Here is a 72,089-nt window from a genome sequence, read left to right as displayed (position 1 = left end):
GTGAGGAGTGCAAAAAATTTTATTTAGCTATGCACGCGCGTAGAGACTCGAACCCATGAACTGCCCCAAGTAAGATCAAACAATTAAACCGCTGCGCTACTCAAGTGTTTTCGGTTGAGTTTGTACTATCTATAATTAATAACATTTTGTTGACCTAAAGTCCTAATACATATTTATTTAAATTTGAACTTCCTATATACCAAAATTAAGTTTTGTACATACCTAAATTTCATGGTTCAATTTTCTAATAAATAAAAAATTAAAATAAATATGTTCATACATAAGTTTCTATATTGGGGCTTGCTATATATCTTAATTTCATCGATAAATATTTTAATTATTAAAAATTAAAAAACATATTTATTTTTAAACATAGGAACTCTAAGATTAGATTTTGAAACCGATATACTCATGCGTCCCTTCCTAAGGATAACCCTAAGTCCCTTTACCATCTCATATATTTATCTCCCAATATTATATTTAGGAGGTGATCGAGTCTCAACTTTCCCATCAAAAGCTCTCCTGTTATTGTGGTATGGGTGATCCTTACGAAGAAATTTACGATGACCTCGGTACATCTTTTTTTGGTTGTTCTTCAGCCACAAGCTCTCTATTTCATCCAAGCAATGCGTATATGCATAGTAGCCTTTCACAGTCTGGCTTGATAGGTTGCCAAGGGCTGGCCAATCCTGGAATATTATGAACAGCATTGCGCGTAGGGTGAAGTTCTCTCATTTGTCCTGCACACTATCGTTCTACAGTACTACAAGATCTTTCATTAATGGTTTTAGGTAGATATCGATATCGTTGCCAATTTGCCTCGACCCTGGTATCAGCACTGGCATCATAATGTACTTTCGCTTCATACACAATCAAGAAGGAAGGTTGTAGATACATAAAGTCATAGACCAAATGTTATGACTACTACTCATATTACCGAATGAATTCATTCCATCTATACTCAACCCAAATCTTATATTCCTCACATCTTCTGCAAAGAGCTCATTGTATTTCCTATCGATGTTTCTCCACTGCGTAGAATCAGTGGGGTGTCTCAACATTCCAAATCCTTGCGCTCCTCGGTGTGCCATCACATCAGTTTGGCATGCCTTTTGTTCGCGAATAAACGCTCCAAATGGGAGATTATAGGAAAATACCACATCCCCTTGACAGGAGGCCTTTTTATTCTTTCCTTCACCATCGATATCATCACGGTCATGCTTGTACCATGATGCATCACAGACGAGACACACTTCCAAGTCTACATGCTCTCCGTGATACAACATGCAATCGTTTGAACATGCATGTATTTTATGCACTTCCAACCCCAATGGGCACACAACCTACTTGGCTTGATACATGTTTTCTAGCAGCACATTTTTCTTTGGAAGCAATTTCTTCAAGAACAGTAACAACTCAGTGAATCTTGTATCAGACCACCCATTGCTTGCCTTCAATTGTAGCAGTGAAAGTACGATATGCAACTTGTTTAGAGTTCTCTACCATACGGTGGAACTTTTGAAACTCTCTTTCACTGGTGAAGTTCTCATCCCTATCACACAACATCTGCTCTAAATCATCGGCGTCAGCATCGACCAACATCTCCTCTAGATCATCATCGACCAATGTATCTCTAACAGGTGGCATATCAGTGTATTTGTCGACCAACATATCGGTGCATAAGTCTTTGTCTTCTCTACCAATGTTTTGCTCTTCTTGTACGATATCAGCTTCACCGTGCTCAGTCCAACAGGTATAGCCAGGCATAAAGTCCCTTGGTATCAAGTGGGAATGTATTTGTTGGGTGGTGAAAAACTACTTCTTGTTCTCGCAACCAATGCATCGACAACATATGTATTGAGACTATGTATTTGACTTATGCATCGCGGCTGCTACTAGGAAACACTCCACATCGTCCTTGTACTCTGCACTCACACAGCTCGCATCGTATATCCATCTTCTGTCCATCTACAATTATATCATTATTTTAAATCTAAATTCATAATATCTAGAAGATTTTGTAATCACCAACAAATAAATTACCTCATCATCTCCTACCGGCAATTGGCTCGGGTTGGAGGAGCCATCTTTTGTAAGCTTTCGCGTCTGCTTTCAATGAGTGTTTGTTGGTACCATCCCTAATATTTTCGTTATTATTCAACCCTTATATAGAATTAATTAAGTAAAAATGAAAAATAAATATGCTCATACATCAAGTTTCTATGTTGGAGCTTGCTAATCAAATAAAATATAAAAAATATAATTGTATCTTGCTACATACCTAAATATCATGGAAAAAATTTCTAATTCATTAAAAATCAAAATAAATATGCTCATACCTAAAGTTTTCATATTGAAGCATGCTAATTAATTAAAATATATAAAAAAATATAATTACAGCTTGATACATACCTAAATATCATGGCTAATTTTTCTAGTTCATTAAAAATCAATCCTAAATATGCTCATACCTAAAGTACCTATATTGGATCTTGCTAATTAATTAAAACATAACAAATATAATTGGAGTTTGCTATATACCATGGCTTTCTAATTCATTGAAAAAGAAAAATAAATATGATCATACATATAGCTAATGTAAATCAATAATAAAGATGATTTACCCCATAAGTTACTAATTGAAGATTCCATATCATAAATAAGGTATATTTGCATCTACATTGTCTTAAAATATCATGGGTCATAGGTTCATTTCTATCATTTCAAAATCTAGAGCAATTTAGCAAATAAAATTCAACTAGAAATAGATTGGAGATGAAGTTACATACCTTAGAACACCTAGGGAACGAGGATTTCTCAAAATTTTGAAGCCACCAAAAACTTAGTGACCAAAACTAGCCACCATCGAGCAAAAACAGATCCTCTCTGTTATGCTCGAGCTTGGTGAAGGAGAGGGCGACTTTCATATAGCCGAGACATCACTACCGGCTCATATAACCAGTGGCTTAAGCCGGCAGTGATGCTGACAATGATGCCCTGTTATCACTACCGGACAATGGATTGAACTGACAGTGATGAGGGAGTTGGGCATCACTGCCGGCTCAAGCCATCGGCGAGTAGTAATAACTCTTATCACTGCCGATTTATAAGCCATGATGACTGATTCTTCCCACGTGGCTTATGAATCGGTAGTGATGCCCCATCACTGATGGCCTATTAGAAGCTGGTAGTGACGGACCAACATAAAAGGCTAGTTCGGCAGTAGTGTTATCTTGTTGTATGTGTTATATATGATATTATTTGTACTGTTATCGACAACGGCCAGATTCTGTACGGGGGGTTATCAGTACCGGCTCATGACCAAAACTTGGCACCGATAGCTTCAGTATCAATGCTAGATTTTTTCATGAGCCGACACTGATAATTCGTAACTATCAATACCAAGTATTCAATGCCGGTTCAAAAACTGCAACTGATGACGTTTTTGAGCCGGTACTAATGATTATTTATGTAGTAGTATGTAACTAAAAGTGTTTTCTTATCCCTGTTTGTTTATTGAACTACAGATAGCTTAATCTTTGAGCGATGAGTAGTTGAATACATCTGAACCCACGACGCTTTTGAATTGGAAATTTGGAGGCCTACCCCATATGAAGGTGTGAGAAGCTAGCATAGTCCACCAAGCAGCTAGCTCTCTAAATCTCGCGTTTATCCAACCAAGTAGTTGACCTGTAAACTAACCAATTAAGAGAACTGTATACGCTAAATTAAAATCCTGTCACCCACTGTCTGGTCGCGTCTCCCTTTCTCTGCATATCAAAAAGAAAAAAAGCAATAACCAGACATCTCTCTGAGTGAGTATAATCGATGCGTACACCTGTACAAGTATGGTAGGTGGATTCCCCTAGCTTCTAGTTGAGTTTTTTTTTTCCTACTACTTGACCTAATGAACCGACGGAATAATTAAGCAAAAGCATCAATCATAATGTACGTACGTACACAGCGCCAACTGTAAAGTGAGAGGAATTAGATCATGGCATGGAAGGCATAACTTGTCGCATCAAGGCGCTTACAAGTGTAGCTGATCGAGTTATGTACTCCCCTGGATAACTTAATCGTAGGCTTGAACACATAAACAAATGGATTTAGTTGAGGAAACCAACACCGTCAATATCTTAATGCTTTTGCCGAAACTTGCTCAATATTTTACTGCTAGCCCACTGGAGGTCATCGTTCTCGTTGCCATGCTTGTGTCCACACCATTTTCAAACCTCCACTCCAATCTTTTGCTCCCTAGCTCTCGTTTTTTCTGGTGTCCTGTATTGCAATTTACTAATAGCTAGTATATTCAAACCATTGAATTAGCTGCATGATCGCACAGATATATAGTTTAATACTAGTTGGTTATCGAAGTCAGAGTAGAGATCAATCAAAGCCGGGCATGCATGAGATCATCCGTGGTTTTGGAGCTAGCTACACAAATCAACAATCACTGCAGGGAGATGCTGCAGGATAATATATGTTTTGATCTCATCTGATCGCACCCACCCACCCAAAACAAAACAACGAAGACGACGATCGACGCGACCTAGCTCAAGCAGGAAATGATAACAATCCAAACATCGCTGTTTGCATTTTGACTTTGCTTGTGTGCCCTCGCGGATTCCCGGTGGTTTGCATGCAATAACTCTCTGCGCGCAGGCTAGCTGCAGCTCGGTCGCGCGCCAACCTTCTGGCCGGGGGCTTTATTAGCATATCACCACTACCGACACAGATCGTCGACGAGCGCAGGCGCAGCTCAGCTAGCACTGTTGTTTAATTGCTGTGCGTACGTGCTCCGGCTGTGCAGGGAGCAGACGAGAAATAAAATACTGTCGCGCATGCATGTATGAGAGGGATCAGTAGCTAGGACCATCAACGGTGGCGACGATGATATGATATGCGTTGCAACAGAGGCCATGGATGGATTCGGCGAAAGGATGGGAACATGGTGGCATGGGACGGGATCGGAGAAGAGGGCGACATGCATGCATGCGGAGAGAGAGAGAGAGAGAGAGAGAGAGAGAGAGAGAGAGAGAGAGAGAGAGAGAGAGAGAGAGAGCTTGATATAATGCAGCGTTACAGCTAGCTTTGCATTGCTGCTTTGCTGCAGGAGGAATGGGAGGACGCAGGGATAAGCTTAAGGGTAAGCCATGCCGGCGCGCGCATGCGTGGGGGGGGGGGGGGGGAGCCGAGGAGGACGAGAGAGGCGATCACGTTCGTTTGACCACTGACCACACGTCCCTTCAAGGTTTCAATCACATCGTGCGGTGCGGCGAAGACTAATGAACCGATCTGGTGGGGAGAGATCACACGATCGTGTATCGAGATGCGCATGGGCTTGATGGCTGCGCGCGTGAATGATCTGCGATCAAATCGCGGCCGGGCCGGGCGAGCTGCTGGTACTCCACGCGCCCGGCGGCACCACCACGTGTCTGACAGCTGTACGGCGGGTGGCGGTTCGCTCTGCCGTTGACCACTACTAAGCCCCTTTGACCGCACGTGACGGTGCTCGATCCACTCGTACGCGCGCGCCATCAGAACCCGCAGTGTCTAGCGTCTCCCCGGCCGTCGGATTGGGAAGCACTACTAATCGACCGTCGTCGACCGGTCCCCTGCAGCAGGAGCCCTGCTTGTTAGGCCACCTTCCGATACTTTGTTTCTTAGATGAAATCTTAGAGAAAAGAAAGTAAAAAATTAGTATTAACAAATAAGCTTTTAATATATAATATTTATATGTTATTTCTTTAGGTCTATTAAAACAAGTAATGGTTACATATAGGATAATCAAAACTATCATTTTAATCATGTGATCAACTCCGTTGCCTTACGAGGAGATGATAAGATGATATGTGAGTAGTGCTTGTGTCGTAGAGAGCTTAAATGATCAAATACGAGGAGAGAGCATAAGTAACTACAATGCTCCAATACGGTGTCTTACATATTGGATGATTCAACCAGCTAGTTTCTTCTATAAGAAACAAGTTTCATCTCTCTTCTCTTTAAATAACTTACCACGTCAGCTTTTTGCTTGCGTGCACAACTAATTATTTCTACTAGGTATGGAGATATGGTCATGTTGCAACGAAAACATAAATATTAGACGCAGTAATATCAATCATAAGCTCAAGGTATGGAGATATGGATGCGTCATCGGAACGACGTCGAAAGCGATACCATAGTTTAATTTCAAATGGGATCCAATAAAAAAGGAGATTATTCGCTAATTTTTTATTTATTCTCATTAGTTAAATGAGTCACATATCAGTAGCCGGTAGCAAGGTAGGAAGGCTGGATGATGTTGATCGATGATAAAGGTGTGTAAATTATTTAAATTTTAAGAGTTTTTATTAGATATGAGGAGAGTAGGAAAAGACTTAACGTGGAAACCAACTCGTATTTTATATAGTATATATTTTAAAGTTTCATATTTGAACTATATCATAAAAAAAATTCAATTGATCCCAAACAGGAGCTCAGAGTGCTGCACTTGGGTAGTATTCCGTAACTAGCTAGGTTGGTGCAGTTTTTTTAGGTGCAGGATCTGTTTTTACCCCTCACCGGCCCGTACGTTGAGTTATAGTATATATCACCGTAGCATCTGTGAATTACTTGGTTGCAATGCAACTGTGCTGGGACGTACGGCTGCAGGTACCACCAACTTAAATTGAAGTTTTTTAGTGTACTTAAATTGAAGTTTTGACAGTCCAAATTAAGAACAACGAAGAGAGGAGAAAAGTTAGCTTACATTTTGTATGCCTTCAACACTCTATATTCAGATTATCACATGGTATTCTAATAGAAAATACTTCATGTGCAACTCTATGCAACTAGGTGTTTTTGACCCTTTAATTCATAAGTAGTACTGTAATAAGTTAGGCAAATATTTTACGTACAACCATTTAAGTATAACTTGAGTATAGTCATGCATTTAAACTCATACATTTATGAGTTTCCATCGGTGATTTCAACCATTGGATTCTGAGTTGTACTTAAGTGTTGGTACTTATAGCAGTGCTCAATAAGTTAACACCAAAATGATTCGAGTCCTTTCACTTTCTGGTAGTAATTGAGTTGTATAAATGTGTCGTGCCTGTATCCTAATTACTAGTAAAATATTATGCGCGCAACCGTTGAACAAAACACATCCAGGTACCCACTTTGAGTCAAAATTTATTACCGCTGTGATTAAAAGGCGGATACGATGTCAATGTCCTAGCTATTTGAAGAAAGAAGAAAGACTGTAAACCCATGGAGAAATAAAAGCGGAAAAGAAAATTAATTCGTTATCATGGACTCAACCACTTTCTTACTCCGATTGTGATGAGCCACAGCTCGTGTCTTCGCCCTGCATGATTTGTCACCATCTGATCATTATTCGCAGTTGCGGCACTAAATTAAACTCTGCTGTGTCTCGAGATCCAGCCAATCAGGACCTAGTCATTCAAATTTGGTTTGCTCTGTGCGTCAGAAGATAATGACTCGTAACCTAAAAAATATTAGTGTCAGGTTGAGCATAAGTGCCAAGATCAGCCATGTTTACCCAGCAAAGCTCGATCACCTGTGCCATGTATAGCACCGGTGCACAACTAACAATACAGCTGATACATTCGAGGTGTCGTTTTGCTTTGGAAACGTGGAAACTCTACATGATTTTTATAGAAAATCGGAGGTAAAATTTTTTGGGGGGATTATTATTCGAACCATTGGAGATGGCCTTGCTGTTAATACATAACAGCATCGTTATCGGGTAATTAATTGATCGGTGCTGCTGACATAAATCATCCAACTGAAATTCCATCTCATTTGAGTGGAGTACAGTAATAATTATGGATGTGCAAGGATCACGGAACACGAAAGGCTCTGAAGCATATTTAAAATATGTACTCACGCCGAGCCCGAGTCGTACGCTCTGACGCGGTACGCCTAACGCCCCTCGTCTGCGTCGCGGGCGCCGTCTGCAGTCTTCACTATCCCGGCGCCGGACGGCCGGTCACCTGATTCGGCCTTCGATCGATCAGACCGTGCCTTGCCGTTCAACTAACGCGACAAACTAGTCCACGGCGTGTTGCTTTGAACGCGGACCTTTTCTTTGGGTTTCCATGCTCTGGTGCTGGTCCTGGCCCGCCACCGCCTGACCTACACGTCCGCTGCCCCGGCCGGCCTTTCAGTGAAACGGTGTAGTTGGTGGGCGTGAGGGGTTGGACCCGGACCGGGGGCAGCAGCACTTGATAGAGGGAGGCACTGGGCAGGGAAAGGGATCGGAGACCTTATCAGCAGCGCCACCCCCATCCCTCGCCGTCCCCCTCCTCTCGCCCTGCCTTTAATTCGGCGCCGCGCACGCCGCACGCTCTTCTGTCTCCTGCTCAGCGCGCGCCGGTGGCTCTGAGCGACCCTCCCCGTGCCTGCCTTATAGTAGCACCTGCCTCGCAGTCGCGCCTCCAGGCCTAGCTCTTCTTCTTCTAGATCCCGCCTAGCTCCTGCGCTTATAAACGCACAGCTAGCATCTCCTTGTTGTCTGTCTCCTCCCGCTTTGAGGTTAATTGCTAGAGCTGCATTCCGCAGTCGCTGAACCTTGATCCGCAGCACAGCGTCGTCGAGGAGAAGCTTGTGCTGGAGGTAAGGAACAAGCAAGAGTTGTCTTTTACCAGCTAGTGCATCTGCATCATCACTAGCTAGCGTGCTGTGTAGATAAGTCGTCTGTGGTTGAAGACGCTGCAAAGATGCATAGAAAAAGCTAGTGAAGAAGATCTCTTATGTTTTGTGTCCTACTAAGCTGCTCGTTTGGTTTTGGTTTCGCGCTTGTGCTGCACTGTGGCATGCAAATTAAGCTGCTTTATAAGGGGCTAATACTTGTTGTGCCCATAACCAGCAGGCAGCTGGTGTAGCCGTGCAGCGGCGGCGGCGAGCCGAAGGAAGCTTCACGCGAGGAGGCGGGCCGATCGACCGAGAAGCTGGCGGCCGGCAAGTGGTGGGAGCGGCCAGATGACACGACCATGGCCGGAATGGATCCCGGCGGAGGAGGCAGCTCGCGATACATCCACCAACTCCTCCGGCCGCAGCAGCCCTCGCCGCTGTCCCCCAACTCGCACGTCAAGATGGAGCACCCCAAGATGTCGCCCGACAAGAGCCCGGTCGGCGAGGCGGAGGGGGGCGGGAGCGGGAGCGGTGCCGGCGGTGACCAGCCGTCCTCGTTAGCCATGGTTCCGGCCGAGGGTGGCAGCGGCGGCGGCGACAGCTCGGGCGGGCCCACGCGGCGGCCGCGCGGGCGCCCGCTGGGGTCCAAGAACAAGCCCAAGCCGCCCATCATAGTGACGCGCGATAGCCCCAACGCGCTGCACTCACACGTCCTCGAGGTCGCGGCCGGCGCGGACATCGTCGACTGCGTGGCCGAGTACGCGCGTCGCCGCGGCCGCGGCGTGTGCGTGCTGAGCGGAGGGGGCGCCGTTGTCAACGTGGCGCTCCGGCAGCCGGGCGCGTCGCCCCCGGGGAGCATGGTGGCCACGTTGCGGGGCCGGTTCGAGATCCTGTCGCTCACTGGCACGGTCCTGCCGCCTCCCGCTCCCCCCGGCGCGAGCGGCCTCACCGTGTTCCTCTCCGGCGGGCAGGGGCAGGTGATCGGCGGGAGCGTGGTGGGCTCGCTGGTCGCCGCGGGGCCCGTCGTGCTGATGGCCGCGTCGTTCGCGAACGCCGTGTACGAGAGGCTGCCGCTGGAAGGGGAGGAAGAGGAGATAGCCGCGGCTGCCGCTGGTGCGGATCCGCAAGATCAACTGGCGCAGTCAGCAGGACACCAAGGGCAGCAGCCGACGGCGTCTCAGTCCTCTGGTGTGACCGGAGGCGATGCCGGCGGTGGCGGCATGTCGCTCTACAACCTCACTGGGAATGTAGCGGGCTACCAGCTCCCCGGAGATAACTTCGGAGGCTGGAGTGGAGGCGGCGGCGGAGTCAGGCCGCCGCCGTTCTGATCCATGCCTTGCCATCCAATACTGAGAGCTGCCGGCTTACGGAGCTAAGACATGCATGCTAGATTGTTCATTGGAGAAACCTTTCATCTGGGTGCGACACACGTATGGATATATAACACAATGCATGCGTTACATATGAGGAGGATTCATTGCAAATCATCGTGTGTTTTAAAAGGTGGTGGTGATTGATCAAGGGACAAAGTAGAAGCTAGAGATGGATTCATGCAAGAGCTAGCTCCTAATAAAACTAAAGGTCAGTGAGATCCGACGTTTTGTGTTTCCAGGATTTTCTCTCTCCCTTTTCATTTGTAATGTGGTATTATATTCTGATTGTATCTTGCTTGTAGAATGGTGTTTCTTATAACCATTTGCTTCTTCTCTACTCTACAATCGCTGTACCTGCGCAATACCAAAACTCCTTCCGATCCATCCATGGTCGCTTTCTCATGTACTCAATATTCACATTCACAAGTGTCTGGTGTGGATAATTTTCGGTCAAATATTGACACCTCCAACCTAGTCAAAGTATCAAGCCTTAATTATCTAGGTGTAGACCAGCTATCTTGAGCATGTGTCTGTAACGCTGTGTTTTTCTCAAGAAAGTCGCCTCTGTCTCAGTCCGTTTAGTTGTTCCTCCTACGAAGAGCAGAGGGTAGTATGAGTACTGTTTTTTGACCTTGGTTTGGCAGGAGAGAGACGCCATGAGCCTTCTGTCCCTCTCTCTATTTGTTTCAACTGCAGTATTTGTTAATGGCTTCTGAAGTCATGTAGAGGCTTCTGACTATGGCTAGGTTACTGGGGTAAGAGCTATAGATGAAAAGAAGTGGCAGTGACTCAGTGATGCCGCCACAGTGCACTACTGTATCATAACCTGCAGTAGGGGACACTGGCCATAATAAGCTAGATGCCAATCCCAGAATTGGCGCTGCAGGATTCTCACCATCTGCGACGTACAATCCCTCCCTCCAAAGTACAAAAATGCACAATTCTGGAAAGGGCCTGCTTGCTTCATCTCCTTAAATGGAAAACGGAGGAGGCAGCTTTCCCTTTTTGCATAATTTGTGGGGAGAAGAGCGAGAACGCCTTCAGCTTTGGAACTTGCTCATAGCTTTGCAACTTTTATCGTTGGAGAGGCCAGTCCACAAAACCAGACCTGGTCCACTCTCTCTCTCTCTCTCTCTCTCTCTCTCTCTCTCTCTCTCTCTCTCTCTCTCTCTCTCTCTCTCTCTCTCTCTCTCTCAACATATCCACTTGTCCAGTGCACTTCAAATGAGGTGTATTGTCCGTTCTTTGGTTAATTTCAAACTTTGCCAATATAGTCCTTCATGAAATTTTGTTACCTTTCTTCTAGTTAATATATTATCAGTAGGATACTTTTTGATAGGTACTACTCGATCGGTGAACAATGAAATCCAAATAAAATAAAACTGGCCTTGAAATTGATTGTGTTTAGATTGAAATGAATGTTAGCTGAATAGGTAAACGCATGATAAAGGCTTAAGCGCTACAGAAAATACTAGAGCTAGCTTGTCACTGTTGGCTGCGGTCATCTAGCTTCATGCGAATCTCGTTTTGACAGTATGCACACAGCAGTTGATAAACTATTTTTGCTTCCATTAGTTTGTAAAGAAGAACATATATAAATTGAACATAAAATATCGTGAAACTTTCGTATCATGTAGTGTTCTTGCTCCCTAAATACAAACTTTAGACGAAGCTTGATCAGTTCCAGCCCTGAACTCGCATTACTATCCAGCTGTGTCGTCTGCAAGAGATTTCTCGCTTCTTCTACAGAAGAAAAAAGAAATATGCAAGTATTAAAAGTCTATTTGTTCCCTCGAATTATTTTTTTTGACAATAACCCCCTGAACAGTTTTCATTTCACTTTACCTCCTCAAACTACCATAGCCGAGTCACTTTACTCTTTAATGGCGTGTTCTTTTTTCTCACCTTATACGAGTTTATTCTAAGTTGAAATTTTGTGCGATGATAAATGGCATCATGCGCTATATTACAAACTAGTTTAAGATTTTTTCATGACTTATTTGCATAATTTCTGAGACGTAATTTTGTTCAAGGGGGTTAAGTAGGCCAACAAAAAATACTTTTTTTCTACAAATAGTATGCTTGTGCATGTATTGATATGTATATTCAAGTTTATAAGTTGATATGCATCTTGTTTGTTCTTTATCATGCCAGTTTGATATACAATTGCTGGAGTGAAAATTCAGAATGTGATATAGCCATGCTTTTAGTGATAGTGTAACGTCCGAATGGGTATCTGCGAAGTGTTTCTATGCTGCCCCCCTTAAATAAGAAAACTAGTTGGAGTACTGTTCCTAAACAAACATGAATGACTAGATCATATTTTTATTTTACCAATGCTTTTCCATTTTTTTTATAAGTATGGATTTAAGGGCGTTGTTTATATATGAGTCCAATTATCGTTCAAAATTTTATAACTGTTCATACTTGACCACGTTTATATTGTGTAATCACAATGTCAATGATCACGCATGTTGTTATTTAATTTGCTTAATGTTTGTTTTGTATGCATGGGACTACTGCTACTAATTTGTAGCAAAAACTTCCAAGGGCATGTTTAGTTTGTCTGAATTTCTCCTTACGTTTGTTAAATCCAACTGCGGTGGAAATTAGTAATCACTGTCAGATTCTTTCAAGACCTTCTGTGGATGAACGATGAGGCTAGCTTGAGTATTTCGACGTTCGTCTCTCCGTTGGAGTTTCTGACTTGCATGCAAAATGATGTTTAGTCCGTAAAGACGGATGACTAATGAAAGTTGAATTTGTTATATACAAAGAGAGTGGGAAATCAAACCAGATATTTTTATTGTCTTCTATAAGATGTATGCAAACTCTCTATATATATCCATACAACATTATTTTAAGAATTGATGCTAGGAGAGTTACATCACTAATGCTATGGAGGTTAAAGATTTGATGGTATAGGGATTATAGATATCCATATAAATAAGGATTTCATAGTACTCCCCCATGGATGTCCATTAATTGTGAATATGTATGACTCGTTAAAAACTTTACCAAGGAAAAACCCAATAGGAAAAAAACTATGGTCAAGAAAAAAAAAGTACACATATTCACTCCCCCTGATGGCAATATTACTTAATGTCTTTGAGTCATCGCTTTTCAACATCATGAGTCAATTTCTTGAATACTGAAGTGGGAAGTGCATTTGTGAATAAGTCTGCTAGATTCTCGCTTGAATGAATTTATTAGACTATAATAACACCATCCTTTTGAAGATCATGGGTGAAAAAAAACTTCAGCGGTATATGTTTCACTCTATCTCCTTTAATATATCCATCTTTTAATTGAGTGATGCAAGCCATATTGTCTTCATGTATGACTGCATGCGCTTCTGCTGTTGAAAGGAAATTGCATTATTTGCGAATATGATATGTCATATTCCTTAACCACACACATTCTTTGCTGGCTTCATGAATTACCAAAATTTCTGCATGGTTAGATGAAGTTGCTACTATAGTTTGCTTCATTGAGCGCCATGAGATAGATGCACCACCACACATAAAAATATAATCAATTTATGATCGATCATTGTGTGGATCAGATAGATACCCTGCATCTGCAAAACCAACTAGTTCTCCCTTGCATATATTAGAAAAATATAAACGTATGTCCTTTGTGCCTTGAAGATAATGAAGTATATGTTTCACACCATTCCAATATCGTCATGTAGGACAAGAGTATCTTGCTAACAAATTAACAGTGAATGCAATATCAGATCGTGTATGAGTAGAAAGATACATGAGTGCTCCTATGACACTTAAGACTAAGAATTTCACCATCACTTTTTGGTGGGCAAAAAGGATATTTGGTTACATAAATGATCTGACAACCATTGGGGCACTTAAGGGATGTGCTTTATCCATGTAAAATTGTTTCAATATTTTGTCTGTATAACTTGTTTGAGGCAATAGAATTCCATCCTTCAGGGAGTTTCATGTATATGTCACTATCAAGTGATCCATATAAGTATGTTGCAATAATATTCATTAGACGCAAGTCAAGATTCTCTTTTTTGCCAGACTAATAAGATATCTAAAAGTTATTGCATCCATCATGGGAGAGTATGTTTCTTCATAATCTATGCCATGTCTTTGGGAGAATCCTTGGGCAACTAATCGTGCCTTATATCTTGCAATTTTTCCCTTCTCATTCCATTTTTGCATAAACACCCATTTATAACCAACAGGTTTGACACCATTAGGTGTATAGATTACAGGTCCACAAACTTCTCTTTTTATGAGGAATTCAATTGTGCTTGAATTGCGTTATTCCATTTTGGCCAATCTTTTCGTTCTTTGCATTCCTCGACTGATCGAGGTTCTTGATCCCCATTTTCATCCATAATTTCTAGCGCTAGGTTATATACAAATGCATCATCAATGATGACTTTATCATGGTTCCAAATTTTTTCAGATATGACATAGTTTAATGAGATCTCATTTTCTAAAGAATCAGGTACATTTATTTCCTCTGTAGCATTATTATTTGCCATGTCTACTATCTCTTCAAGAGATTTTTCTTGAATTATAGTTATTTCCTTGACCTGGCCATCTTGATTCTCTGCTCCTCTTCTTTTTTTTTTTTTGAGGATTTTTGTCTTTGAAACACAATGATCTATCGCGTTTTATAGTAGGTTTTGATTCATTAGCGGTGGACGATTGCCCGTCTTGGATATTAATTTTTTCAGGAGCATTACCAACTGGAATATGTGACTTTGTCACTCTTTTCAAATATGTGAAAATGTCTGGCAAATTATTTGCTAAACTTTGTAAATGAATTATGCTTTAAACTTCTTGCTCACAAAGTGAGAAAGTGATAATTCATTCCAACTTATTTCTTTATTCAGCTGCTTGTTGTCTCCCCCTGACATTCAAAAATTTGATTCATTGAAATGGTAATCAACAAATCTTGCGGTAAATACATCTCCCGTTAATGATTCAAGATACTTTATTATAGATGAGGACTCGTACCCAACATATATCCCCAACCTTATTGTGTTTCGATGGAGCAATTGGAACATATACCGCACATCCAAAAGTTCTTAGATGGAAAATATCTGGCTTATTGCCATAAAACAATTGTAACAGGGAGTAAGTATGATAAGTTATTGGCCTAATGCGACTTAATGCTGCTGCAGGCAAAATAACATAACCCCAAGCATGTGTTGGGAGTTTTGACTTCATAAGTAGAAATCTTACTATTAATTGGAGCCGTTTGATAAGTGATTCTGCAAGACCATTTTATGCATGAACATGTGCTACAGGATGTTTAACACTTATTCCAATCGACATGCAGCAATTGTAAAAAAAAATTGATGTAAATTTACCGGCATTATCCAATCGTATAGTTTTGATAGGATAATCCAGAAATTATGCTCGTAGCTTGATTATTTGAGCCAACAGTCGCGCAAATGCCAGATTGCGAGTGGATAACGAGGAGACATGTGACCATCTAGTTGATGCATCAATTAAAACCATGAAGTATCAAAATGGTCCGACTTGGTAGATGAATAGGTCCACATATATCTGCTTGTATGTGCTCTAGAAAAGCAAGGGATTCGTGTTCAACTTTAGCCGCTGATAGACGCACAATCAGTTTTCTTTGAGAGAATATGATACATAAGAAGCTATTAGATTGAAGACTCCTCTGGTTCTTCAACATATGCCCACATGAATTATTAATAATTTTTTGCATCATTACTGATCTAGAATGGCCTAACCAGTCGTGCCAAATAATAAAGTTGTCATGGTTGGTGAACTTTTGTTCTACCACCATATATGATTCACTCTTATTGAGATTTATGTAGTATAAACCAGAAGGCAATCTTGATAATTTTTCTAACACATACTTTTTTCCCAGTGACATCTTTGTAATGTTGAGGTACTCCAAATCATCCTCACACATTGTCTCAATGTGATATCCAGTTTGTCAGATATCTTTAAAGCTCAATAGATTTCTTTGAGACTTAGGGGAATATAGTGCTTTATGTATGTGTACCTTTGTCACACAAGGTAATATAATTATGGCTCTTCTAGAGCCCTATATCAATTTATCACTTCCAAATATAGTATGAATAGTTGTATCTTATGTCACAAGATAAGATAAGTATACTTTACTCTTTAATATGGTAAAGTGTTGCTCCCCTGTCCATAAGACATATATCTTCTTCATATACAGGCTCTTGAGCCAACAGCTCGTCCATTCACTTCAAAAGAAAATGTACTAATAAATACTAATATGTTAAAATGGATTTATAAGTAGTGAAACAATATGGCCATGAATGCTAAATACAAACATAATAGAAATTATTCATTCATAAATAAGTTGCAGCATGATTTATTCTTAACATTCTTACATCATATTTATTCATGCATGAGAAATAAGTAACAACTAGATGATCTATTTTTGTGTGAAGAAATCAACAACATCTAAGTGAGTTGCATCACCGTGGCCGTGTTCTCCATAATTGTTGCACCAATAAAATCATCTTTGAAAATATCATTATCACCGTAGCTTGCAAAGTTTATCTCTATCTTTTTCTTTTTCTTCTCAAATGATTATTGATATAGATTGACAAGATATTTTGGTGTACACCAGTTACGTGCCTAATGAGCTCTTCCTCCACAATGGTGGCATGCATTTTCAATTATTTCACCTTTGTCTTTATCTCCCTTTTCTTTCCTTTTATGAGGATTGACTGGGTTCTTGAATTGAACACAATAATTTCCTCTACCACGACCACGCCCAAATCCATAACCACGACCACGTCCATGTCCGCGACCTCGTCCACATCCTCTATTTTTATTATCATATTATCGGTGTATTGAGTAAAGGGGTACCCTAGCAAAATAAGCCACGCGAGGGATATAACAGCCAGAGACGTATATTTTCTAAAACTGGTCGGTCGCACGACCAGGGTATGGTTCCCACAACTAGTACAAGACATACGCGATCAGTCTCCATGCGCCATCACATAAACCCACGACCGGCCTCACTGGTCGCAGGATCAGATCTGACACAACTTGTCCAATCGCATTTATTGACATTCACTCAAGTGTTTTCCTTCCCCAACCACCAACTCTAGTGGACGAAGTCATGGACGGTGCAGAGGGGCATTGTCCCGTCTCTTAGCATTAAATGCTATGGAGTGGGACTTTCGTAGGTCAATGTGGCACCGCACGATGGACAGGACATTATCAGCAGGCTGATCAAGCAAGTGGTTGGGGACGGTCCTCCGTAATGATAGCTTGGGTCAGATATTAGGATGAGTAAGGTCTTCTATTTAGATCCACATGTAATTTCTCCTCCTCTCTACTACATAAAAGGATAAGGACCCCGTTTGTAGAAAAAGGGCAGATCAAGTTTGGCAGCCAGCTAGAACTACCTATGTAACCAATTGAGATCCTCCAAAATACAACACACATGATGTAGGGCTATTATCCTCCGGGAGGCCTGAAACTGTATAACACCATGTGTCCTGGAGTCCATCGTACACGCACACATTGATTCTTGAAATGCCATTCATGCCGCTGTCCAGCATACCCCAAAATCATTGTTAGGGACTAACCCTCAACATTTGGCGCGCCAAGTAAGGGGGCGTGTTTTCATCATTTCATCTAGTTTGAAAAGCTTGATCAGGTTACCCATGGCCGGATCCACAGCAACCGCTGAGTCCTGTTTCGAGGACCTTGGCCGTCACGAGGTATTCGTCATGGGGTACTACCCAGATGAACCCAATGTGTTCCAGGCATAGGACACCAAGACGGAGTCTGGGAGCTCCAAGAACCAACACGAGGTCTGCATGGTGGACCATGCAACAGGGGGTGTTGGAGGCCCTCACGTCCCAAGCGCCGATGGTGAACCCATGGATATACACCCGAAGGGAAACCAGTCCGATGCCGGACATGTAGGTGCTTCGAGACAGCCCCTGCATGCCTAGTACCGTCCCGAGGAGCCCCTGCACAGGGCACAGTCTTCGGTGGCATCATCTCCTAGGTCATCGCGCCACCCAAGCGTTGGAGGCTCTCCTCCTCGTGACTTATCACTACTCTGCGCCCAACGTCTCGACTACGAGACCATGACGCCAGTGTAGAACCTACAGACCCTACGAGTGCTCCTTAGCCACCCACCGGTACTTATATCGAAGGTCTCGCTTGTGGCACCGTGGTTGTGTGATCTCACCCTCCTAGCCGAGACTGCCCGACGCCAGACCGCGTCAACATGCATCGTGCCCTTCGTAAGCTGGTGAGGGTAACGGTTGCCAAGAGTCACGGCAGGGCCCACAATGGAATAAGTCTCGTGCTCCCTCAACCACATGGGGTACTCATGGACCACCGCCACGTTGGGACAGCCAACCTTCCAACCTGCATGACTCTCTGCGCCAACGTGACCTTCGTGCTGTGATCCAGAGCCAGGTGGCCACTAAAGAGCAGGAGGACTGGGCTAGGTGGGAGCAGGAAGGGGGCAAGCAGACCTAACGCATGCCTTCCCCTGTAGGGAAGCATCGGATGGCTCCACCCTATCGCTGGGACCCCAAGATCACTATCTCTCCCCCCGGGCATATGCCACCGCCCAACAACGAGTGGATCCCTGTTACAGGATAGGGTGCAACGCCCTATTCGCCTGGTTACGGGAGGTGCACTGCCCAGACAAGTTCCGACCGGCCCTAGCCAAGAAGTATGACGGCTCAACCAATCTGGAGGAGTTTATGCAAATCCACACCACCATGGTGCAGGCAGCAGGAGGCTATGGGAAGGTCATAGCCAACTACTTCCCTACCATCTTGACTGGTTCCAACCGGTCTTGGCTTATCAACCTCCCTCATGGGTCCGTTCACTCCTGGGACCTTTGCGACCAGTTCGTTGCTAACTTCCAGAAGACCTACGCCTGACCAGGGGTCAAGGACGACCTGTATCAAGTCTGGCAGCGACAAGAAGAGTCATTCCGAGACTTCATAAGGCGTTTTACCAAATATCGAAACACCATTCCAAGGATCACGGGAGAGTCTGTGATCATAGCGTTCAAACGGAGGGTCAAAGACCAAAAAATGGTCGAGAAGCTGGCCTCCAGGATAATCCGAAGCACAACCGAGAACTCTTCGAGCTCGTGGACAAGTGCACGCAGGCCGCTGAGGCCCGAGAGCGACAGATCGACACCAGGCCGCAACCTACTTCCGACCAGCCCGCCTCTTCTAAAGGGGTTGGCCGAAAGGACAAGAAGAGCAAGCGCAAGGCTGGACCTCCCGAGGTCTTGGCGATCAAGAAAAATGCCTAACACGCCGGCACTTCGAGAAGAAAGAAGGGAAAAAAAGGTCGGGGCTACTGCCCGATCCACCGTACAAACGCCCACGACCTGACCAAGTGCAAGATTGTTCGAGACATCATCGACCAGGAGCTCGGGGAGCGCAAGCACAAGCACGGCAAGGACAATGAGGACGGGGCCACCCTCGACCAGTCGGCACTCGGATACCAGCAGGCCGATCACATGGTGCATCACATCTTCGGAGGCATCACAACATATTCCTCTAACAGGGAATACAAGTCGGTGGTCCGAGATGTGTGGGCGACCGCATCGGACCAGAGCCCGTACCTGAAGTGGTTAGAGGTCCTGGTCACTTTTAATCAGGCTAACCATCCCATGTGCGTCAGACGCCCTGGTCGCTATCCCATCGTGGTCGAACCCACAGTGCAGAACATCCGGCTGGGCTGAGTACTCATTGATAGGGGGAGCTCGATTAACCTCCTCTTTGCAGATATGCTAGACGCCCTGCAGATTCTGAGAAGCTCGTTGACGTCGTCTCCACCCTTCTTCGGGATCACCCCGGGCTCCTCGACTAAGCCTCTAGGGCAAATCAAGCTGCCTGTTACCTTTGGCTCGCCGGACAACTTCAGAACCGAAAGGGTCCTGTTCAATGTGGCCGACTTTGGGACCGCGTATAACCCGAACCTCGGACGACCAGTGATGGCCCGGTTCATAGCCGTTGCCCACTACGCTACCAAGCGATCAAAATCCCTGAGCCAATAGGGGCCATCACCATTATTTGCAATGCCAAAATGGCCTTGCACAGCGACAAGAGGAGAGTCGACATGGTCGAGCTGACTCCCGAATCGCAACCTGTGACTGCTGAACCTAGCGTGTGATCGGCAAAGGTCCATGTCGTTGCCAGCCTAGACGATCGGCTCAAGGCGGTGAGCTTGGACGACACCGACCAGACAAAGTCGGTCTAGATAGGGGCCGCACTGGACCCCCAAAAGGGACTCATGCTCATCACCTTCCTCCAGGTGAACACATACGTCTTTTCATGGAGTCCGTCTGATATGTCCGGAGTCCTCAGGGATGTGATCGAGCACAAGTTGTCTGTGCGACTAGATGCACGACCAGTAAAGCAAAATGCATGTCAATTCGTAGCCAACCGAAGGAAGCACTTCATCAGGGGATAGACAAGCTCCTGAAAGTAGGCTTCATCTGAGAGATACAGTACCCAGAATGGAAATCTAATCCAATCATGGTCTGGAAGCACAATGGCAAGTGGAGAATGTGTGTCGACTTCACCGACCTTAACAAGGTGTGCCCAAAGGACCTTTTTCCTCTTCCTCAAATCGACTAGCTAGTTGACTCAACGGCTGGTAGCAATCTGTTATGTTTCTTAGATGCTCGATCGGGGTACCATCAGATTATTATGTTTAGGGAACATGAGGAAAAGACGGCTTCTGTTACACCCTTTTGGGTCTTTTGCTCTGTAAAAATGCCTTTTGGCTTAAAAAGCACCGGCACCACTTACCAACAGTGTATTTAACTCATTCTCTGACCACAACTCGGAAGAAACATTGAGGCATACATGGACAATATGGTCATCAAAAGTAGGACCAAGATAGACCTGATCGCATACCTTCAAGAAACGTTCGACAATCTCCGGAAGTACCGCATGAAGCTGAACCCGGAGAAGTGTACGTTCGGGGTTCCGTTAGGGAAGTTGCTTAGATTCCTCGTGTCTCATCGAGGGATAAAGGCGAACCCTAACAAGATCAAGGCCATCCACCAGATGAGATCCCCAACCAAGTTAAAACAGGTTCAGAAACTAACAGGATGCATTGCTGCTCTGAGCAGGTTCATCTCAAGGCTAGGGAAGAAGGGGTTGCCGCTCGTCAAACTCCTAAAGAAAAATGACCACTTCCAGTGGATGCCAGAGGCAGAGGCAGCATTCCAAGAGCTTAAAAGGTAGCTCTCATATGCTCTCGTACTGACCGCGCCTCGACTTGATGATGAGTTTTTGCTCTATGTTACCTCAACACCACAGGACGCGAGCGCAGTCCTGGTTGTCGAGTGGGAAGGTCTCCAGCGACCAGTGTATTACATCAATGAGGTCTTACACGACATGAAGGCTCAATATCCATAGGCTCAGAAACTACTATACACGATCCTAATGGCCTATCGCAAGCTCAGACACTACTTTCCGGCTCACAGAATCAAGGTGATTTCCTCATTTCCAATTAGGGAAATTCTCCATAATAGAGATGCGATAGGAAGAACAGCAAAGTGGACAGTAGAGCTCAGGAGATTCGATCTCCAGTTCATCCCCCGAACATCTATCAAGTCCCAGGCACTGGCCGATTTTATAGCCGAGTGGTTGTCCTTCTTGCCCGAGCATGTGCAGTGACCAGAGGTAGATGAACACTGGACCATGCACTTTGACGGATCATTCACACTAAAGGGATCCGGGGCTATAGTGGTTCTAACCTCACTTACCGGTGACATCCTCAGGTACATAGTTCAATTACATTTTCAGCCACTAATAACATTGTTGAATATGAGGGCCTCTTGTCCGAAATGTAAGCAGCCTTCACATGTGGGATTAAATGACTATTAGCGATAAAGGACTCGCTACTAGTCGTGAACCAGGTGCAAAAAGAGTTTTAGTGCTTTGACTTGATAATGGTTGTATACCTTGCCGAAGTGAGAAGACTAGAGCGACGCTTCGTCGGCTTTGAGGTCAAGCACGTCCCTGACAAGGACAACTTCCTAGCCGATTAGCTAGTCCATCTAGCTTCTTCTCGTGAATATGTCCCGGTTGGAGTCTTTGAAGAAAAACTCTCACGACCATCTACCGTAGTCTCGAGCCAATGTGAAGGGGATGCTCTGGTCAAAAACAGAGCACCCGAGGCAACACCTTTGGAGGCAACGCATTTTTCAGTATTGTCGACCTTAGGTGGCCATCCTATAGTTGCCCTGCTCGATTCGGGTACGACCTAGATGGATCAGATCTTGGACTACCTTTAAAATGGAGCAGTCCCTGATGATGATGCATCAGTAGAAAAGGTCTCGCAAACAAGCTCACAGATACTCCCTGGTAGAGGTACGCCTCTACCGCCGAGGGAGCAATGACCTTTTACTGAAATGCATCATTCAGGAAGAGGGGAGCACAGTGCTCTCTGATATCCATGGAGGCATATGTGGTAGCCACATTTTATACCGCACCCTGGTCAGAAAAGCGTTCTGGCAAGGATTCTATTGACCCACTGCCCTTCAGGATGCCTGCGAGCTAGTGAAACGGTGTGAGTCGTGTCAGTACCACGACAGAAATATCAACCTACTAGCCTAGGCACTGCAAATCATACCACTCTCTGGGCCTTTTGCTGTCTGGGGGCTCGATATCGTGAGACCATTTCCTGAAGCCCTAGACGGTTTTGAGTTCCTGTTTGTGGCAATCGATTAATTCATTAAGTGGATCGAGGCTAAGCCCGTCAGGAGGATCACTGCTACAGCCGTGATTAAGTTCATACAAGGGCTGGTAGTGCGGTTTGGTAGTCCAAACCGCATAATCATGAGCAACAAAACTCAGTTCGTCAGTAGTGCTTTCTGAGACAACTGTGAAGAGATCATGACCATGGTTTACTATGCGTCTTTGTCTCACCCCAAAGAAATGGACATGTCGAAAAGGCGAATGGGATGATACTGCAAGGGATTGAAACTAGGGTCCACGACTGACTTAAAAGCTATTTGAGACGTTGGGTAGATGAACTCCCTATAGTACTCTGGTCGTTGTGAACGACCCCTAGTCAGTCACAGCCGAAACCCCTTTTTTCCTAGTTTTTGGCGCCGAAGCAATGGTCCCCTCTGAAATTGCCTTTCAGTCGCCCCGAGTCACCAATTACTCGGATAACACCCAGGTGGCATGACAGGAGGATGACATAAACCTGATCGAAGAGTTCCGCGATCATGCTCTAATTCAAGGCTCCTATTATCAGTAGAGCCTCAGACGCTACCACGACCGAAAAGTGCGGAAGCGAACATTGGTCGTAGGTGACCTTGTCCTTAGGCAAATCCAAAATAAGGTTGGTCGGAATAAACTCTCCCCTAAATGGGAGGGACCCTACAAAGTGATCGCCATAACCCGACCTAGCATGGTCAAGCTAGCCATAGAGGATAGTCATGAATTACATAACTCCTAGAACATCGTCATGTTGTGCAGGTTCTATGTGTAGGGTCGCTCGAAGACGGGCTTATTTTTCTATTTTGTAGGACCTTCCAAACGAGCGTGGAATACAGCTTTTAAGTTCTTAAATTCAAAAGAAAAAAAACCCAGACTCTCTATTTTGCAGGACTTCACAACCAAGCCACGGGCTCCTGACATATTGATTCTCCGGCCACAGCACGCGACCACGCTCGACGGCCACTACAGAACTTACTGACCAAGATGCCAAATGACCAGGAGGCCAGAGACAACGACCACAAGGACACAAGTCCTCGTAAGGGCCAAGCGCTACTCGCCCCCGATGGACTTGTCGTAGCCGTGTCTTGATCCGAGCCATGTCTTGTTCCGCGCACCAAGAACCTAACTAGCGTCCGAAATAGAACAAGAACAGGCGTCCAACCCTCACGCTTTTTCATTCATGGAAAGGTTAGGTTCCAGGCCAACTAGTTGCATCCGATCAAACTAACTATTCTATTACATGCCTGCCCTATTCTCCCTGGCTCAAACGGCTAGCGCAAAGTTGACAAAAAGGTTCTCCTGAATTGCCCTTGAATGAGTCAAGGAACCTCTTATACTCCTACTTGGAGCGGCAGCTCACCACTCCGGGGATCGAACGACGACCGGCATAAGGTCTAGGAAAGGTGGCCGACGCAAAGACCCTGCTAGGGCTGCTAACCGGCATTGGCGCACCCTGTAGACCTCCCTTCTACTTCATCTCTGACTCTTCCTGTTCATCGATCTCCTTCTCCAGAAGTTCCCAATCGACCCCCTCCTCACCATTGAAGATATCGATGACCTCAGCAGAGGGATCCTCCTAGGCGGGAGATCGAGACAGACCGAAAGGGGGCGACCTTCTTTGGAAGGGCATGAGCTCGATGGTCACCGGCTTCAACCTCACAAGCATACCTGCGGAAACTGCTGCCTCCGAAAGCACCACAGTGAGCGAATCTGGAGCCAGAGCTGACTCTGCCCCCACCGAGCGTCCAAGATCATCGACCTCTCCAGTGATGAAGGAGGGGAGTACGCCATGGCCTTAGGGCCTGCAAACACCATGGAGCAGAAAGCAGGACGAGATGGAGGCAAATGGACTCTATGCACTAATGGCTTGAGGGTGAGAAGGAAGGTGAGGGGTGGGTTCAAAAGGTCATCAAGCACTCCTCTTTTTAAACCACTGCGACACCCCAACCAACACGGCCTTCAAACCACTCAAAACCCGAGGGGGCATACAGAAGGAACCAAGAGTCCTTCAGGTCCAGTGGCAATCAATATCTCTCTCTGACACTGTCGGAGGATTAACTCCAGTCGCAGGGATCCCGAGAGACCCCTTTTTAGAGATTCAGCCGGGGGGATGATCCTGAATACGTTCGTCGGAGAAATAAATGGGAATGAATGCAACGGTCGGTGGTGGGGGCGTTGACCTAGCGCAAGAAGAAATAAATGCACCAGAATTTAGACAGGTTCGGGCCGCACGGGGGCGTAATACCTTACTCCTGTATGGATACTATAACTGTCCTCAGGAAGTCCCTCAAGGATGTTGCTAGTTACAAGAATGTTGGTCTATCTAAGAGCTTGAGGCTCCTTGTTCTTCGACTGGGACTGGGCTCAGCCTTCCTCACAGTGTTCTCTTGCGTTGTGTTCTTGTCTATCCGTTACCTCTAACCGTCTTCTTCAGCTATGCTCTTTTTTCTTTTGTGCCGCCGGCTGCTTTAAGTACCCGCCGGCTGCGACATGCCCCGAACGGAAGGAGGGGGCACGAGTTTCGAGACGCCATAAATGAAAAGGGTGTCATCATTTCCTCTGGGCGAAGTGACCGGGGGTGGAAAATGCGTCGCACGCCCGGTCATCCGTCACAATAAATGCCCTGTCAACGGGCGCCGTGGAGAGGGCCCACCGGGCAGCCGCAGAGCAGCCCGGCGTGCCCGCCCTGTCTTGTTCCTCTGCCACAGCAGCGCGGCAGACAGAATGCCTTGGTCCTTACGACGTTATCCCGAGACAGGCCGGATGGCACGGGACGGGACCCGTGCAATTAATAACCCCACGCCTCTCGCCAAAACATGGCAGGAACTGACGCTGAGCGCGGCGGGAGCAGTTGGAGGTGACAGGCCACGCACGCTCATTAAATGCGGCCTCAGGCCTTTGATTGGTTGACACCTCTTCGGTGGGCCCCTCGGGGGGCCTTTCTGGGTCGTCGGGGTACCGAGTGCTCGGGGGTACTGTTCTCCTCCCCGAGCACTCTCTCCTGAGAATGCCTTTCCTTGTCCTCGGGGTACCGAGTGCTCGGGGGTACTGTTCATCTCCCCGATCACTCTCTCCCGAGAGTGCCTTTCCTTGCCCTCGGGGATCCGAGTGCTCGGGGGTACTGTTCACCTCCCCGAGCACTCTCTCCCGAGCACTCTTGTACGGATCCTCGGGGAACCGAGTGCTCGGGGGCTGCCGCACGCAGCCCCGAGCATTCTCTCCCGAGCACTTAGCTCTCCGGATCGTCGGGGGACTAGGGTGCTCGGGGGTGACCGTACACCTCCCCGAGCACTTTCTTTCCGGTACTTGTATTCTGTAGATCATCGGGGAACTGGGGTACTCGGGAGCCACCGACTGTGGCCCCAAGCGCCTTCTCCCGTGACTTGATCTTTTCTCATCCTACAGGAGAGACCCCGTGGGATGGCGCCATGTGGCGGATGGCTGGCCTGGCCTCGGGATTCGGGGACCCCCGGTTCCTGATACACCGATAGACACCCTCTTTTTTTCCTCTTGGGACATTTAAACCTCTCCACGTGACACGAAGTTTAGAGTTGCACTCTGAGGACTGACGGCGTCAATGACCACTCCCTAGGCAGACTACGTCTGCATGGGGCCCAATTAGTGTGACTAGGCCAAGCTACGGTCACAAAGGAGCTCGAGACTACTATCGGTGTATTGAGTAAAGGGGTACCCTAACAAAATGGGTCATGTGAGGGATATAACAGCCAGAGACATATATTTCCTAAAATTGCTCGGTCGCATGATCAGTGTATGCTTCCCATGACCAATACAAGGCATACGCGACCAGTCTCCCTGCACCATCACATAAACCCGCGACAGACCTTACTGGTCGCAGGGTCGGATCTGACACAACTTGTCCAATCGCATTTATTGACATCCACCCAAGTGTTTTCCTTCCCCAAGCGGCCTCCAGTGGATGAAGTCATTGATGGCACAAAGAGGCATTGTCTCGTCTTGTAGCATTAAATGCTACAGAGTGGGAATTTTGTAGGTCGACGCGGCGTCGCACGACGGATGGGACGTTGTCAGTAGGCCAATCAAGCAAGTGGTCAAGGATGATCCTCCGTAATGATGGCAGAGTCTTCTGTTTGGACCCACATGTAATTTCTCTTCCTCCCTACTATATAAAGGGATGAGGACCCCGTTTGTAGAAAAAGGGCAGATCAAGTCTGGCAACCAACTAGAACTACCTCTGTAACCAATTGAGATCCTCCACAACACAACACAGAGGACGTAGGGCCATTATCCTCTGGGAGACAAACATGTATAACTCTCTGTGTCCCGGAGTCCATCGTACGTGCACACATCAATTCTTGAAACACCGTTCATGCACTCGCTATCCAACATACCCTAAAATCATTGTCAGGAACTAACCCTCGACACATATCTAGTTGCATTTGCTTCTAGGAGTGGACTTGAACCACTTGGACATGACTCGTGATTTTTCATCAAAAGCTCATTATTTTGTTCAGCCACTAGTAAACAAGAAATACATTTGTACATATAGATAATACATATGTACAGACGGTTTGCAACCTTGGTGCGAGACTTTTTTTGAACCGTTTGTGAAAAAGAGTCTATACAAATTAAATTTGTGCAGACAGATTTGATCCATCTGTACAAAATATTTATACAGATGGCTCGTAAATAAAGTTGTCAGCCCATCGCGGCTCCAAACTTCGAGCCGTCTGTGAACTAGGAATAGTACAGATTGCTCATAGTTTAGAACCGTTTGTACTAGCACAAAAATACCAAAAACTAAAATTGTGCCCTGCCGCGGGGAGCTGCAGGTTCAGCGCCCATCGCGACTGCTTGTTGCGCTTCTTTCGCATTAACAATCGCATGCTTAATAGTAAGAAGTAAGAACATATCAAGTAGCATAGAGAAGACAGTAAATTTTGTAGCAGTACTGTAGCAACCGCGTCGGGTACTGTAGCAGTACTGTATCAGCACTGTTCACAGAGGCCGACAGGCAGGTCCAGAGAGAGAAAAAAAGGAGTAGAAGATAGGAAATGGGGTAGCTGCTGGAGATGAAAAAATAAGGAACGCTGTAATAGTGATAGAGGATGTTGTAATAGTGTTTTTGAGGATGAAAATTTGAGGTAGCTGCTGGAGATGGTCTAAGATTTCTCTTTAGAAAATCCTACTCTCAGCACATAGCCAAAACCCAAGCTACTCAACATTGAACACTCATGGTTTTCACATGAGCAATAGAAGCAACCGATCCCTGATGTACATGTATGAACGTCGATTGTTACTAACTCAAAATCATATATTCATATGTAAAATAATACCTGATCCAGCGGCAGTAATAGCCTGACGATACTTCTTGTCCTGCACGTCCCCAGCAGCGAAGACCCCCTTCACACTGGTGTGCGAGGAGCATGGCTTGGTTGCCATGTATCCATCAGGATCTAGTTCGAGCTGCCCTCCAAGGAACTTGGTCGCCGGCTCGTGCCCGATGGCGAAGAAGAGGTCGGCCACCTGAAGATCCGAGACATCACCAGTCACCAGGTTCTTGACCTTGACGCCAGCTAATGGGCCGCCGCCCGCGGGGCCGTAGGCCTCGACGACCTCAGAATCCCGTACGACCTGGATTTTGGGGTTGTCGAGCGCCCTGGCCTGCATGATGGGCTTGTTCCGGAAGATGGGGGCGGCGCCGTCTGGTTCCAGTATGCGTCGGACCCGGGGAAGTGGAGGCGGCGGGCAACGGCGCCTGTAGCGACGACGATGGCGTCGGCGACGACGGGGGTGGAGTCGGAGGCGTGTCTCTCCAGTGGAGAGGTGTCGCCCATGCCCCGACGGTCGAGACCATTGACAGCACACGCGCCATCTGCGACCCCTCTGCCGTGGTGGAACTGACTCCTCTAACGTTGTTCCTTAATGTTAGAAACAGGAGCTCTGATATATAATTTATGAAACGCTGCAAAAAATACTGTTTATCAAAAATACTATGTGAGCAAAGATTGATTTCCTTTTTGTTACAGATGAGAAACACAGACACACGCATAGGAACATGCTGTGCTGCCGTGCCGACTATTTTGCTAATGGAGCAAAGATTGATTTCCTTTTTGTTCGCAGCGATGGTTCAGATACAGCGTATTGTCCAAATGGACCAGAATAAAGAGACCCCTGGCCAGCGGGCCTACTACAGGACAAGCTTGTACATATATACACTTAAAATTTTATATAAATTTTTTTCTATATGTCAACTATATAAAATATAAGTTAGTTTTTATATTATATACGTTTCTATGATATATTTACATCTCCATACTATAAGTTTATGCTTTATATTATCGTGTTTAATATTTATATTTTTGTTATAACGTATGGACATTTAGCCAGTGTTACGTTCTGTAGGTGTGCCTAGTGACCGCGATTCACAATGGCTCAAGCCCATATCATCACGACATGACTGGCATTGACGCGGCTATAACTCACTACCCGCTGCTCACGTAGCCATGCATAGCGGCCTAGACGTCTTTTAGGCATGAGTGATGACTACGTATGTGAGTGTGTCAATTCCTAATAGGCTGAGATCATGTGTATGACTATGTGACGACTACGTTACTAAGATGCAGGACTGTGGTGGCATAGGCGCGATTGAGGCGGGGTCACGGTAATAGGGCGGGGTGTGTGCGCAGGCTCAAGCCTCGAAGGCAGTGGCGGTGGCGACGCAGGCTCGAGCTAGACATGGCATAGTGGCGGTATGGGCATGAGCGAGACAGGACACATGCGGCTGTGTATACCGAAAAGAGCACCACGGGTATATGCATTTAAATTAAAAATGCTAGGTCCGCCACTGCCGCTGGTCCATTGGTAGATTTCCCCTAGCTAATCCACTATAGAGTTGAGCAATGGGCTTTTCTATTACCGGTGGGTCTGAAGCCCTGAACTCATGGCCCAACCGATGCGCGTCTCCTTTTTATCAGGAGTGGACTAGTTTGCATATTTACCATGCGTTTAGCACCACTTACTGTGGAATATATGATACACTCTCATCTACCGTTTTCTGGAATGATACAATGGCACCTAATGAGCCATGCAAAATCGCGAACGAGAATGATGATGTACTTGGTGACTGATAGAGAGTAGTAGCTAAGACCAATGACAAACCAGCATTATCCACAACGCTCGCTACTAATCATTTTATTATTCAAGAAAACCGATAAGAAAATAGAGTACTAACAGGTATGACGCAAAGCTCTGTTAGGCCAGACTTGTTATTTGTTTCTGGAATTGGTGGGAAACCGCCCCATTGGTTCGGCGCAAAAAAAAAAAAGAAACTTCGTCAAACTCACGTACTCTCGTCGTCACTTGCTTTCAGCAAAAGAAAAATGCACATCGGACAAGAGGAAATTAATAAAGGGATAATTATAAAGAAACTATTATTTTTGATGTTATTACAAGTTTATCATTAAAAAATTACAAAAATACTATTAAAACTGTATTCGAATGACATCATTGAAAAAATAAATAAAAAACAAGAAGGTATTTGTAAATGCCCCCATTAATAAATGGCACCGGCGTGGATCGTATCTCCTTTACACGCCTTTGAGCCAGACCTGTTTGATATATTCATCGATTATTCCTGTCCGTACTTTTTTTCTCAAATCAAACCCGTTAGATCTGAACGGTGGTTCGCTAAAATAACACTTTCAAGAAGGTCTACTCGTACAAGATATTTTTTTTCTTAACACGTACGCCAAATGGAAAATGTGGTACCGTGCACCAAGGAACATGTAAAAAAATTCAACATATGCACAGGGGGATTCAAGATATGCAACTCGAATTCCACACGCCGTGTTACAGCCGTGTGGACGTGTATGTATCAGTAATTCTAGTTCACATATGTAGGCTCAATTTGTGAACACACACAACACATCATTTTGTCACTTTTTTTGTTCTTGTTCCAATCCAAAACGGAGCCTCAAGGTCTGCTACCTCCTGGCGCTAACGCTGCCGTAGTCCTCGACCGGCACGGAGTTGCGCTTGATGAACTCGAGGCAGTCGGCGATGGCCTGCGCGTAGAACGAGTTGGACCGCATGAACGACGCCGTCCTCGGCGGCGCCTTGTTTCCTGCCGCCGCGTCCTTCTTCCCCGCGACGAGAACTCTTCTGCTGCCGCTCCGTGCGCATCTGCTGCTGCTGCTGCCGGCGCCGCTGCCTCTGCTGGTCGACAGCCTCCTCACGAGCAGGCCCACGTACCGGCCGACGAGGCCCAGGAACGTGAGCATCTCGGCCCGCAGCCGCCGCACGGAGAACCGGTTCCTCGGGCACAGCCGGAACCCCCTCGTCCCCCGCCGCCACCGCCGGCTGGCTATCCTCACGTAGCTTTCCTGCCAATGCAAAGAACTCATCCTTGCCAAGTTTCGCTGCCTCGCCTCACTCGCACTACGCGCATGCAGCAGATGCGTTCGTGTGTATGGCACGCGGCAACGTACGTGTCCCTGGCTTGTGTGAGCTGTGCGTGCGGCCGATTGGTGTGGTGCTGGTGGTCAAGTGGCCGGGGCGAGTGGGTGGGTATATATAGAGAGCGCTCGGGGCCAAGGGGCAAGGGAACAAGGCAGGAAGGTAGGTTTGAATCGGGCCTTTACTGAAAATGACGGGGCATCCCGGGACATGACAGGATTAGCTTAAGGGACTAACGCGATGGGTGCCGGGGCGACGGCACGACGGACAAGCAAAAGCCGGGGACAGTGACCTGGCCCTGTAAAATGTGAAACGGGCTCGTGCACTGCCACTCTGCCAATGTGCCCCGTCGCCTCCTTCCGCGTAATTGGTTGGGTGATCGACCGAACAGTGGGCACTAGTAGATAGTAGACAGTAGAAGACATGTATGCGTGAAACCTGCTCTAGTTGCTTGTACGTGCCGGCAAGCACTCGACGTATCACGTACCAGCATCACGTAGTGAATAGTTTTGCAATTTGTTCGTTCACGTAGTCAAGGAGTACTGGATTGGTAAAGTACAAATACTGAATGGGTAACTATAATGTGCTAGCAGCGATTTGGCAGGAGTTTGTTCAATTTGGCTGACCAGTTAAGCACAATTAACAAGTACCAAGCATGGTGGATTTGTCATGAATTTGCTGGGCATACGGTATATGAGGACGTGCTTTTGTGCTGAGAAACAGGAGTGCGCTTGTTTGTACCTGCCGTGCAGCACCCTGTTGCAGACAATTTTTTATTTTCGGGAACAATTGCAGACAATTTGATTCCCATGCCTCCCGGTTGAACTGGATAAAATAGAACGAGGAGTTCGTATCTGATGAAGTGATGTGTACGGATACGCGACATCCAGCTGGTTGTCTTTGTCCATACTAGTGAACCAAATATTTCTGGTGTGATCGACGCTGCTCCTGCATGCCCTCGACCTCATAAATTCTGCTCAACGAATTTTTTTTTTTTTTTTTTAGGATACGGAAGATAGCTGCTCAACGAATTTGACACCAAACAACGCCACGTCTGCTACACGAGATCGCCCTAATTGGCATTTGACAGCCGTTCTAGAATTTAATTTCCAAGCACGTTGCAAATCCCACGCTAAATCAGCATCAATCAAACTGACAATCTGGAGGCCACAAGAGCGCCACACTGACCACTGCCACGGGCGCCCACCGCCCGCACCAGCGTGGCCGCTCGCGTGGTCAGAGCTGTCCGATGGGTGGGGCGGGGTTAGGTGCGGCGAGGCGGCAACACATGGCGCCCGGCGCGGGAGCGTGACCCACACACGCACGCAGGCGAGCGCCAGGAATTTCTTAGCCCGAGACAACTACGACACGCGCGGGATTTCTCCCTCGGGGTCGCGCTGCTTCCCAGGCGCTACGCCGGAATCTCGCGGCTCGGCACGACCACGCGTGCCCCGGTGGCCGCTCACCTACGACTGCGCGCACGCACACGCCTTCTCGGAGACAGAAAGGAGAGAAACGAAGCGACGTGTTGGCGCCACATTTGCCGTTCGTTCGGGTGGGTTGTTGCCTTGCTGGGTTAGACTTAGACGATTCTTAATGATAAACGAAGGACCACGTGTTTCTCCGGGCATGGGGTGTGATTAACAAAGACGGGTGGTTTAGGAATTTGGTTCAACAGTTGACTGATTTGTTTTGGGATATCTGTGAGCGGCTGGTAGTTTGTTAATCACTCGAAGCTAACAATAGTTGGCTAAACGGACAAACGGTGAAATTTTTATGTATTGAAATATGAGAAGCTACGGCAACCATGCACAACAACGTGCTGCAGTAAGGAAAAAAAAAACGTGCTGCAGCAGGCACAGTGGCCATCTGCAGCGCTGAGCCGCGACGTGTCAGACTTGGACCATTCATACGGCGCTCGATGCTAGGAAGTAGGAAGGTCATGACTTCATGGTTCCAGCCGAAATGCCAAATGCCGAATACACTAGTAGCCCTTGGAGCCCAGAATGACTGAATTAACCAGTTGCACAATGCGATTGGGCAGATCCGCATATTAAGAGCCCACACATACTCCACGAGACCACAGCGAATAAACGAAAGACCGAAAAAATTCTGACCATATCGTCGGATTCTTTACCACCCCGAGTCCAGCAACATTTTTGGCCCATGACAGTAGCGACAGGGCAACAGTTCCACTGCGAGTCCTTTGAACGTTGCCCTGGCCAGTTAGTCAAACGCACAATAAACTGAGGGCCCAAAAATCATTTTAGGCTATAGAAGCCCAAACTCTCGAATAAGGCCTATTGCACTGCAGAGTTGGGCCGGAAGGCGGAGTCAGTGCTTGCTGTGCGAGTTCAACCTGCATCACCGACGGCACAACGGACTTGTTCGTTCCGCACGGCGTTAGCTTGGGGTTGCGGCTTCAGGGGTTTGTTACAGCTCTTTCTGATTTATGATTTGTTTGATAGAGTTTTTTTATTTAAATTTTTCGTGGAGATTGATTCTCTGATAAACGTGATTCTATGACTGAAAGTGATTATGTAGAATAAACTATACGGAGAAAATGATTCTGTGCGGAAAGTGAATCAGTGAAAACTGTTTTTTTCAGCTACTCAGTTTCTAGTTCATTTCAGATAATCACTTCCACGGATTTCACTTAGAAAGCTAAAAGCTGAAAACTGCTATTTGGTAGAGTTCCTCCTGATTCCAGCCAGGAAGCTGCTCTGGAAGCTCTGCCCAACAGACCTTAAATTCTCTGTGAAAAATGATTATCTGTGGAAGTGATTCTGTAGCTGAAAGTGATTCTCTAGAATAAACTATACAGAGAAAGTGATTCTGTGCGAGAAGTGAATCAAGGGAAGCTGTTTTTAGCTCTCCAGTTTCTAGTTTATTTCAGAGGATCACTCTCACAGATTACACTCAGAAAGCTAAAAGCTAAAAGCTGTTGTTTGACAGATCTCCCTCTGATTCCAGCCGAAAAACTGCTCTGAGAGCTCTATCAAACAGACCCTCAGTTCACGAATCCACCGACCGAGTGCGCCACAGCGGTTGTCTCGTCTCCTCCAACCACGGCGACAGCGGAAGACGAGGTTTAGGTTTGGATTCTCTCTTCTTTCAGTATATCACAGGGAAGCAGGCGAGCCCGGTAGTGGCGGCGAGACGACAGGGATCATCGGAGCTAGATGAGAAGAAGAAACAGAGGTGGTCAGGAATATTATAAGTCGCATTAGGGCTTCGTTAATCTGGCTATACCAGCTTTTTGGAGTCGAAGACTTGTTCTAAATGTTGTGGTCATTCATATCTGTGTTGAGATGACTTGGTTATATTTCTGGATGTTGAGAATTATAAAGTGGTGGTGTAATATGGATGAATCAATTTTGTTCTATGAATCAACTGCGATGTATCGATAACTACTGATTTATTATCTCTTACTGAACAGCACGGGCTGTATATGCATGGACCGAATTTTGGTGACGGTTAACACACTCAAGAAATGTATTCTCTGAGCGAATGCTGGAAACAATTTTTGGTGACGGCCAAATCGTCATGAAAATTAATTCCTAACGGCTAACATGTGGTTGTCAAAAAATAAACATAACGGAGACTGACGGCATTCCGTCCAACTATTGGTGTGGTCTGACTTGGTTGCCTGTCACAAAATGTGCACTGATGGGTGTTAAGGGACCGGCCACATTTGGTGACGGTTGTGCTGTCACTAAATTATTCCTTTTTGGTGACGTGTTTTTGTCACCAAAGAGTTTCGTGATGGCCTCAGGCATCTGGTGACTGGGCGGGACAGTCACCAAAAGTCTATTTAGTGGTAGTGTTAGGACTCTAATCCCTCGTCGATCATTATCTAGTTAAATCCACTAATTGATCTAATCCATACAAGTTGTTCCAACTCGTTAAATATGCAACCCATTAAACATACATAAACAATAACTTTTCGAACCATAAGTCAATAGTTGTTCCTATCAAGACATATTAACTCTTGACTATATAAAGATCATATTAGTTGAACATTAGTATACACATTACAGATTTCACTGATGCTTTTGCCTCACGACATCAATCAAGATTAAGGCAAGATATGTGCTATCATCATGATAGCTCAACCATTCACTTGATCGTAGAGTGGATTACTCAATTCATGATTAAATCTTTAATCATATTAGTATAGTCGTGCACTTTTAAAATCAACTACATCGAAGGACCCAAAAATATATCTCCTGTTATTGAGAAGACTAAATTTTATTTTAATTTCTCACACCCTACAACATGTTTCCAAGTATACATGAAAACTACCTTAAGTGTGCTACTCTATATTATGGGGATCATGATGATCTCAGGTTTAAGAACATGTAATTATACCATTCGAGAGTGCAACTCATGGCACATCGCATAATAATCTAGCAGTGTCTCGAGGTGAGTCAACCTAACATAATATTCTCTAACATGTGTTAACATTATTTATTTGATATCTCTATATCTATGATCCATAAAATATAATCATCACTCAATACATATGCCGATCTATTAATCATTATTATGATATTAGATCAAAGATCATTTAGAGTAATATCATAATATAGACAAAAGAGTTTTACAAACAAGTCATAGACTTGAGAACCAAGCCTAGTTAATAGAGGTGGTTGTATTATTACCCACCAAGGATCAAACCCCATATTTACTCCTTGTGTGTCTCACTAAATTAGAATTTTGTTTCAATAATAGGCGACATATCCGTCGACAGCGACTTCGTCAAACTTCATGCTCCGCATTTCCGGTCTTAAGTAGGCACTGTGTGAGTGCATGTGTGTGGTGGTGTCAGTATGTGTGCATCTACGAGTTGTATTGGTATTTAAATAAAGTCATATACTTGTTTATTAATGTAAATGATGATATTTTATTAAAAATAGAATAGCATATTATTTAAAAGTACATAAATATAAATATGATACAATCATCTCTATGATTGTCTTTAGGGTATATCACCGATAAAAAGGTTGCTAGAGGCAAGGAAGAAAGGGAGGTGGATGTAGAGACTCGCTAGAGGGGCTCATCGGTGTTGGAGGCGGTGGAGGGGCGGCGAGGATAGCCTAGAGAGGGCTGTCAAAAAAGTTTGAAGTTGGCGAACTACTCGAGTTCAACTCGTTCTAAACTTGATTTGATCTCAAAACGAGCCAAACTCAAGCCTGGGTTAAGTCTCGATAAGACTCGAGTTAATGAGTATTGTAATTTTTATTTGAGTTTGTCACTCTACCAAATCTATATAGTCTTAACTTTTCTTATATATCTCTAATTCTCAAAGAAACGTAGCAAGGACCGTATAAGAGGGATCATCTTTAAGCCTACCTAGGTGACTATCGGAGGATTAACTCCAGTCGCAGGGATCCCGAGAGACCCCTTTTTAGAGATTCGGCCGGGGGATGATCCTGAATACGTTCGTCGGAGAAATAAATGGGAATGAATACAACGGCCGGTGGTGGGGGTGTTGACCTAATACAAGAAGAAGTAAATGCACCGGAATTTAGACAGGTTCGGGCCGCACGGGGGTGTAATACCCTACTCCTATATGGATACTATAACTGTCCTGAGGAAGTCCCTCAAGAATGTTACTGGTTACAAGAATCTTGATCTATCTAAGAGCCTGGAGCTCCTTGTTTTTCGGCTGGGACTGGGCTCAGCCTTCCTTACAGTGTTTCTCTTGCGCTGTGTTCTTGTCTATTCGTTGCCTCTTAACCGTCTTCTTCAGCTATCCCCTCTCTTGTTCTCCGTCATTGCTTCTATGCCGCCGGCTGCTTTAAGTACCCGCTGGCAGCAACGTGCCCCGAAAGGAAGGGGGGCACGAGTTCCGAGACACCATAAATGGAAAGGGCGTCATCATTTCCTCTAGGCGAAGTGACCGGGGTGGAAAATACGTCGCACGCCTGGTCATCCGTCACAATAAATGCCCTGGCAACGGGCGCCTTGGAGAGGGCCCACCGGGCAGCCGCAGAGCAGCTCGGCGTGCCCGTCCTGTCTTGTTCCCCTGCCACAGCAGCGCGGCAGACGGAACGCCTTGATCCTTACGACGTTATCTGAGACAGGCCGGATGGCACGGGACGGGACCCGTGCAATTAATAACCCCACGTCTCTCTGCCAGAACGTGGCAGGAACTGACGCTGAACGCGGCGGGAGCAGTTGGAGGTGACAGGCCATGCACGCTCATTAAATACGGCCTCGGGCCTTTGACTGGTTGACACCTCATCGGTGGGCCCCTCGGGAGCCTTTCTGGGTCGTCGGGGTACCGAGTGCTCAGGGATACTGTTCACCTCCCCGAGCACTCTCTCCCGAGAATGCCTTTCCTTGTCCTCGGGGGATCGGGTGCTCGGGGGTACTGTTCACCTCCCCGAGCACTCTCTCCCGAGAACGCCCTTTTTTGCCCTCGGGGAACCGAGTGCTCGGGGGTATTGTTCACCTCCCCGAGCACTCTCTCCCGGGCACACTTGCACGAACCCTCGGGGAACCGAGTGCTCGGGGACTGCTGCATGCAGCCCCGAGTACTCTCTCCCGGAATTTAGCTCTCCTGGTCGTCGGGGGACTAGGGTGCTCGGGGGTGACCGTACACCTTCCCGAGCACTTTCTTCCCGGTACTTAGATTTTGTGGATCATCGGGGAACTGAGCTACTCGGGGGCCACTGACTGTGGCCCCGAGCGCCTTCTCCCGGGACTTGATCTTTTCTCATCTTGCAGGAGAGACCCCGCGGGATGGCGCCATGTGGAGGACGGCTGGCCTGACCTCGGGATTCGGGGACTCTCGGTTCCTGATACACCGACAGTGACCATGCCACAATAACAAACTAAGACAATAAGACCTACTTGAGGTTTAATTTCTTCCATTATTGAGCTTAGACGAGTCAAACTCAAGCCTACTCGAGGTTGACTCGAGTCCATCCCTAAGTTTAGCCATCATTGTAGGCTTGCTCGAAGTCCACTCAATATTTTATCGAGCTCGAACAAAACATGGTAAGCTTGCTCGAGCTCAGCTCCTTGATAGCCCTAGCCTAGAGGGTGGGCGCGGGGCTATAGGCGGCGTGCAAACCCAGGCTAACGAGCCTAGGAAGCGAAGTATAACATCTCTGGAGAGGTGGCGTGGCATGCACACTCAGCATGTAGATTAGAAGGACTCCAAAGTCCTGAAGAGACCAGACAGGAATGCATAAGAACAAGGACTATGAGAAGGATCTTCCAATAAAACGCAAGGCTAATCTTGTCCCTTGATGACAATCTTCCAACAGGCAACAAGAGTATAATGTCATCAGGATGTAGCAGCGATCCCTTTTGCACCACGGCATGACTGATGACCTAAACTTTTTATTTTTATTCAAGTTGAATTAAAAAGGGAATATCACATGAAACGAAAAAATGCATATAAATGAAGCATTACAAAGAAACTTACTTTTTCACCAGTTAACCTAGTGTTTGAATTTTTTTTATAAAATAGTACATCACATGAGAAGAATATTAGTAAATTTTTCTAGATTTTTGGGAATTTATTTGAGTATTAAAAATTTCTACAATTTATAAAAGTAGGCCTATTTAGAGAATTTTAATTAAATATTGACTCAGGCTTTTTTTTATCAAACTAATTAAAACGAGTTTATAGTGAACTCTAGTTTGCTCATAAAAATATTTAGAATTTTTATACTACTTTTGTAATCCCAAATAAAATCAAAAATTAAATAAAAATATAAACAGACAGTACAAATTACAACACGGCTTTCTTCTTTACGACCCATCGCTTTCTTCTAGCTTTCTTCCTTAGGACCCATCGCTGCCACCCTTATTCAGCACTTTTGCACCTCAAATACCAAAAACAAACTGTAAGATGTCATATTCGGTGTCAAAAATTGTCAAGTCCACTATTTTTCGATGCCTCACGTATCAAAATCAGATTTTTGGTAAATAAGATACCGAATATACATATTAAATTTATAAATACATCAATATATTATTTATTTTGACAAATATGATGATATATATTATCTATTTTTAGATTTTTGCCTAGGTTACCGAACGTCAATCCAGTATCAATTCATATAAATATGGATTCATTGTGTAGTACGAGAGTGGCGCTTATCTAAACTCTGCGTTTGAGGTTGGTCTCCAACATCTACTGTCGCTTTGCGGATTGATTACTTCAGCCTTTTGGACGCATTTAACTACAAATTGACATAAGCTTCTATAAAATCTGCATAGGCTTTCTATTGGTTATTGGACCCAACTGCTCGATCATTTGTTGCGTCTCTTATAAAACATTAGGTGACGTACGGTGCAAATTGGCTATTTGCTATTTTGATAGGAGTCGACGATGGCTACCTTTTCTATTAACTGAGACATTAGGTAACCACCCGCTAAAATGTATTTGGGCCATCTAAGATATGAATACCGACTTTTCACGGTACAATCGTGACACAACTTGCTTACGCTTGCAGCTCTTACATCAAAGTGGCGTCAACGTTTCCCCGGTGACTTTGAATGTTGAATGCAGAAGCTTGTCCATTTCTCTTGTATATTCCACTTCACTATATCTAGTCCTAAATATAAGTTTATTTAGATTTATTCTAAGTTTAAAAAAATAGCTTTGACCATCAATAACTCTAAAAAATCATATAGATCGGTAGTATAAAGTTGATGTTACTAGATTTATTATGAAAAATACTTTCATAATATATAACTCTTTCTATTTAAAATAATATATTTTATAAATATTATTAGTTAAAATGTTCTATTGAAGGTCGTGTCAATGTCCTAATTAATGGACTTTCATTTAGAATCAGAGGAAGTATTCTTTAAGTAAGTTTACTTGTTGGCCTCAACTCTTGTCAGCTAAAACGGATAAGCATCCTATCACAATCCCCAAATGTACATTTTCATATTTGCTCCTCACAGGCCCACTCTGTTGTATCAACAGGAACATCCATTACATGTGCTATGTTGTTTTTCTCTTGTACTTAGCTTGTCACACGCCCCATCAGCCAATCTAAAGGAGCATTCTGGTGACAAGTATTTGCACAACTACACATTTCAATTCGTTTACATTTATCTCTCTAAAGAAAAGGCAAAAAGAAAATCATGTGCATCTTCCATGTTTTGCTATCTTAAACTTCCCCGGTTAATTTGTTTCAGAAAACACCTTTCTCGAAAAATAACCGTCTGTTATTATTGATGTGATTTTGCTTGCAATAAAATGACTTTGTGGTGACGAGGTTGCTGAAAATTTTACTTCAATTATTAGATGCCAAAAGTACTATATGACTGAAACACTTGCTCAACTAGGAGTCTACTGAGCTACTTGTCATGTAAGTATCTCATCGTTACAGAAACTACTTAATTAATTTTTCTACTTGCTCAAGTGATTCTCCTAGTTAATAAGTTCATAGCAAAATTTCCAGGAAACTTAAGTTGGACTCATGGTGAAGCTTTTCATCAATTGGTCTCATCCAGCACTAAGCAAAATCAGCTGAACCTACCTGAATATATAGAATGTTGCTTATTAGAATATTAGGTTAAAAATGCAGATATATAGTATTGTCTTCACAAGGGAAGATGCTTGTTATTCTAGTAAGAAAAATTGAAGCTGCAAGCTGGGGTGTGTCGTGCGAAATTCAGTTCCTACTACAAGTTGATATTGGGTGCATGACAGCAAATGATATAAGCATACAATGGTAGCTGATCATTTTATTAGCAGTCATCTGCTAAAATATGACTACTCAGCATAAGTTTGTAAGAGACAACTAGTGATGTGTTCACAAGGAAAGCTGTTTTATTTTATTTTAAAAAAGAGAGATTGAATGTGCATGCTTTGTTCATTTTACTTAGGTTATTCAATAGGCAGTCCATCTTTTAGTATTGTGAGATGTCACATTCAAAACACACATTGTTGCTGCTGTATCTGAACAATTATCGTTCATTCTTCTTGATGTAAAGCTATACAATCCTCCTGCGTACTCTTAGACCAAGATGTTAATGATTGCGTTGAATGGTAAATCCAGTCACCTATTCTGGGAAGTCCGTAGACATGTTTCCTGATATTATATTAACCAAACGGTGTTGCCTCAAAAGGGAGGGGGGGGGGGGGGATATGTCTGACAAGCAAACTGTTCTTGCCTGCTAAATAGGACTACACCAGTTCTTGATGCAATCAATCTTCCTGATAAACTTGAGGGGCTTGTTTGTTGGTATTCGATGGTTGCTCAAGTAGACTAATTTAAACCAACTTGCACAAGTCTGAGTTGGCGCTGAATTGTTATGATACAGTTGATAGGCTATTAAATTGCTCTTTTGCTATCCTGCAGGAAAAACAAAGTAATTTCAGACTGAACCAAACGGTACTAGAGAACTAGAAGCATCCGCAAATTCTGATGCTCCCATGTTGAGACCGGTCTAAGATCAGACCAATATTTTTACCGTATATTAAATCAGATATCAATTTTAATATATAAAGACTTCACAAATAACAGCATAATACAATATTATTAACTTAACGAAAAAATCATTCTTATATAGAGGACTTCCGAATGTCAAAAAGCAAATAAACACTACAGCTAGCGTAATCTTCTCATCCACAACTCCTATAGGCAGTTGATCTATAGCATCATCTTAGATTTCTCCATCCTCAGAGTCATCTTCAGAAACTTTTCCAACTGAACAGTATGGTTATAACAAGTATGAGTGCGTCTTGTACTTTGTAAGTTATGGTAAAATAATGATACGAAGACAATCATAATAATATAGTCTACATGGGCTTATTTGCATAAAATTAGAATTTAGTAAAAATATTTAAATAAAGCGAAAGTAAATACTCTCAAAAGTTGACCCTTTTGGCCTCAACCGAAATTAACCACCTCAGGTATGGTTTCCACAACCATAAATGACCCACCATTCCATGGTTATCCAAAAATATTGTATTCTAATCATGTACGACATTCCTCGTCACTCATGACCGCGAGCACAGTTGATATATTTGTTTTACATTGGGTAGATGTTGCACATTATACCGAAAGACATGATCATCCATTACGCCCGTATCGGCCAACACTTAAACACTTTTAAGGTGTGCGGCTAGGATTCTCAGTTTCTCCCAACAAGTGTCTACCTGCTAAAGTTTTACTGTCGCGTGACACAAATATCGTCAACAACGAAAATCTCCTCTTGCGCCTTACGGTTCCAAGAAAATATCATCAATTCCCCGTTCCACCACCTGGTCTACACTATGTTGGAAGAGACTAATTAATTGGTCAGACTTGTCCCATATCAAGCTTGTGGTTATTTTGTAAAGCTCGATCTGACCGCACCATGAACCAGTTCTTAATTGAATTGAGCAAGACTACTATCCACCTTCCCTTGCCATTCAACCCAACCTCTAAAAGGATAATGATGTCGCATAGAGGGTGGTGAATAGATGTTTTTGAAAACTTTGCCCCCTTTTTCAATAGTTGGCCTAAACTTACAATGGAAATAAACTAACGGATTTTTCATAAGTTAAAAACCTAAATATTTTAAGCTCAATTAGTCCATAATCACCCTAAACAAATGCGAAAGTTTCAACCTTAGGGTGACAAAGATTATTCAAATCTAGCAAGATATGCAATAAACTCTAATCGGAAGGTCCAAGCCTACTGATCGGATGTTCTGATACTATTTATTGGATGTTCTGATACTATTTATCTGATGTTTCGATACTATTCATTGGTTATCGGATGTTGGTACTGTTCATCAGATGTTCCGAATTGTTCATCGTATGTTACAACTCACTCTAGACCTATAAGCATTAAACACTATCTAATCTTGTGCTTAATTTTCTTGGATAATCACTTTAAGCACTTTGGTGGCTTGGATGTCTTCTCAAGTGTGTATGAGCTTACTCTAGACTCCAACAGTATGCCACACCATCAAATGACAGAGTGAAGGGGTATTTATAGCTTCAAACCCGCCAACTAGCCATTTACTCAATGGCTAAAAAAAGTTGTTAACACCGGATGATCCGGTAAGAACAGTAGTACTAACACCCGATCATCCGGTGAGTACAAACTCAAAAATTAGCCGTTGAAACTTCACTCACTGCCTCTATGAACACCGGGCATTCTGATGTGACTTCAAATCCATCATCAGACCTTGCAATAGTTATCGTGAGCCAGACCGTGCCACTTCTTCTCTGTGTAAAATGCTCTGGTGCATTGATCTTCAGAGCACCGGACCTTCCGGTGGGTTGTTCTTTATTCTTTAACATTTGCAGTCGCCTCTACAAGAAATATTTCGGTGCTATAATCCGATGAGCATAAACCAAGCACTGGACCTTTTGATGGGTTGATCTTTAGTCTTTGCACTTGCATTCTTCTCTACAAGAAATACTCTGGTGCTATCCAATGCAGATCACTGGACTATCTGGTAAGATCCTCAACCTTCTCACCTTTGTTAGAAATACTCCAGTGAGTTCAACACACAGAGCACTAGACTTTCTGGTGAGGCTAACAGTCTCTGAACACAAAGCTCCGGTGAGTGCAAACTTTTCTGCACCGGACTATCCGGTGAGGTCAATTCTCTTTGGACTTCTCCAATTCAATTAAACTTTGTACCGGCTACGGTGACTTCTTAATGTATTGCATCCATAAGACCTACTAACATATATTTTTAAAAAACATTTTAGTCCCAAGGACTAGGTTATCATTAATCATCAAAATCACAATCATGGTCTAATAGGGTCATTTTCTCTACACTCTCGAACTCACGCATGATCAACGTCGAGTGCTCAAACATATACAACTAATGCGACACATGTAAGCAATCTAAGCTCCACATACCTCATACAACTGACACTTAGAAAAAATAGCAACAACTTTTGACCCCCGATGTCTAATTTTGGTGATCTCGGACTATACAGAAAGCTTATTTAAGGATCTACACACCCTTACTGAATTTATGATCTCAACCACATTAGATCAAAATTAGGAACACTCTGAAAACCAATTCGGACACTTCCACCCATTGTACAAAGCCTAATCCACCAAGATTAAACTAGGTATCACATGGAGCGTGCCAAACACCACTAAGGCTTATCCACAACTACTTTTTGTCACTAAGACCAACAACAACAAAGGGTTAAATCTAAAACACCTTTTAGATACCCCGAACTCATAAAATGAACTCTCAACACAAATCCATCCCGCACTAAGCACATGATTTAAGCATTCGACACAATGATCGAGCAAGGCTTTCAGTAGTCCCTCTTAATAGTACGGCTATCAATCCTATAACCCGATCTCCCACCAAACTTCTTGAGACCGGCAAAACTAGAAAACATATTCTAGTTATACCTTTGCCTTGATCAATCCCATTGGACTTGACGAACACGTCATCCAAGCCCCGACGCTTCTCATAGCTCCTCAAGGCTCGTCATCAACTCCTCTTCTCTTGTTAGTGATGATCATTCTCACTTTCATCTTGATCTTCACTTGATCTTTGGAAGCTTAATGTCTCTTGATAGCTTCTCACGCACCAAGCATAAGGGACTTCACTTTTTTACGTCATCTTTATTTGGTTCACAACCAAGGTATAAACTGCAAGCATCAAGCATATAAGTTATCCACTAAGCTTGTCTTGATCTTGCTCTTCTAACTTGTTATATTGAATATCTCAATTCAACTCATGCCTTATTATGGAACCTACTCCTAAATCACTCTCAAGCACAAACCACATGGGTTAGTCAATAAAACCTAATTGACAATTTTATACCTTAAGTCACTTAATCTTCACAAGTAACTTGGCCTTCGCACTTATCGTCAATCTTCTTGAGCTTCTCTTTCATCTCATGAGGATCACCTAGAGCTTAATAATATCGATGCATTTCTTTGATCTCATGACATTCTTCAACGAATCCATGTTTTATCACTTATGCATCTCCTATAGAACAACCTACTAACAATTCTCAATATAATTGTTAGTTCATAGGTATTATCATCACTTATCCGAGCATCACCTAGAGTTTGATGCATCTCTCTTGATCGCATGACATTCCACAATTTGATGCATCTCTCTTGATCGCATGACATTCCACAATGAATCCATACTCAATCCTCAATGCATCACGTATGGAACAACCTACTAATAATTCTCAACACAATTGTTAATCCATAGGTATTATCATGAATTACCAAAACCACACTTAAGGACTAGGTAAACATTCAACCTCTTGCTCAATTCCCTAATCCATGTTGCTAAAAACACAATTTTATCTAGTTGTGTAAAATCATTATCAAGTTATTAAACCAAGTATTTTCCCAAGCATGGCTAAGAAGTACTACCCTTGATCCCACCAAACCGAGGCGATAGGTAGATATGAGAAAACTAAAGTACATCCTAACTTAGGTTTCCCATCGACAACTATAGCATGCAACATTATAAAATGAAAATATTTAGAAACTTAGGATCAAAATGCACAACTTGCCTTCACCTTAGTGCTCAGCAGGGTCTTCGAACTCTTGGTCATGAAACATGCAAATTCTTCCTCCAGGATGTCAACATCTAATTGCAAAACAAAACAAGGCAAATAAACACCAACAACAAGAAAAGAACCAAAAACATTCAAAACAACTCGATTTATTATTTTTATGATTTTTGGTGATTATTGGCGAAAGAAACAATTAGATCGGAGTTGCGTCAGTTGAGATATAGTTTTGGAAGGGTGAAATAAAGGCGAAGAAATTTTCCTAGGTTTTTCTAGAGGCTTCTGGTATTTTCTAGTAATTTTTTAGATTTTTTGGCAATTTTAGGAATTAAAAAGGATTTTTAGGAATTAAAGAAACATTAAAATATATTATTCATATTTATATTACTAAAGAAAAAACCCCTTTTCATAATTATTTACAATTGTTCCTCAATTAAAAACATTAAAGAAACGTTACTTAAACATTAAATAATTATTATAGTTTTTTAAATCATTTTCATAATTAAAACATTTATTTTTAGTAAAATAAAGTATATTTAATGAATTAAAAGAATGAAAAATAGTTTATTTTATTTATTTTACCTAGGAAATAATTTAAAAACCTTTTTTCTAATTTATTAAAGAATTTTTAGAAATTTTCTAATTAAAGAAACCCAATTTTCAAATTTTTGGATTTTTAGGAATTATTTTCCTAGAGAAAAGCATGTTTATTGCGCAATGGTGACGTTAGCAAAGGATTAAAAGAGGGAAAAAGTTCAAATTATTACCCTGAACTATGCAAAATCGTTTGTTTAATCCCTGTAACCATAAATCTAGCTCACTTTACACCCTTAGCTATTTAGGAAACCGATTTTGCTTATGTGGACGGCGATTTTACTTATTGGATCGTCTCTTTCACCGCTCCTCTCTCTCTCTGATCCTCTCTCTTCTCATCTCAGTCTGACTCGCTGGAGAGCTCGCTAGTGTCACTATCATCGGCGGTTTCTGCCGCACTTCAACTCAGTCGTGGCAGCGGAAGGTCGGGCATGAAATGGGGATCCCGTTTGAGGGCTCAACTGTCACACTCCAAAATTCCGATTTTGGGTTGTGAGCATTTTAAAACAATAAAATAATATATTTTTTTCTAAAATTTTAAAGCTTTTGTAAATTTATTTTAGAGTTTAAAAAGAATTTGTTTTATATGATGAAAATGTATTTATAAAATATTAGAATAGGTTAAGAAATTTCAAGGTTGGATAAATTCTTGTTCCATTTTTCCCATATCATCCAAAAATTCTCCATGAATAATCTCATCTCACGTCCTTTTACATCCAACCCAACATGCACTATCTTTCCTTAATATTTTTCTCTCTAGCATGTGGCTCCAGACCAGCAACATGCCATCAACCTTGTATCACGTTGGATTGCTAGCAGGACGGACCACATGTGTGCTAAAGTTAGCCCAAATTAGCTTGCTTGCATGTGTATGTACGTGATCGTTTCCATCCACCTCCAATCTACGTCGTCCCTTCACTTGGTAGCCATGGCCAGCTAACTAAGCTCGAGTAAATGCACAATCAAAACGTATTGACATCCATTTATCCTCTTTCAATTTCCAGCAATTCAGAATGGAAACTGCCGCTTTAATGGCTATAATGGCAGTTGAAGCTGGCTGTCGTTACTCCTTGTCGCTAGTCTCTTCTTCACGTAGTTTCGGAGTTCAAAACGGCCTCAAATGCAAATCTTGACAATACTAAAGTTATCTCATCGAGGGCTTTGATTTGCGCCTATGGAAGTCCCCATTCGGATAATGGAGCTAGGAGTTATGGCACCCGAAATCAGTGCTGCACAGATTGGTCTGAGTTCAAAACAGTTTATCATGTGACGCATTTTTGGAAATCAAGATGGTGTTTTCAGAAATTCCAATGAATACCAAATTTGTAGATCTTTTCGAGTAATTCAATATAGAGTCTAAAAACGTCCAATTTGGAGTACGGACAGTGAAGATATCATCATCAAACCTGAGCTCTCTATTTCATCTTCCACCCGACCATTTCATCTTCCATCCCTGGCCATTTCCTCTTCCCACCTTATGGCCAGCCGTCGCTAGGCCCATAAAAAGGAACCAGCACACTTTACTTTGACCCTTTCCCACGTCCACAAACCCTAGTCGCCGCCCCTGACCTGCCGGGCACCGTTCGTCGTCCCGAACAGCCACATCGCCACCAGTTGGCATCCGCGTTCCTGGCGATTCATCCAGGCAAAAACCTTGATCTTTCACCAAGATGTGCCCCAGATCGTCCCTCACCATGTCCCAAAACCTTTTGGTCAGAGGAGGACAGATGACGCCGGGATCTACGTCGCCGTCCGCGCTGCTATGTGTCTGGCCGTGTCCAGGGCTCGAACCGAAGAATCCATCGGCGTTCCCAATGATCCAGAGAATATCCAGCAAAGCCACCCACATCACCTTGTAGAACGTCGAGGGAACATCAGGATCTCTGAAGGGCTCGACCATATCTTCATCGGTGCTATGGGAACGTGAGCCTAAATTCCAGAGTCTCCAGGAATTTTTCTTCACCAATCGTTGCAGCAAGGTGAGGACTCGTATCAGTCCCTTCCCCTCCTCTTTTCCCCTATATGAAAGCCATTTGTGATCCTTAACCGAACCCTAGCCCGGCCAAAGCCCGATCTGCGTCACTATGGTCATCGCCGTCTTGGACAGCTACGCCGTCGCTGATGGCATCAGCGTTCCCTGATCGATCGGAGGTCGGATCACCATGCCCTTTGACCAGAACGTGCCCCTAGATGTGCCCCATGTCCTCCCCAATGAGATCAGCTATTAGAGCCCCAACACCATTAGAATCCACATCGACATTGCCGCTGCCCCTGTCTGGATGAGTTCTGCGCGTGCACCGCGTTCGCATTCCCCATCGATCCAGATGTAGTATGGATACACCAACCATGTCACGATGTGTTCCATCAAGCCATCTACATGTCCACAGGAGATCTCAACAGTATCTACAGAGACGCCACCAGGAATGTAATCCCAACTTCCTATGTCGTTGCACAATCTCACCAAAGTTCCAACCAATCGATCTCCTTCTCAGGTAAAGTTCTATCCAAACCTCTACCCTAGCATTGTGTTCCTGATATATATGAAGCTCTGTGGTCATGTACTTTCATTGAATTCATAATCTATCTCTAGGAACACAAGTGTCTTTGTTGCTGCATCTGTTCGCGATCACCACCAAACCTAGCAGCGTTCGTTGCTGTTTTGCCGCTATCTCAAAACACCCCTACCTTTACCAACCATACCACAGAGCTTTCCTTCTCGCGTTATACGCCGTGCTTTCCTTATTTCCCTGAAATGCCACTGAAGCCCAGCATCGATGTCAGTGGCAATGCGCTTGATCGCTGCCTCCGACGAAACCCGATCCCCTCTGCCGTGCGTGCACCTCCGCATGTAGCAGCCAAGGCGAGCACCTCCTCGAGTCCACGGCAATATGGCCGCCTGTTCTGGCTGACTGCCACTGTCGCCCATGTCCTCCATCGCTAGCGACGCCGAGAGCCCACCGCCGGCCATCGCCTTGTTCCACTCTGTTACAATTGTCAATTAGGGCTTAATAAGATCTCACATACCATCTTGATCGGACATCCTTTTTGTGTCCTATCCGATAAGACCCTAAAATTCCGATACGCTATCACCATATCATCGTCGCATGCATCGTGCCCTTCATTCTTTTCCTGCCAATATCATGTCATCACCATAGTTAGGATTTTCCTTCGACAAATAATTGGTCGAGAATATTTTCAGAGAATATTCTAGCTCCTTTTTCTTCAACCCTAATTTAATCTTCCGAGAACATGTTCTCCTCCATCTGAACTCTGATTTGAGCGGTTCTTGTGCCCAAATTCTTCTAAAATCATGTCCTATCCAACCATAGTATTTTTATGATGTGTTGTCTCTGTTTGGTGTATTGTTTATTAGTTATTTTGTGCTTACTCTTTTGTCGGTGGATCTTGTAGGCATAATATGGTGTTTCTAGATATTCGATGAGCTACAAGGTCAAGACTTCGAGACATGCTAGAACCGAGTTTACGAAGATAACTGAGCAGCAGCTAGGCAAGTGTGCTTGAATATCTTGCACATATTTTATGATTTATATGCTAGTTTTTTATCCTTCATGCATACTTGTCTAAATTAGAATCCCATGATTAGGGTTTACTAGCAATTGTCTGAATATCCTTGTCGTCGTTGATTGAGTCATGGGAAATAAAAGGTAGATATACTAGTTGTTGTCTTGGTTAGGGTAGATATTAAACTTGACTAATATTTATGCAACATGAATCGGGTATGGTAATCTTTCGTAGCAATATGGAATAGGGATCCTAATAGGATAGTTGGTATGTGGATGGTGCATGAAGGCGCATGTGTTGTGCCACACGGTGGGAATGTGTCTTTTCCTGTGTGAGGTCCTAAGGACCGGTTCTTGAAGCATGTAACCCGGCTAAACAGCGCAACCACGAGGCCTATATGGTTACGACTTAGCCAATTAATTAGCCATGCCTTCAATTCTGTGAGCACCATTGGATGGTTGAGTGGCACAAGAGGGGCTTCTGAAGTGATGAAATCACTGTTAGCGGTGAAACCTCAGTGTGTGCTTGCAGGTCGGTGGGAGCTTCGTAAAGGGCTTGTAGTGATCTCTTGGCGCACACCTCGAAAGTGTGCAAGTGCTTAGCCGACACAGTAACATGGAGACTGTCATGTGGTAATACGGGTGATGAAATCATGACTCGTGGGTAAAGTGTGCAAACTCTACAGAGTATAAAACTGATCGATCAGCCGTGCTCACGGTCAAGAGAGGCTTGGACCTCTTGTTGATTAGTTGGGATCAGGGTTTTGGTATGAATGGTTAGGTTGCCAAGTAATGGGATTACATGGTGAATTTTGGTAGCCAGATATGGAATATCTCGTGAGTTTGGTTGTCGTGAGTTTGAGCCGGATATGGTAGCTGGATATGGAATATGTCTTGTTTAAGTTGTGTCTTCACACTTAGTAAATAGGATGCCTAATTCTTGAAATTATAGGTTAAGGTTGCTTAGTGCAGTAAAACAGTGCCTAATCTTTTCTTGAATTAAGCCACATGTCATGCTTTCCCACACTTACAGAGTATATTATGTACTCACACTGGTTATTTTCAATAATAAATGTTGCTTAGTTGGAGAAGACTACAAGAAGATCAAGGAAGTTGAAGGCTATAATGAAGACAGAGCATCATAGGTCGCGTTGCCCCCAGTCGATTGCATGTGGTGTGCCCTGAAGCTTTCATTGGAGTTCCCTCTTGTTCTTCCGCTACTGTTTAAAAACTCTGATATTTATTTTAATAAAATTATTCTGTTCGATATAGAACTATATGTCACTAATAATATCACTGTATGTATGATGAAACTGATCATATCATATATGTGGAATGCACCTGGTTGTTCTTTTGATAAACTAGGTATGACATCAACGGCCAGTTGGCTCGGTCAGGGCGTGGCCGGCCGCGAGTGCCCACATGGGGAGGTACTCGGCTCCTGTGATGAGCTACGCCGACGACGGGCCAAGGTCGAGGCAATGTGTGCTACGGCATGCGTGGGAAGAGGGGAATCTCAGCGTGAGCTCAGCTCGGGTATAGGAGGTGCGGCAAAGTAGATCAGCGATGTGGCTTGACGAGGTGGTGGCCAGACTAAGGAAAGAAGGCGGTCAGTGAGCTCGATTCGGTCGGGGAATCCTGGATTCGTGTGAGGACGGGTTGAAGGAGACACCAGCGACCTTCCCTCAAGCCGTTCGTGGCTTGGCCCCCGCGGATTTGTGCTCTGTGGCATGGGATTTGGTGGTGGCGTGCGTTGATTTGTGGCGGTGTAGTGCTCCACTTGTGCGCCGTGAGGGAGAAGAGAGGGGAGAGGGAGAGCAAGGAGATGGGGATGGAAGAGATCAGGTCAGCCTCATCCTCGCCGCACTCCCGCTAACCAGGAACCTCTCCTCTGCGCTCACCTTATCACGCCGATGCACTTGGCCACTCATGCTTACTGCGCGGGTGAACGCGCACCTCCAGCAGTTCGAGCCTGAGTCGTTGCCACTCCCCCTCCGACGCATGTTGTAGCATCGTCCCCGGTGTGCGCCTATGCTGAGGGTGAGAGGAGAGCGCATAGAGGGTGGCGACGAGAGGAGGAGGTGCCCATTGTGGCCTCCGCGCAGCCAGAGAGAGATGACATGGCAGTCAGGTGGCAAAAATCGGGTGACGTGGTAGTCATGGTGGCAAACGTGGTAGTCATGGTGTCAAAACCACTTGTAAAACCGGTCTCAATGGGTTATGTGATATGGTATTCGAAGTTTGGGGAGTAAAACAAACAATTTTAAAGTTCGGAGGTTATCTGGGCAACAAGCATTAGTTCAGGGGAGTAATTTTCTTAAAAGAAAGAAGGATAAAGAAATGTTGATGTGGCGTGCTGACTGGGCTCAGGTTGCTGATGAGGTTGCCACGCAGGATGCATATGCTTGCATGGCATGTTGATGCGGTAGGATGACTAGGATTATGAGTTGCTGACTCAGCACTAACGAAAGGGTATGCGTGATCTAATCATTTTCACACAATTTTAATCGAACAGCTGAGGCTTACCATGGCTTGCTCCGATGGACTAGGGTGGCGACGCGGCTTGGGTGCAGTGGCGCGGTCTCCGGAGAGAGGCGGAGATGCCATCGCGGTGACCGAGGAGCTCCGATGAGAGGTGGAAGAGCACCTTGGGACATCGGGGAACTCAATTTGGGGACACGTGGTCATCAAGAAGCAGTGCAGAGGCATGGCAACGGTGGCAGGCGGCTGGCTTCAGGGTGCTTCAGCAATCGTGCTCGAGTGGCTGGCGGTCGACGAGTTCGACCCAGGAAGCTTCCTCGTGAGCTCGCAGTGTCATGGAGGTCCTTGGTGATGCCGGTGCGGCTTTGGTGGTGAGGATCGGGTGCGACATAGCTCCTCATCGGCGATGAAGAAGATGAGCTCTCAGGCGGCGCTAGCGCACTGGAGAGTGGGGGAAAAGAAGGCGGAGATGATGCTCAAGGGGGAGTCTCAGGGAGGGGTATATAAAGGCCGGGGCGCGGATTGAGTTTAGGTGGGGATCGACGTCTGGCGAGATTTTTGCGATGATTCCAGGTCTTCCGTGCTTAACCCAACGCAAATTTGATGCCCTCTTTCCTTCTTCGGTGGCGGATTCCAAATGCGCAGTTGTTGGCTGATCTCCTACCTTTCCTTGGCACGAAATTGATGTGGGATGGCTGCCGGTGTCAGGCACAGAGGGAGGAGAAAGGGGCGGCAGGAGGTAGGCGATGGATTCGACACATGGACCTGAGCACGGCACAGAGAGTGGAAGGTGGACGAGCGTGGGTTGGCGCGATCATGGCCCACTCCCGAGTGGCGTGACTCGCGTGCGAGAGAGGAGAGCGGGCCAGCTCAGTTGGGCCGAAGCGCTCGAACACGGAGGAAGGAAAGGGAAAGGAGAGTGGGTTGGGCTGGCATGAGGGGAGGGCAGGCCAGCTCGGGTGGCTGGGCCAGAGGGAGCGGAGGGAAGGAGGGGGCCACTGGGGCTAAAAGAGAGAGGGAAAAAGGAAGAGAGAGAGAGGGCTGAGGGAGGTTTTCTTTTCTTTTTTTTTTGTTTTGTTTTCTATTTTTCAAAAGGCAGAAAAAAAGATTTTCTTGTTTTATTTCTTAAAGAATTTTTTCGGTTACAAAATGTGTGTCTTTACATTTCATGGCGCATGGATAATTTATAGTTTGTTAAATTTACAGAGTTATATTTGATTACTGCACCTAACCAATCAGATGTATCTTTTTAGTGGCAAATTATTAATTTATTCTGCTATTATAGGTTTAGTCGTAGGCAGAGTTTATTGAAAATCCGTTGCGAAAAAGTAATTTTTGCAAAGATGAGTATCCTCAAACATTTACGGACAAATTCTTATGCCCATACAAGTATAGTAGCCTTAAATCGATCCACTTTAGGTCCCATCTATAGTAGCATGTCGGCGCCTGGTGAGAGAAACCTTGCAGGAAAATGCTTGCTGTACTACTGTTTCTGCAATCCTCCTGCTTTAATGAACGGTATGAAAGCTTTAGAAAACTGGATAAGTATCCGTCATGATCTACGTCGGCTTTGCAGTCTTTTGCTGACGCTAGACTTGCCGCCCAAACCCACGAAAAGGAACCTCGTGTTCCTGGTGGGAGCAACCTTGCTAGAAGATGCTAGGCTTCGCAGGCTTCGCAGAAGGGTCCTGCCAATTCATAATCCAGGCTCTTTTCAGGTAATCGGCCACATCAGAAGCTCTCCTCCGTTTCAAAAGAATTCAGCTACCTTTGGTCAAGTCATCTAGAATCTCATCCATTTTCGTTCATGAGGGTGATAGAATGAACAGGAGTCTTATACATCATGTACATCTCCAGTGTATTTCCTGTTGTAGAAGCATCTATGCCGGAGTTCTCCAAGTGGCCATTGTGTTGCTTTTGCTCGCGGAGAAAACCCAGCTTTAGCGTTGAGGTCCGAGAAAGATTGGCGACCACCACTGCAGAAGGGTTCGACCGAGGATGGGAGAAGGAACAAGGCAGGAGAGCGATGAGAATTCAACCATGGACTGGGGGATTAGAATAAGGTACAATTTGCCCATCTCTTCCGCATGGAACAACAAATACATCGCTAAAGCCACAACTGCCTTGATGGATGAATTTTTTAATGTGAAGAGAACAAATTAGACCATTCGTCTGCCGGTGTTCGCTTTTTTCTTTTGCAAGCTTGTGTTGTCTGCACTCTTGCCTGGTTTTTGTCAAACTTTGAAACAATCGTTATGTTTACCTCTTCCAGTTCCTTCCACTTGTTCATCCGTTCCATTTCCCATTCACTGGATGGCAATACAGTGACAGTTTGGTTCTGACGTAGTCACTGTCTCGTTTGTTATTTTGGTAGTGACCCCGTAAGAGGTGAAAATACGAAACAGTCCGCGTCAGTTCCATGTGACATTTTGTTGGTGACCCAGTAAAATGTGAAAACTTTGTAGTCCATACTCCACTAGTCATTACATCACTGGTTAGGTGCATCACCAGGAAAGTAAGAAGGCCATAGAGTTTTGCAAACAGAGAAGCAAACGTGGGGAATAAGAAAAAACAAAAATACGTACAGTTCAAAGATGAGGAGGGAGTCCATTTAAAGTTGGGGTACAAACTGAACGCAATCATCTTTGCCCAGTCAAGTCGCCAGCTGCCTCCCTTGCTCCACCAATCGCCCACTCCTCTGCCCCTCCTCCCATGACGGGGCCTTCCCGTCGTGGCCACGGCGCCACAACCAGCCTCGCGCTCCTCCTGCTGCTGTGGACCGTCGCCGTCTGCTCCCTCCCCGCGGTGCGCGCACAGGCCACGACCTTCACGACCACCGTCGCCGGCAGGGAGTTCACCAACTTCGCCTTCCCCAAGTTCGACAATATCCTGCTGCAGCTCCCAACCAACCTGACGTTCTGGAGCAACGCCAGCGTCAGCCAGAACGCGCTGCAGATCACCCCGGACAGCAGCAATAACGCATCGAGCTTTCTCGTCAACCAGACCGGCCGCGTCTTCTTCGCCACCCCGTTCGTGCTCTGGACCGCAAACGCCTCCAACTCCACCGCCGACGGCCGGTACGTCGCCTCCTTCTCCACGGTGTTCAAGGTCAATCTCTACCGCGCGAACCCGGCCTTCAAGGGGGAAGGTTTGGCGTTCCTCGTCGCGTCCGGGAACGATGGCCCGCCCTCCGGCAGTGACGGCGGGTACCTCGGCCTCACCAACGCGTCCACCGACGGCCTCGCCACCAACGGCTTCGCGGCCGTGGAGCTGGACACGGTGAAGCAGTCCTACGACCCCGATGATAACCACGTCGGGCTCGACTTTAACGGCGTCCGCTCCACCATCGCCAAACCACTCGCCCCCTTCGGTATCCAGCTCGCGCCCAACGACACCAGCACCAGCGACGGCAGCCACATGGTCTGGGTCGACTACAACGGCACGTCGCGCCACGTGTGGGTGTACATGTCGTCCTCGGACGACCGCAAGCCGGCCACCGCCGTGCTCAATGCGTCGCTGGACCTCTCCGCGATCCTCCTCGGCAAGAAGGCCTACTTCGGCTTCTCGGCGTCCACCGGCGTGGAGTACCAGCTCAACTGCGTGCTCATGTGGAACATGACGGTAGAGAAGCTCCTCGACGGCACCACCGGCGATAAGGCGCTATCCGGCTGGAAGCTCGGGGTGACCATCGGCGTGCCGTGCGGCGTCGCCGCCCTGGCGCTCGGTCTGCTCGCTGGCCTGTACATCAGGAAGAAGAAGAAGAAGGTCGGGGATGACCCGAGCTCGGTGTTCAACAACGCCATTGACCTGAGGAGCATCCCGGGGGTGCCCAAGGAGTTCGACTACAAGGAGCTCAAGAAAGGGACCAACAACTTCGACGAGAGGATGAAGCTGGGGCAGGGCGGGTACGGCGTGGTGTACCGCGCCACCGTGCCCGGGGAGAACGCCCGGAGCATGGAGGTGGCGGTGAAGCAGTTCTCCGGGGCCAACACCAAGGGGCAGGAGGACTTCCTCGCGGAGCTCAGCATCATCAACCGCCTCCGGCACCGGAATCTTGTCAAGCTCGTTGGTAAGTAACGCTTCTTCCTCTGCTCACTAATTCCACCTTGTTCCTCCTAAACCTCTACCGGTTCTTAATTTTGCCTAATCTGTAACAAGTTTTAAAATTAAAAATAGGTCAACATGACCTTGGCCGGCATGGTAAACTGCTGGTGGTTTTTAGTTTCTGCAGTTTTACATGTACAAGAGGTTTTTGAGGGTTTAGTTACATTTTTTTCATAACACCACCACCACTACAGTCGACAACAACAGTAACAAAGTCTTTGTCCCAAACAATTGAGGTAAGCTAGAGATTAAACTCTCAAGATCTAACTAAATAGAGGATGAGAAAACAACAACAATAATAAAGATGTTAGTAATGGACCTTTTATTGCTAACAACACCAATTTACAATATTTCATCAAGCACTTTACTGCAAGAGACCTCTTACTGCAAACGGCAATCGAAATCACGAAAGCACCCGTAATAGAGTCGCAAATTGCAGCGCTATATTCCCATCCTTGTTACATGCTCAACAGCGATTTCCTTGGATGGTTGCGTGAAAACGAAATCCTTCCAGGCGACTATCGGAAATATCAAACGGTGCCGTCTGTAATATACAACAATGTCAGATTTTTCGTACGCACCGATGGGAGGATAACGATGCCAGCCAGGTGGCGACTATTTCAACTCTCACGATTCTCTGAAGAAGTATAGATTTTCAAGCTAATTGCACCAATTAGGCGTCGAGAATAAAGAATACTCGCGTTCTCGGGAAAAAAAAAGAGAATAAAGAATACTGTGGAATCGTACCAGTAGGCACCCGATTGCAAAAGTAAAACTAGGACTACTTCGTAGTGAAGGTTTTGCTTGTATATTCTATGTTAGCTTTGAGATCATGATTGGAACGTTAGCATTGTACATAATATCTCTTGCGACAGCATTTTATACTGGAAACTTTGACCCGGCTATTCCTTGCTTAATTACTGATTTAAGGAGAAAATTATTTGGTAGTTGTAGAACGGTACTCTCTGGGTAAGCGCTCATCTCTGACTTGAACAGCTGAACGACCACTGAACCACAATCGCTGTGCAAAAACTAATCTGCTCCAGTTCATTGTTTCTTCACTTTTCAAAATGATCAATCAGCTGGTGAAAGGACAAAGAAAAAATAATTTGAATGACGCATTTGCAGGCTGGTGCCATCAGAACGGCGTGCTGCTGCTGGTGTACGACTACATGCCTAACGGCAGCCTGGACAGGCACCTCTTCGGCGGCAAGGACGCGCCCACCCTCGATTGGAAGCAGCGCTACAACGTCGTCACCGGCGTGGCGTCCGCCCTGAACTACCTCCACCATGAGTTCGACCAGACGGTGATCCACCGCGACATCAAGCCGTCCAACATCATGCTGGACTCCGCGTTCAACGCCCGGCTCGGCGACTTCGGCCTCGCGCGCGCCCTCGAGTCCGACAAGACCTCATACACCGACAAGATCGGCGTACCGGGCACACTGGGGTACATCGCGCCCGAGTGCTTCCACACCGGCCGGGCCACGCGGGAGTCGGACGTCTTCGGCTTCGGCGCCGTGATTTTAGAGATCGTCTGCGGCCGCCGCATCTCGTGCAGCAATCCGGCTGGGTGTAGCCAGCTGCTGGAGTGGGTGTGGAGGCTACACGGCGCCGGCCGCGTCCTGGAGACCGTGGACACGAGGCTGGCCGGCGAGTACGACGAGGAGGACGCAGAGCGGCTGCTGCTGCTCGGGCTGGCGTGCAGCCACCCGAACCCCGGGGAGCGGCCGAGGGCGCAGGCCATCATGCAGAACCTGACGCGGTCCGTGCCGCCCCTCGCCGTGCCCATGTCCAAGCCCGTGTTCATGTGGCCCGTGCCGCGCGCTGACGGGGAGGAGTACGGCGAGACGCCGACGTCCCACAGCGGGGTCACCAGCACGGCGGTGACCTCATCGTCGTACTACGCGTCGTCGGGGTGGACCCAGAATTACCAGGTGAGCAGGGAGGATCACGAGTACGCGGCGGAGAAGGACGTGCCCACGGTTTGAGTGAGGCGGGCGCGGGACGAGCATGCAGGCGCCGGCTGACTGAACAGAGGCAGGACGAGCCAATGGCTCACGTGGGCGGGATCGAGTGGAGGCCAGCTCGGGTACGGCGGATTTGTTGGGCCAAAATAACATATTGTTATCTATTTATCAAAATAGATAAAATATTATTATATTTGTAAATTTAGTATTTGTATTTAACATCTCGTTTATCGAAAACGTGTTTTTGGTACCTATGCACCGTATTCGATAACTCATATGCTGTATTCGGCATACTATATGTCAAATACGGTGTATAGTGCTGTATTCGGCCGCCGCTGTGGGTCGCGCTAGCTCGTTAAGAAAGTTAGAAGTTGCGCGTTTAAGTTTTTTATTTAATTCTCGATTTTATTTGGAAATATAAAAATAATCAAAAAAAATTCTAAATGTTTTTCTAAGCAAACTAGAGCTCACTAGCAATTTATTTTAATTAGTTTGATCTGAGCCATTATTTAATTAAAATTCTTCAAATAAGTCTATTTTTATAAATTCTAGCAATTTTAATACCTCAAATAAATTCCCTAGAAATCTAGAAAATTCACTATTATTCTTTTCATGTGATGTAATAATCTATAAAAATATTTCCAATCTTAGATTATTTGGTGAAAAAATGAGTTTCTTGGTAATGCTTCATTTATATGTTTTTTTATCATTTCATGTGATATTTTCTTTTTAATTTAATTTGAATAAAAAAAAACTAATGGCAAGTATTGATGCATAGAATCCAGAAAATCATAAATTCATTAATATTTTTCTCATGTGATGCATGGCAGATTGGCAACTACTACTAAAATGGTAAAGCTAGACACTTAAGAAGCATAGAACAAGAAATTATGAATATATATTTACATTCATCTTTTCAAAGGATTTAGTGATACGATAAGTTTTAATATTTATCAATTAAGTATGACAAATAATATATTTAAAATTTAAACAACTAGATAAGGTACATGCAGATGGGGAAATTATCTCTCAATGCACGAAGAAAGAACCAAAGATGAAATAAAGCACAGAGAACAATAAGAAGGGACTTAATATTAATCAGAGAGATTGCCCAATGTTTCCAGCTTGGTGCTGGCAACAGCTTAAATGAAGCATGTTTGAATTAATCTGAGAACTAAGATTTTATGCATGTTTGAATTTTTATTCAAATTGAATTAAAAAGATAATATCATATGAAATAATAAAAACGTATATAAATAGAGTATTACAAAGGCTTACTATTAATCTGAGCAACCAAGGTTTTGTGCATATTTGTATTTTTTATTCAAATGAAATTAAAAAGAGAACAACACATAAAATGATTAAAAAACATAAATTGAGCATTACAAAGGAACTCACTTTTTCACCAAATAACTTGTTGAAAATATTTTTATAAATTAGTACATCACACGAGAAAAATATTAGTGAATTTTTTAGATTTTTGGGAATTTATTTGAGGTATTAAAAATTGCTAGAATTTATAAAAGTAGGATTATTTAGAGAATTTTAATTAAACTCACTAGCGACCCGTTTTAATTAAATATTAGCTTAGTTTTAGTTTGCTATGAAAATGTTTAGAATTTTTTTAACTATTTTTTACTCTCAAATAAAATCGAGAGTTAAATAAAAAAACTTAAACGTGTACGTACAACAGCTTTTAGCTTTCTTCGTGAGCGAGCATGGCGCACAACGAGCGGCTATATTTAGCACTTGAGGTACACAGTGTCGTATTCGGTGTACAGTACAAAAACATATTTTTGGTGAACAGAGTACCAAATACACATATTAAATTTGTAAATACGGTAATATATTATTCATTTTAGTAAATACGGTTGTGTATGTTGATTAATTTTGGATTTTTACCGATTTGTTGCAGTGAGTTGAGCAGAGTAGAAGTAGTAGGAGTAGGCGCCCGTTTTACCTGGCAACTACTCGTTGGTTACTTTCCCCCCTGCTGTCGAGTTCTGAAGTCATCACCGCTGTATATAAATCGCCCCTATCTCTGTGTTTGTTTAGAATTTTCGTTGGGTGGCCTATTTTGTGCAGTGCTGTCGTTCAGTATCAGCGGTATGTTTATCTCGGTCGTGTTGGAGATTACAGAGCATATCATTTTCCCGCTCTACTTTGATTTCTGCCGCAGGAAAATGTCAAACCACTTGTGCCCTTGTGCATGTAAATACGCCCACTATCTTAGCTCTCAAAGTGGCTTATTTATACTTTGTACTTTTGTATGTACAAACTCGACGCTCAAATTCTGATAGTTTGTTTAGTCTCGCCTTAGTTTTACTATACACGATCTGGAAGTGATTAGTTGCTCAATGATGGCAGGCGGACAGAGCTCACTTTTCACCTTGTTCGGTCTAGAAGCAGGGGCAGACGCAGAACCAAACATAGATGGGGCTCAAGTGCATAAGGAATTGCTTCTTCTACCTCTGCTCTCCCCTCATCATATATGGCAAAAAAATTTGTGGCCCCCAATCCGCTTCGGTGACTTGAGTTTCTCCTGATATTCCCAAGAAAAAAAAATCCCGTGATCACCTGAAACTGGAAAAGGCACCTTTTAACGCCTGAATCCTTGATTGCCAAATTGCACTTTTTTTCTAGTACAACTACACTCTTATGCATTTCATCATCTGGAAATATGCAGATGGATGGCTCAAGAATTTGAAGGCCCCATTTAAAAAAAATACACGCACTACCTTTTTTTAGACAAAAGGAAAATCCCGTTTTTATTGAAAGCGAAGACAGAGTCTTACAGAACTGGGATTACTAGTTAACCAAAAGCACAAAAGGTACTAACTCGAAAGACCACATCTGCCCTATTACATAAGAGGAAAAAGAGACCACAAGCTGACTTATTACATAAACATCAAATTAGATATGTTGTTCAAAGAAGGATGGAATTTTTTCACCCAAAGCAGCACCCTTGCTATGATTTGTTTCACCTTCATCTTATCATTCATCTTCAGAAGGAGCTTCCACTTCTGTAACTAAGAAATGTCAGTATAAACGACATCAATAAGCTGATTAGGGAAAACATGCTGGATAGCCATCTTATTCTAGTGCTCTAAAGAGCCCAAGCTAAACCTGCTAACAAAAAAAGACCTAACTTGTAATGAACACCAAAGATACCATCAATCCAATCCTGCAGCAAGACTATTAGTAGAAGTTAGCTAGCCCTCCCAACCAAAGACTTACACAAAGATACACCACATAAAGCGAGCCAACACATGTTTGAAGAACATATGGTCAGTTGTTTCAATACAACCACATAGAACACAATACCCGCTCCCTCGCTAGTGTCTCTTTTTCAATTGATGACTAGACTGTACTTTGTTCTAAAACAACTGCCAAAGAAAGATCCTGATTTTCAAAGTACTCTACACTTCCAGAGCTTTTTAGCTAAGCTATGAGGCATGCCCCCAAAAGCGAGGAAGTTATATAAGGATCTGGTAGTGAAATACTTAGAGGGAGATAGAGCCCACTCCACATCATCCATCTCACCCATGAGATGAACATCTCTAAGTAACTCTTGTAAAGACTCTCATTCATGCTTCTCCAACTCCCCAAAAGTCCTTCTGAAATCAATACCCCATCCATCCTTTAGCACAATCTGCAACCTTAGCATTAGGAATACACCATATATCATGGGGAATTGAATCCTCCGGGGAGTACTCTTCAGCCACACATCATTCCAAAACAGAGTCAGACTCTCATTGCCTATATGATGAATAGCACCCCATTTGAACAGATGCTTGACTTTATGTAAACCTTGTCAAAGTTGAGAACCCCTAGCAGCTGAGGAGTTAAAAAAGTCACCCTCAGGCATATATTTATCCCTAATCAGCTGACACCAATTCTCATTCCATTTGGTGCTCAAACAAACATTGATAATTTTTGTATTGACAATACCAAGACCTCCTTGGCCTTTAGGATGACAAACAATAGACTATTTCACCATATGATATTTAAATTTTCGAGAGACCCTTCTCCAAAAAAAAATAGCCTTTTATGGAGCCCATTTGCTTATGAATGCCAGCAAGAAGGACGTAGAAACCCATAATATAAGTTGGCAAAACTCAATGAGAAGTTGGTAAGAATGAGTCTTCCCCCTAAAGACAAATGCTTACCCTTCCAAGGGTTCTCTTCCTTAATTTCTACACAACACCTCCAAAAACCCCTAGGTCTAACTTATGATCATCCACTGGGATAACTAAATATTTCATTGGCAAGGTACCCAATTTGCAATTAAGCATATTAGCAATTTTGTGTTGCATCTCATCCTCCAATCCAAACACATAAACTTCACTCTTATGGTACTTAATCTTTAACCCAGATAGCCATTCAAAACAGTACAAAATGAATTTGAGATCAAGAATGGATCTGTCATCACCTTTTGTCACGATCACAGTGTCATCTGCATATTGGATATGAGTCATACCCCTGGCAACAAATGGCTCAACACTCCCTTAATGAGCCCCTTGCTCTTAGCTTTGTCCAGTAACCCAGCTAAGAAATCAGCCACTATGTTTAAAAGTAGAGAGAGTGGATATCCTTGCCTTAAACCCTGGTATGTTTTGAAACAAGCACTCCTCTGATCATTGATATTAATACAGATTGTCCCCCTTGAATAGTCTGCATAGTCCATTTAATCCAATCTTGAGGAAAACCCTTTTTCTCAAGGATATCTTGCACAAAACTCCAACGAACTTTGTTATAGGCTTTCTCAAAATCTAGCTTCAAAATAACCCCGTTTCTTTTGAATCTCTTAAGCTCATGAATAGTCTTATGAAAGATCACCACTCCTTCAAGGATGTTTCTGTCTTGTATGAAAGATGTTTGACTCTTACTAATGGATTGTTGAACCACCAAGTTAATCCGATTTGTCAAAAGCTTTGAGAAGATCTTGAAATCGACATTAAGTAGACAAATTGGCCTAAAGTGCTTAATATTGTTTGCGTCCTTAATAGGCACCAAGGTAATAACTCCATAGTTCAACCTTTGCAGGTCCAGATTGTGATTATGAAAATCCATCACCATCTTCATGATGTCTAATTTAATGAGACCCTAAAAACTCTTTAAAAAGGGTAACACTAAATCCATTTGGACCTGGAGCAGATTCAATCCTCATTTTCGAGAGAGCAATCTCCGCTTCTTTCTCAGAAAAGGTTTGATCAGAGAAACCTTGTCCTCGTTAGATAGCTGACCAAGATCCCCCTAAAAGCCAGCTTGCAGCCTAACCCCTTATTAGGCACAAAACCAGACAATGCCTTGTAAAAACCCAGTAATATGTTTTACCAAAGCTTTTCTGTCAGAAATACTTCCATTCTCATATTCCAGAGAAACAATGGTGCATTTCCTTCTTCTTCCATTAGCCACGACATGAAAGAAATCAATATTTACATCACCCTTGATAAGCCAAGTTTCATCACCCCTTTACTGCCATTACATCTCCCCCATAGTATAGATTCTCTGTAACTCCTTTTCAATTTGGTATCTCAGGGATCACTCCTCAGGCAGCAACACCATAGTCTCAGCTTTCCTATCCAAGCCATCTAGTTGTAGTAGTAGCTTGGTCTTGTCCCTCTTGTACTGACCCCCGAAATTAGTAATCTAGCCTCTCAAAAATTGTTTGGAAGATCTAAGTCACCCGTGCCAAATATCCAAGGAGTATCTTTCATTCCCATATCTACTTCTAAACTCCTACCATCTTGAAATCAGAAGATCTTTAAAACCATCTTGCAAGAGCCATTGTTTCTCAAAATAAAAATTCTTTTGCCTTTTTCTAAATTCTCCCCTGAATCCAGAAAGATTGGACAATGATCAGAGCCAACCCTAATTTTGCTCCATGCAAAACATAAAGGAAATTGCTGCTCCATATCAGTTGTAACAAAAAATCTATCCAAATTAACCATAATTGGACAAGTTTGTTTATTGGTCCATGTATATTTGGGACCACTCCTGATTTCCATCAATTGGTGTAAGTCTATAAATATGTTGAACTTGTCAATAAGCCCATGATCAATATTGTTAGTGTTCTTATCCTCAGAACATCTAACAAATTGAAATCACCTCCAACAACCAAAGGTAGAGAATAAAACATGTATTTTCTAGATAGCTCGGAGATAAAATCGAAGGATCTCAAATGCTGAGCAGGACCATAAACCACAATCATCTCCCAATGAAAATTCAATAATCTATTTCTCAGTACCATGCTGACAAAGAACTCATCACAATCTCTCTCCTGTACTCCTAGCAGGTCATCTCTAAGCCCCAAGATGATACCACCAGAATACCCCTGGGCAGGTAACCAATGCTAGCTAAAATGGGTAGAATCCACCAAGTAAAAGAAGTTCCTATCTGAGAAATCAGTTTTGATCGTTTCCTACAGCCCAAGGACATCAAGTTTTTCCTCCAACATAAATTCTCTCACATGCTTTCTTCTGTCAGGTTTACCCACCCCCTGACATTCAAAAAAGAAATTTATTTCTTTTGATTAGGAATATTTCCCCCGTCCTCCTTTTACTAGGTCCCTTCCTAGAAAAAGGATATAAGGGTTTCTATTTGGCTCTATCTTCATTTACAAACACATTCATCTGTAAATATTGCAGATCCTCTGAAATATGTTCCCGCTCTCTTCTTTTCTCTAAATAGGCTTTGTATTCAGCTTCAGCAAAAGCAGCTCTTGCAAGCTCTTGAGTTTCATAGCACTTATCTGATTTAATTCTCTCTTCACAGGAACAAAATCAATACCTACCTCACTAGCTAATCATCATCTACATCATTAAGAATAGTAAATGAGGCAGTTTGCTTTGTATTACCTAGGATCTCAAGATTCTTAACTTGAACTCTCCTACTAGCTTTTGCTTCCACTGTTAACTCCCTAGTTAACAATCTAGAACTCTTTCGAGAAGCAGCCACATGCCCTTTCTTCCTCTTCGATTCAAGCTCTTTCTTCTTATTGTTGTTAACAGCAGTGGACCACCCTTAGTCACAGAAGTTCACTGTCATCTCTTCATCAGACACTCCAACAGCCTTGTCATCTAGAGTAAAACCCATCTTTATGTTGTAAATCCACTCAAGCTAGGCAATGCTATTTTGTAGTCATGTCTTCATTTTGTTTCACAGTATTTTAACTTAAGTCTAAATGATATTGTAAATGATCGTTTGAATAAACTTTTATGAACATGGTGGCACCCGAAGTGAGGTAGTACATGAGTAGACTGCATCAATATGCTTTCATGCCAAAAAGTCTGACTGCGGTTAGGGTTTGGGTGGCAGCTGGGCGACTGGTCGCAATCTACCGGATCCGCGAGTTGCCGGAGGTCAGGATGGAGATCGACTCCGATCTGTTGAAGGAATCCCCTGGGGATGGATTGCTGTCCTGGATGGCATGTGGGAGTCGTGAACAAGCAAGCCTTGGAGCCACAGATCGGATTCCGATTCGAAAGATATCTGGTAGCGATCTGTTGCCGGATCCGACTTTGGTTGCAAGGTTTACTGCCGATCGAAAGGAGTTGGGTTTCGATCTGGTGAAGGAGTCCCTAGGAGATGGGGGACGTGGTGGAGCCGCTACCAGAGATCATATCCAAACCGAACCTGGGTTCAGGAATTCAGCGGCGGATTATAAAAACAAGGTATGGGCGCTGAGTTTAACATCACAGCAACTTCTTTTCGCCTCAGATCTAGTCTTCGATCCAGGAGAGCCGTACTCTTCGGCTTGTGCCATGCTACCAGGGTCTGCTACCGATGGGGGTGTTCCCAGGGATCCTACTAAAGGATCTTCCCACCCGAAGTCGGCTAGAGGCACGACGATGGGGAACCTGCGGTTGGTTGAACATGGGAAGGAATTGCTGACGGTGGCCGGGGTGGAGCCCTCTACTGCCCTGGTGCTGTGGAGGACTTCCAATACACCGGACATGAAGGAGCAAGATGTGTCCTCGGCTGGGGCTCAGTTCAATGAAGGTCCAAGTGCACATCTGGAGGGAGAAGTAGATGAGTTAGAGGAGGATCCAATTGAGTTTGAGATTGATGAGTCAGAAGCTATTGCAGCAGGACAATGGATGGTGCTGGCAAGATTTTACTCTTTGAAGCACCCAAATCCGGCAGCTCTTTTTGATGATCTTAAACGTGCATGGATGTTGAGAACCAATTTCAGTTTCAAGGCATTGTTGGACAACTTGTTCATTATTACCTTTGAATCGGAAGGGGATTTTGCCTTTGTTCTGAAGGGGGGCCATGGGTTCACAAGGGAGATGCCTTGATAGTTGCTCCTTTTGACGGTTTCACAAGCCCTTCGAAGGTTCAGCTCAATGCTATTCCAGTGTGGGTGAGGATTTATGACCTCCCTCTTGGGATGATGACCAGGCGTGCGGGTGAAACCCTCGGCAAGAAGTTGGGCCGGGTGGTAGAAGTAGATGTGGAAGATAACGGCCGCAATAAGCATGATTTTCTTCGTGTAAGAGTGGAATTGCCAGTGGACCGACCCCTCAAGGTGAGGCTTCCAACAAAGGTTAAAGTGCAGGGCAAAGAAATAGTGAGGAATTTTGATCTGCGGTATGAGCGGGTGCCATATTTTTGTTTCCAATGTGGTTTCATGGGGCACTCGGATAGGGAGTGTGAGAAGACGGTTGAGGGAGAAACCTCACTGAGGTACTCGGCTGAGCTGCGATGTTCTCCTTTGAAGCTGACTCAACGACGCGTTGGTTATGTCAAGGCGGAGGCTACACCAACTGTTAAGCGCCAATTGATCTTTCAACAGGCAGGGAACGCGGGATTGTCATCTACCTGCCGCTGGGAAGCAGCACATGGCATGAGGACGGGGGACCTTCTAGGGAAAGTGGGTGCTGGAGGGGAAGAAGACACATATGTTAAGCAAGGGAACACTCCAGTGGATAAGGATCTATTGAGTCAGGTTGCAAATCTAAAGGTTGCTGGACAAAAAGACCTTCAGGGAGAAGAAGACATGCAACTAGAGGATGAGGCGCCACTAGCAGGGATGGAATCGGGTCGGCCAACTCCATCTAATGAATTGATCCCAGCATTACGAGAATTGTCCTCAAATTTGGAGTCTCAGGGTGCATCCGATATGCTGGAAGATGTGTCCTCGAGTGCCAAACGAAGGGTAGAGAAAAAGGGCGCCCAGATGGAGCAGCAGGCGCTGGTTCTGGTGTCAGCGCAGAAAGAAGGGAATAAGGGGGGAGCCATGAAGAAGAAAAGATTAAATCCCCCAGCAGGGACTGAGGATAAGGATCAGGTTATGACAGATGTAGTACCGGTACGTATGGGTGGTAGGGAAGCGACCAGTCCTGGGGCTACTGGTAAACTGACGGAGCCATGTGTGGTGCTCCGTCAGGAACCATGAATTGCCTAAGCTGGAACTGTCGGGGTATTGGGAACGCTCCGACAGTTCGCGAACTAGTGGCTTTGGTGAAAGCCAATAATGTTAAGTTAGTCTTTTTGTGTGAAACTAGACAAAAGAGTGAGCGGGTGCGTCGGCTCCGTAATAGGCTTGGTTTAGATGGTTTTGTTGGTGTCAATAGTGATGGTCGTAGTGGAGGTTTAGCTCTTTTTTGGCATGATAAAATGTACGTAGAAATTAAAGGTGTTAATGAAAGATATATTGATGCGTATGTTCGGGTGTCTCAGGATGGGCCGCTTTGGCATCTCACATGTGTTTATGGTGAGCCAAGGATGGAGAATCGCCATCACATGTGGTCTTTGTTGAGAGATTTGAAACAAAGTTCAGATTTACCGTGGCTGGTTTTTGGTGATTTTAATGAAGCCTTATGGCAATTTGAGCACTTTTCAAACTCTCTGAGGCTAGAGCGGCAGATGAAGGCCTTTAGAGAAGTTTTAGAGGTGTGTAATTTGAAGGATTTGGGGTTTGAGGGCTTGCCGTATACGTATGACAATGGAAGGGAGGGTAGGAAGAATGTGAAGGTGCATCTAGACAGAGCGGCAGCGGATGAATCTTGGAGAGATTTGTTTAGTGCAGCAGGGGTTGTACATTTGGTGTCTCCTTGCTCGGACCACTGCCCGGTCTTAGTGCGATTAAGTGTGGAACGTCAGAATGGAGCACGACAAAGGTGTAGGCACTATGAGATAATGTGGGAGAGAGAGGCGGAGCTTCCGGAGATTATTGCAAATGCTTGGCGGGAGTCGGGAAGTAAAAAGGATTTGGGAGAGATCTGTACTTCTATGTCGGGTATCATGAAGACTATGCAAGCCTGGGGAAAAAGGAAATTCGGGAACGTGGTGAGGCAGATCGATCAGCTGAGGAAGAAGCTGGGTGATCTCATGGAGAGGGATGCGAATAGTAGAGAAATCCGGAAATTGCAAGATCAGATGAATGAGCTTCTCTACAGGGAAGAGATGCTTTGGTTACAAAGGTCTAGAATTAATTGGCTTAGGGAAGGGGATAGAAACACTAATTTTTTCCATCGCAGGGCTGTTTGGAGAGCTAAGAGAAATGCTATTTCAAAACTGAAAGATGGGGACGGGAACATACAGACAGCTGCGGCTGTTATGGAGGACATGGCCACTTCTTATTTTAAAGATCTCTATTCAAAGGATGATTCGCTTAATCCTAATACCATTGTTCAGTTAATTGATGCTCAGGTTATGGATGACATGAACGAGGAGCTATGTAAAGAGATGATGGAAGATGAAATTGCAAAGGCGGTGTTTCAAATTGGCCCGACTAAAGCTCCGGGGCCGGATGGATTCCCGGCGAGGTTCTATCAAAGGAACTGGGAGACGGTGAGGAAGGATATTGTTGATACTGTTCGGTGCTTCTTCGAGTCAGGGGTAATGCCGGAGGGCGTTAATAATACTTCTATTGTTTTAATTCCAAAAGTTGATAATCCTGTAGATCTGAAAGATTTTCGACCGATAAGTCTCTGTAATGTTATTTACAAAATTGTCTCCAAGTGTTTGGTTAATAGGTTGAGGCCGCAGCTGGATGGGATCATCTCGCCAAACCAAAGTGCGTTTGTGCAAGGGCGCTTGATTACGGATAATGCCCTGATCGCTTTTGAGTGTATTCATCACATACAACAGATGAAGAATCTAGAGAGATCATACTGTGCATACAAGCTGGATTTGTCGAAAGCTTATGATAGAGTGGACTGGCGCTTTTTGGAGCTAGCAATGCAAAAAATGGGCTTCGCTCACCGGTGGATCAAATGGATTATGGCTTGTGTGACCTCGGTGAGATATTCTGTAAAATTTAATGGAGTTCTATTGGATGCATTTGCTCCGACGCGGGGCCTCCGTCAAGGTGATCCTCTATCCCCCTTTCTTTTCCTCTTTGTGGTGGATGGTTTGTCGACTCTGATCAAGGATGCTGTGGAAAATGGAAATCTTTCTCCTGTTCGTGTTTGCCGGCGAGCTCCGGGGGTTTCTCACCTCTTGTTTGCTGATGACACATTGCTATTTTTTAAAGCGAATAATTATCAAGCAACAATAGTGAAGAGAGTGCTGGAGTCCTATGCAAAGGGGACTGGTCAGCTCATTAATCCAGCTAAATGTTCCATCTTATTCGGTGAGGCTTGCCCGGATTCAATCCAGCAGGGCGTCAAGGAGATTTTAGCAGTTGAGAAAGGGACTTTTGAGGCAAAATATTTGGGTTTACCAACACCCGAAGGTCATATGAAGAAAGGTAAATTCCAGAGTCTCCAAGAACAACTCAGCAAAAGGATCCTTCAGTGGGATGTCAATTACCTTTCCAGTGGAGGTAAGGAAGTCATGATTAAAGCAGTGGCTCAACCAATTCCGGTTTATGTCATGGGAGTGTTTAAGCTACCGGAATCAGTGTTAGAGGATCTTACAAAATTGTCTCGGAACTTCTGGTGGGGGGTGGAGAATGGCAAACGGAAAACACATTGGAAGGCTTGGGATACGTTAACTAAACCAAAGTGTAGAGGAGGCTTAGGTTTTCGGGATATGAAGATGTTCAATCAAGCCCTATTAGCTCGGCAAGCATGGAGACTCATATATAAACCAGATAGCCTCTGTGCAAAGGTGCTGAAGGCTAAATATTATCCTAACGGTTGCCTGGGGGACACGGTGTTTACCGGGAATGCTTCACCATGCTGGCGGGCTATTGAGTACGGTCTGGAACTTTTGAAGCAAGGACTCATATGGCAGGTAGGTAATGGTAAACAAATCCGAATATGGAGGGACCCCTGGATTCCAAGGGATCACTCACGGAGGGTCATAACAGCAAAAAGGAAATTGCAGATTAAAACGGGTGGCTAATCTCCTAGATGAAGATGGTAATTGGGATGTACAGAAGCTAAGCCAGGTGTTCTTGCAAGTAGATGTAATGGACATAGTTAAAATCAAAACTGGGCTACATGACGCTGAAGATTTCTTGGCTTGGCACATGGAAAAGAATGGCCTCTTCTCGGTCAGGAGTGCCTACAGGCTGGCTGAAGATTTACAACGCTGTGAGGAAGGAAGTGTGGCATCCAGCTTAAGACCAGATGGAAGCAATCCGGCCTGGGATGGCATCTGGAAGTGCCCAGTTCCTCAAAAGATCCGTATTTTCGCCTGGAGAGCAGCTTCTAATAGTTTAGCAACCTGGGAGAATAAATGGCGCTGGTGTCTGGAACCGGATAATGTGTGCTGTATTTGTGGTACTGGAAAAGAAGATGTTTTCCATGCGTTATGTCATTGTCCTAATGCCAAGGCGCTGTGGAATGCGATGAGGGAGGTGTGTGTGGTCTCTACCGCCAGAGGAAAAGCTTCAAATTGAAGGTACAAACTGGCTCCTTCAACTTCTAAATAATATTTCAGATACTGAACAAATGTTTCTGCTCATGCTCCTGTGGCGTATTTGGCATGTACGAAATGAGGTGGTGCACGGTAAACCGGCTCCGCCGGTGGAGGCGTCTCGGCGGTTCTTGGGAAGCTACGTGCAGTCCTTGCTGCTGATCAAGCAAGGCCCGAATCGAGACATTGCCAAAGGAAAGCAAGTCCTTGGTTATTCCTTGAAGGAGATCAGATGCTATCAGGGGACAAAGACACCAAGTTCATCGAAGGAACTGCGCTGGACATGCCCCCCTTCTGGGTGGTACAAACTAAATGTGGATGGATCTTTTGCTTCATAGAATGGGGAGGCAGGGATTGGATTGATCCTTCGTAACAACTTTGGTCGACCAGTTATTTCAGCGTGCAGGCCTCTGGTCCTCTGTACAGATGCTCTGGATGCAGAGTTAATGGCATGTAAGGTTGGGATTGAATTGGCAAGACAATATACGTCAGCACCTATAATTGTGGAGTCTGACAGTTCCATGGTGATTCACCTAGCGGAAGCTCGGGAGGAGGACAGATCAGCTCTCGTCCACTTAGTGAAAGAAGTAAGGAGATTACGCGCCAATGGAAGGGATGTGGTATTTAGGAAAATCAATCGTTGCCAGAACAAGGTGAACCATGAGCTAGCGAATTATGCCAGAATTTATGGGAAGTCCATGAACTGGATAGGGCATTCAGCAGAATTTGTAACTAGGCTAGTTCATGACGATTGTATAACCATGGGCCTTGAGTAATATATTCCCTTTCCCCGCAAAAAAAAAAAAAGGTGAGGTAGTACATGACACATTATTCTTCGAATGTGTGCAGGCTGCAGGCATGGGCGTACATGGGCTGGCACTCAATGGGCCCAAATAAGAGGCCTGCTTCTCTTTGTTTGCAAGGATTATTCGATCC

General features: G+C 44.6%; 3 protein-coding genes and 1 pseudogene across 6 annotated transcripts; 2 read left to right on the top strand and 2 right to left on the bottom strand.

Moving 5' to 3' along the window:
* Positions 1 to 8,180: 8,180 nt before the first annotated feature.
* Positions 8,181 to 12,832, top strand: LOC133919658 (AT-hook motif nuclear-localized protein 25-like). Of its 4 annotated transcripts, none has more exons than XR_009909945.1 (3): positions 8,181 to 8,619; positions 8,876 to 10,218; positions 12,547 to 12,832. XR_009909945.1 is itself a non-coding variant. In XM_062364114.1 (2 exons), exon 2 carries the CDS (start codon positions 8,997 to 8,999, stop codon positions 9,963 to 9,965), a length of 969 nt encoding a protein of 322 aa, XP_062220098.1. In that variant the 5' UTR covers positions 8,181 to 8,619; positions 8,876 to 8,996; the 3' UTR covers positions 9,966 to 10,394. The 4 variants fall into 4 exon arrangements, 2 of the variants coding, with proteins under 2 accessions (XP_062220098.1, XP_062220099.1); XR_009909944.1 differs by lacking the exon at positions 12,547 to 12,832 and adding an exon at positions 10,313 to 10,394; XM_062364114.1 differs by lacking the exon at positions 12,547 to 12,832 and having other exon boundaries at positions 8,876 to 10,394.
* A 15,057-nt stretch (positions 12,833 to 27,889) lies between these two features.
* Positions 27,890 to 28,658, bottom strand: LOC133917682 (thioredoxin reductase NTRB-like; annotated as a pseudogene).
* Positions 28,659 to 30,366: 1,708 nt separating this feature from the next.
* LOC133918061 (uncharacterized) lies at positions 30,367 to 48,161 on the bottom strand. Its single transcript, XM_062361826.1, has 2 exons — positions 47,831 to 48,161; positions 30,367 to 31,258 (listed from the first exon to the last, which is right to left on the bottom strand). Exons 1-2 carry the CDS (start codon positions 48,159 to 48,161, stop codon positions 30,708 to 30,710), a joined length of 882 nt encoding a protein of 293 aa, XP_062217810.1. The 3' UTR covers positions 30,367 to 30,707.
* A 6,691-nt stretch (positions 48,162 to 54,852) lies between these two features.
* LOC133919657 (probable L-type lectin-domain containing receptor kinase S.5) lies at positions 54,853 to 58,589 on the top strand. The gene is made up of 2 exons (XM_062364113.1): positions 54,853 to 56,332; positions 57,496 to 58,589. Exons 1-2 carry the CDS (start codon positions 54,976 to 54,978, stop codon positions 58,356 to 58,358), a joined length of 2,220 nt encoding a protein of 739 aa, XP_062220097.1. The 5' UTR covers positions 54,853 to 54,975; the 3' UTR covers positions 58,359 to 58,589.
* The last annotated feature ends 13,500 nt before the right edge of the window (positions 58,590 to 72,089 follow it).

This window comes from Phragmites australis, chromosome 5, assembly GCF_958298935.1.
Source record: "Phragmites australis chromosome 5, lpPhrAust1.1, whole genome shotgun sequence".
Taxonomy (NCBI): Eukaryota; Viridiplantae; Streptophyta; class Magnoliopsida; order Poales; family Poaceae; genus Phragmites; species Phragmites australis.
The sequence above is the reverse complement of the archived record's forward strand: the minus strand, read 5'-3'. Positions and strand labels throughout refer to the sequence as shown.

Excerpts from the sequence above, each read along its gene's own strand:
- LOC133918061 (XM_062361826.1), bottom strand. The coding sequence starts at position 48,161 with ATGGTCGAGCCCTTCAGAGATCCTGATGTTCCCTCGACGTTCTACAAG. Across the intron at positions 31,259-47,830 it reads CGACGAACGGTGCCCGGCAG|CACCACACCAATCGGCCGCA; the intron begins GTCAGGGGCGGC and ends CTTGACCACCAG.
- LOC133919658 (XM_062364114.1), top strand. The coding sequence starts at position 8,997 with ATGGCCGGAATGGATCCCGGCGGAGGAGGCAGCTCGCGATACATCCAC.
- LOC133919657 (XM_062364113.1), top strand. The coding sequence starts at position 54,976 with ATGACGGGGCCTTCCCGTCGTGGCCACGGCGCCACAACCAGCCTCGCG. Across the intron at positions 56,333-57,495 it reads GAATCTTGTCAAGCTCGTTG|GCTGGTGCCATCAGAACGGC; the intron begins GTAAGTAACGCT and ends ACGCATTTGCAG.